The 72,089-nt window shown below is 39.6% G+C and overlaps 4 protein-coding genes across 4 annotated transcripts; 1 reads left to right on the top strand and 3 right to left on the bottom strand.

Annotated features, from left to right (window-relative positions):
* Window positions 1-1,242: 1,242 nt before the first annotated feature.
* Window positions 1,243-7,473, bottom strand: LOC137261160 (ubiquitin-conjugating enzyme E2 T-like). The gene is made up of 6 exons (XM_067798863.1): window positions 7,226-7,473; window positions 5,976-6,045; window positions 5,063-5,168; window positions 4,789-4,887; window positions 3,436-3,519; window positions 1,243-2,557 (listed from the first exon to the last, which is right to left on the bottom strand). The coding sequence occupies exons 1-6, from the start codon at window positions 7,332-7,334 to the stop codon at window positions 2,408-2,410; spliced, it is 618 nt and encodes a 205-aa protein (XP_067654964.1). The 5' UTR covers window positions 7,335-7,473; the 3' UTR covers window positions 1,243-2,407.
* A 10,452-nt stretch (window positions 7,474-17,925) lies between these two features.
* LOC137261398 (PAX-interacting protein 1-like) lies at window positions 17,926-47,466 on the bottom strand. The gene is made up of 20 exons (XM_067799144.1): window positions 47,266-47,466; window positions 46,223-46,360; window positions 44,681-44,724; window positions 43,394-43,454; window positions 36,548-36,661; window positions 35,623-36,249; window positions 30,810-30,924; window positions 30,319-30,410; window positions 29,866-29,961; window positions 29,455-29,589; window positions 28,811-28,932; window positions 28,269-28,453; window positions 27,209-27,252; window positions 26,668-26,783; window positions 26,411-26,492; window positions 25,650-25,818; window positions 25,251-25,351; window positions 24,473-24,607; window positions 24,157-24,232; window positions 17,926-23,213 (listed from the first exon to the last, which is right to left on the bottom strand). Exons 1-20 carry the CDS (start codon window positions 47,359-47,361, stop codon window positions 23,131-23,133), a joined length of 2,631 nt encoding a protein of 876 aa, XP_067655245.1. The 5' UTR covers window positions 47,362-47,466; the 3' UTR covers window positions 17,926-23,130.
* A 142-nt stretch (window positions 47,467-47,608) lies between these two features.
* Window positions 47,609-63,356, top strand: LOC137261401 (DDB1- and CUL4-associated factor 7). The gene is made up of 9 exons (XM_067799147.1): window positions 47,609-47,678; window positions 48,420-48,604; window positions 49,082-49,183; window positions 49,398-49,496; window positions 50,625-50,738; window positions 51,940-52,072; window positions 52,950-53,101; window positions 54,043-54,160; window positions 57,414-63,356. Exons 2-9 carry the CDS (start codon window positions 48,440-48,442, stop codon window positions 57,584-57,586), a joined length of 1,056 nt encoding a protein of 351 aa, XP_067655248.1. The 5' UTR covers window positions 47,609-47,678; window positions 48,420-48,439; the 3' UTR covers window positions 57,587-63,356.
* Window positions 63,357-64,930: 1,574 nt separating this feature from the next.
* On the bottom strand, window positions 64,931-71,373 carry LOC137260955 (MYG1 exonuclease-like). Its single transcript, XM_067798529.1, has 8 exons — window positions 71,292-71,373; window positions 70,586-70,768; window positions 68,603-68,698; window positions 67,734-67,964; window positions 66,985-67,063; window positions 66,515-66,637; window positions 65,943-66,124; window positions 64,931-65,145 (listed from the first exon to the last, which is right to left on the bottom strand). Exons 1-8 carry the CDS (start codon window positions 71,357-71,359, stop codon window positions 64,977-64,979), a joined length of 1,131 nt encoding a protein of 376 aa, XP_067654630.1. The 5' UTR covers window positions 71,360-71,373; the 3' UTR covers window positions 64,931-64,976.
* Window positions 71,374-72,089: the final 716 nt, after the last annotated feature.

Below are 72,089 nucleotides of genomic sequence, written 5' to 3'. Positions count from 1 at the left end.
AATATTCTACATTTGTGTGTAATTGTTGACTGTTGACTGGGATGGTAGAATCCATCTTCTTGTCGTCTGCGATTGGGTTAACTTATCAAAATCTAAAGTAATGATTAATCATGAAGCTTGTATTATTCTTTGAATCACATATTAATAAAAATGTTGTGCGAACATGTATTCTTTTGTAACGTTTTCTGGTCTCAAGCATTTAATTGGTTGTCGTCGTTGTAGCGAGACTGAACATTCTTTGTAAATTTGTAGTGAAAAGTTATGAACAAAATAGTTCCACATTCCACTTGGGTCATGAAAAGCATGGTTGGATAACTGACCAATGAAATTTGTTTTAAGGTTTCTTACACCTGTGCAACATAGGATTTTTGTGTACTCGGTCATGTTTCACTATATGGATAATAAATCATACTCTCAACAACCATGTGTACATAAAGAACACTAGCGTTAAGGACTATCAGGGTGTCGTGATGAGGGGCGGTGATGTAGCCCAGTGGTTAAAGCATTTGCTCATCATGCTTAAGACCCTAGTTCAATTCCTAGCAGGGGTACAAGGTGTGAACCACATTTTTGGTGTCCCCCTTGCTAGAATATTACTATAAGCGGCATTAAACAAAACTCACTCACGCTTCCTAATTAAACTTCTTCACAGTCAGACGGACAGGCGATGAGTAAAGCTAAATAAAAAAAGGTGAAATGTTTCTCGGGCATTGGCATCACTATTATTTGTGTGCATAACAATTTTTATTGTCATTAAAAAAAATAATTTCGACCTGGCTGCATCCCGACCACCCATTTGTCCGCTATAAAAATGAGTGTCTGTAAGAACGAGTGTGACTGAATCTACAACTCTGACACTTGCAAAACTTGCCAAGCGGTATTTCTGAGAGAACACAAAAAAATATGTCCCTCCCTTGTCACTTTATTTTCTATAAAAAATAATTCATAAAAAGGTCCTACATCCTGCTACTGATATTTAGTGGAATTGACATACTGTTAAACTTAAGGTTGTTAAGCTGGATGCAAGAAGACTTTCATCATCAAAGTGAGATAGATGCTATTTGATGTTGTCCACAACCCTGCAGCTGGGGTTCTGTATTGATAAGCAGAACAAAAAGGAGAAGACAATGGGTTTCAAACCCACAATATTCTGATCCTGACTTAGTCAAGGGACACAGCTCCGCACAGCAAATTGTCCTCAGGCAGAGAGTGTATGAACAGGGAACAAAGACACAACAAAGGTTAAATCTTAATTACAATTTTTATGATGTGTCATGTTGAATTGAATATTGTGATACAAGCATTTAATAATGTGGACTGACAGAATAATCACATTTTCTGTCCTAATATATAATGTCACAGCACTGTGTTGTCATAACATTCTAACAAGAAAAAAAAAGCACAAAATCTTCTTTATCTAATAGTGGAGTTTGTTTAGTAATATTTTTTGACTCACAAATCTTCAAGACTTACAACATCTGTAAAACCCAGTTTAACACCACAAAGAGCAACATTCCAGCTATATGAACAAGAGCCAGACAATACAGTGACAGGTGGTATGACGAAAAAACAACATGATCAGGGAATAACTAGCTGATCAGCTGGCTCAGCACTAAGACCATTTCTAATGTGCCTGCTCCACAGGGTCCTTTCAGGTGACATCTTAGGACAAAGGAGGTCCAGAATATCAAGGTGTATTATTAAACCTTGTACTAACTCAAACTTGAAGATGATGACATATCTGCAAAATCCCGATCTTTATCAAAGACAAACTGTAAATAACAGTCTATACATGACAGTTAATCTAGGCTTCAAAGTATACTCCCTGTTTATTGTTATCCTCTCTTACTATAGAAGGACACCTGATATTTCCAGATTTTAGTTAATCTGTCACAAGGTGTTCTTTAGCTCTCCACTAAATAAATCTCCAGCCAAAATGCTGTATGCAAAAAACATCAAAATATGAATGATAGTTTATAAGGAACTGAAAATTTTAGTTTAATGAAAATGTTTAAAAGTATTATGAACAAGTAATTTTAATCTTTGTCCCCAATTAAATCCTGAATATTCCTTTCATACGGTGAGTAGTCTTGAAACCATGTGATAAAACTGTCAGTGAATGAAGGGGAGAAAATCTTCACTGTTCACTAACTAAGCAGACAGATATTCAAATCAGTGTCAGTGCCTTTTAGCAAACACAAAAACCAAATTTCAATGGAATATGTGTATCAATTCCAAATCTAAACATTTCATATTCTGAGATAAGGTCCTGCATTCAGTCTGAATACTCTCCTGACCATTCCATGGAAATCAGCGACCAAGTTCACACTACTGAGTGGCATCTCTGACTGGAACAAGTTTATCGCAGAGTTTCAGTCTCGTGATTCCAGTCAGATGACTGGCCAGTCTAGCTTGGCTTGACACGTTTGTTTGTGACGTCACTCATTGCAGAGGGACGTTTGAGGCATGAGGAGACATTGTCTGAGACATGTTTTCCTTTCCCAATGATGCTGTTAGAGTTCTCAGGTTCTTTCAAGATGTCCTCTGATAAGACAGGCTGGAATAACAACACAAAATACATAGTTATGGTCTCTGAAACAATCCAAGTATACATGTATTTCTACAAAGTGTGTGAATCAGTGAGTTTAGTTTTACGCCGCTTTCAACAATATTCCAGCAATATGATGTTAGTCTGTAAATAATCGAGTCTCAACAAGACAATCTAATGATCAACAGCATGAGCATCTGCACAACTGGGAATTGATGACGTGTCGACCAAGTCAATGAGAATGACCACACGATCCCGTTAGTAGACTCTTATGACAAGCATAGTCGCGTTTTGTAGCAAGCATGGCTTGCTGAAGATCTATTCAACCCTGTTGTCTTCACAGGTCATTTCTACAAAGAAAAAAAGACACCAGTAGGTTTGACATTGATGGGATCAGTATTCCAGCTGTATCACCCTGTCCTGTATACAACAGAGTCCAGACAAACAGTGACTAAAAGCATGAGCAATGTCCCTCACCCTTGAATATGACAATGAATATCAAGCCATATATAAAGGTGAGTGAGTGAGTATATTTTAACGCCACACTCAACAACATGCCAGCTGTATGGCAGTGGTCTGTAAATAATCAAGTCTACACTGGACAATCCAGTGATCAACAAAATGAGCATAAATGTGTGCAATTGGGACATGTGTCAAGCATGTCAGCAAGTCTGACCACATGATCCTGTTAGTCGCCCCAAATAAAAGAGACTCACTACCAAAGTACTAATGCGATCATCTCATACTCCAAGCATGAAATTCTGAGGACATGTTTGTACGTGGAAGAAGGGAGAATGTAGCTTTACCTGTGTCTACAAGGCAGTCACACAGCAACAGTTTTCTTCAAAGTTTTTGTTCACAATAAGTACTGAAAGAATTAGTTCTACCTTTGTTTTCTGCATGGCATGTTTTTCTGTCCATTCCCTGGCCCTGGCATTGTACAATGCTCTGTTATATTTGAACTCGTTGGACTGAAAGGAAATAACATAACACTGTTAATCTCAGTCTTTATCAAATCATAAGTTCATTACTCATTACACATATAACTTTATTCATCACATAAAGAGCTTTGAGAACAGAATCCAACCAACCAAATAAGGACAAAATGGTTGACCGCCTCCCCCAAACATCACCACACCTATCAAACCCCCCTTCCCTCTCCCTCCATTTCTCTCATACATGTATAAAGGAGAACACACATACATGTATAAAGGAGTATGAGAGGAGTGACATGCCTTGAGCCAACACAAGTGTAGAAGTGAGCTCACATACCCCCGCTTCCCACTTTGGGACATGAAATTGACTGATCTTGATAAATAATGTGATAAGGATCAGCAGCTCGCAAAACTTCTCCTTGACTCTGCTAAACTTTATAAACATGTTAGATAATAGTTTTGCCATGTACATCTCTATTTGCATAAATGAAATGATGTAATTAACTATTTAGAATCAATCAGAACCATATTTGTACTTACAACGTGAACAAAACAACCAATGTAGATACAGAAAATAAATCACATTTTTGTAACATCAAGGAAATAAGTAATCTAGATACAGAGATTAAACCACAGACTGGTACATATGACACAAACAAAGACCATGAAAAGTGAAAAGTTAACATCACACTTTGAACAAACACATTTTGCAAATAAATAGAGCATGGTATATCTGTGGGTCATGATTGACTTCTGTATTAAGTTTGGTGAACCTAGAATGTATAATTTTAGTGATATGCTGTGGCCAGGTAACCATCAAATGCATTTTGCAACATGGAAACAGCTCCCCACACCCCCAAAAGAAATTCTGAGACAATTTCAAAATAGCAAAAGGCACATCTATGGGTAAGGATTAATGTGTGTGTGAAGTTTGGTGAACCTAGCATGTAAACTTTAAGAGATATGCTCTGGACTTTGTAGTGGGGGTATAATGAGGTATCATTTCTACATTCACTAACAGTGAATAGAACAAACCAATCGAATAAACTCACTATCCAGTAGACATGGAATTGAGGTCAACCAGCAGGAGCGATGAACTGGGAACAGTCTACATGGTCTAATTTCCTTGGTCCGGAAAGTTACTGGACAAAATTCTAACTGCCTACGTTTGAATGGGTCTGTGTTTTCATGGGTTACATTAACACATCACAGTCAAGTCAGTCTGAAAAGGAAGAGTGTAAGACATTTGACCATTTGACCTGTTCTCACGCTGGAACTGAGGTTCTAGCTACAATGTAGACTTACGATATCAGTCATGAGAGGGTCTTCGGGATTTGGCTCTGCCATCAACAACTGCAAGGACGTCAACACGGTGCTTACATTCAAACATGGTTTCCATGCTCCCTGAAACAGTCGTTAAACATTGATTAACACCACATTTTTTACCATATTTACACTTGCACACCAGTAAATGCAAAGGATGAGATACATAAGGATGAAAAACTGAATATATATTCAAGTAATCTCAACATTCTTTTTAACATATTTATAGGAAACGTGATGTAAAACTCATTTTTACCTTAGGGGGCATTTTGAGTGTGTCCAGGCAAATTCGTCCGCCATTGTCAATATTGGGGTGATAAATGGGAGTGACATAACGCACCTTCGGGGGTTCAAATGGATACCTGTGAAACACAACACTATATCTGACTGCATCTCTTCCCTACAGGGTTATTTGTACTAAAATCAATTATAAATGAGAGTTATACTACACTCACTTATATGATAATTAAGTAAAGGCTGATGACATCGTGTAAACCCCAGTAAAGCTTGATGACATTGTGTAAAACCAGTAACTATATATCATAGTAAGTCACTAGGATTTCCTACATGCTAAGGCCAGAGGTCAGAAAAATAAGTGATATGTTTCTGAAAACATCCATGCAATATATCTGGAAGTTAGGAATACTTTCCTTTTACACAATTCATGGCATGTTCATGTGCAGTTTTATTAATTGTAATAGCATATTTATACCATGCATATATCCATGACTATGCATGCTCGAAGTGTAGTCACAATCTGAACTTTATTACCCCCGATGACCCAAGATATTGTGCCAGGCCAAGAAGCATATGACTTATCAAACCAGGAACCCCAAGGCTCCAGATTAATTTTCAACATCGGCAAGGGTTAAAAACTAAGTTGAAAAACCACTTGCCACAGGGCAAGTGACTTCAGGAAAAATATGTTGAAACTCTAGGATTGAAGATGCTATTACCTCTGCTACTCATTTTCTGTGTTCATATATAGATGTGATAAGTATGTAAACGTTGAAAGTATGTAACTGTACCATGTGTCAGTTTGGACTACAATACTGAATAAACCGTCTGTCTATGAATGTGCAATACTACTTAGAATAGACTCTGCTCATTTTTCATAAACAACATTGTTAACCTACTTAAAATAATAATGATAAACAACACAATACTACCTTTCAGGAATCTGGATATCCAATTTGAATATTCCACCTTCGTATGGAGTGCCTTCTCCACCAATTATTTCTGAAAATATATTACAGTGAGTCAAATTCTTGTTTTTCCCAAATCCATGTACACATGATGCAGATAAGATTAACAATTCTATTCTGTGTTAAACTTGAAATATTTTCTGTCTGTTGTGATAAGCAAAAATATTGAATGAAATGCTGATCTGACTATCGTATTGTATTTTCTCTGAGAGCTTTAATCACTGAGTTGTAAGTTAAATATTGCTGAGGTGTAAGTCAATAAAACAGGTATATCCAAATTTGGAAAGATCATGAGAAATATTTAGTTAATAATGTCACATAAAAACTACAGCAGTTAACACGGTAAGAAATAATTCATAGGCTATAGATTTTTTGTTTATCACAGTACAAACCTAATGATTCCTGACAAGTTTCATCACTTTTGATCTTACAGCAACTAATAAACTGACACTAGTAACAGTGATGTCAATTTGTTCTTTGGGGGCACATATAAAATTCCTCAAATCTGATACAATCTCGTTTCCTTGGGCAATTATCTAAATAATGTGCCTCTGACCTCAGCATTATTAGAGTAACACCCCTCTGATCCGGAACATTGAATCATTACGTGTTTTGAAGACTGATACAACTTTGTCTGGCCATCACTGAATATGATCGTAAAATATCACATTATTGACACTCTCCAACATGTAGTGCCAATCCCTGATTTCAGATCCCCAACCCTTTGCTTACTATCTTGGTGGTTTTATGCATTGGGCTATGAAGGATCGCTGTCAAGAATGAAATTGTTTCTCAGTATGAATCGTGTTTCTTGCAAGGTGTGGAGCATGTGCATTGCGCATGCAAGGCGGGGCGTCACTTGTCAGTCTCATCCCAATTGATTTCATCAGTGAATACCAAATATTGAAATTAGATCAAAAGTGTATATCTTTGGTCTGTTGATAAGTTGGATTAGCTGTGAGCTGCAGTGCTGGGTTTTATAGTTGGATTAGCTGAGAGCCTCAATGCTAGGTCATGTCTGTATAGGAAAGGATAGCGGCCCTCGCCTAGGTTGGGGCGAACATATTCTGTAGCGTAGGGCGCAGCTTATGGTTAGTGTTTGAAGCGAACACACTCGTTAGGGGCACTGGGTAAAGTTAAGGAAGAACATATTCTAAGGTGTTCAGAAAAATGACTATAAGGGAAGATGGGTGGTATCCCTGTTTGCAACTAACGTGCTTCTAGGTGATCTGTTTTATCATCCTTTGGCCAGCATGATATTCCGTGAGGTGGTGATTCCGACATCATCTGAATTTCTCGCTTCATGCGCACATTTCGTTGCATTGTGGTGGCTGTTTACGAACGATATTCCTCTTCTCAGAAAAAAGTTTTTCGCACTTCCCGCCGAATGCCGAAAACTGGCACGACCTTGCTCCATGCAGCGACTATGAGACTTCGGGTGTTAACACTGCGTTACGCCCATGTGGTAGCACGCGTAGTCTCAAAGCTTATAAATGGACAGGCGTTAATGCACAAACATAAATTACAAAACATAGCCCGAAGGAAACATGCATTGTTGTGAAATTTTGTACTAAATAATAAATGCTAGTATAATTCCTTTTGACAGGCCAAGAAACTACTTTGATGTTGCGATTGTAATCCCTGCTCTTTTAACGACATTTGTCGTGAGTGACAGCCGCTAGTCAAAAAAAAACACTGACGAAACGAAGGCATATCAGACGCCTTTTTCTGACGTTGTTAAATAACGTAAAACGTCTACTGTCGTGTGTGGATTGTAGCAAGTTTTAACCAGTCATCTTTAAACTAGTCAAATAAAACTGGGCGAATATTTCTAGGAAGGCGCGCTTGGACGTTGCGCAACTTTGAGTTGATTTTGACGTTCCTGCCGTGGGTGGGTTGGTATGGATTCTAAAAAGTGCTGACATGGACGAAGGCAACATGGCAGAGGCAGACAACAGAAAAGTGAAATCCATACATTCTGACACACCAGTTAGAGCTGAGTTCATAAACAAAACACAGAGGCCTGTTGATTTGTTTTGGATTGACTTCCAAGGCGAGTTGGTGAGGTACAAACGAGGACTGAAGACCAACAGGAACTACCGCATAAATACCTATGAAACACATCCCTGGATAGCCAGAGACACACGCTCAGGCTCATCTCTTCTCATCAAGAAAGAATTCATATACTATCCTAAAGCTAATGATGATGATGGGTTCCAGAAAATAATCATCTCATTACCAGGTATAATTCTCATTACATATAGTGACATGTTCATTCACTACATTACACATTGTGTCATGTGCATTCACTACATTACACAGTGTCATGTTCATTCACATCATTACACAGTGTCGTGTTCATTCACTACATTACACATAGTGTCATGTTCATTCACATCATTACACATAGTGTCATGTTCATTCACATCATTACACATAGTGTCATGTTCATTCACATCATTACACATAGTGTCATGTTCATCCACTACATTACACATAGTGTCATGTTCATTCACATCATTACACATAGTGTCATGTTCATTCACATCATTACACATACTGTGTCATGTTCATTCACATCATTACACATAGTGTCATGTTCATTCACATCATTACACATAGTGTCATGTTCATCCACTACATTACACATAGTGTCATGTTCATTCACATCATTACACATAGTGTCATGTTCATTCACATCATTACACATAGTGTCATGTTCATTCACATCATTACACATAGTGTCATGTTCATTCACATCATTACACACTTTCAGATGTATGCCTTTAGACATCCCTCTTGAATAAGCCTGGTCTCTAGGTGTAGGTGCTTCATGGTGCAGCTCTGGGATGAGTCTGTAAATCCCCAGTGACTTCTTTATCACCTTGTTTTTCATTCAGGCAACCTGAACAGAACAATACATATCTTTACTAAACATTTTAAAAATCGAAATTTGAAAATGCCAAAAATGTATAGTCATCTTTGAAGTCCCTCCCAGCAAGCACAAAAGCATGAATAGTCAGTAGTTGATGGCTTTTTTACAATCTTAAATGATATGAATGACATGGTACATTTGTGCATTTTAAGTGCAGTTTCATTTTGACTCTGAGCTCAGAGGATTTCAATTCAGTAAGTCAAAGGTAAAAAACCTCAAAGGTTGCAATGTTTTCACACGTAACTGGAATGTCTATCTGTGGCTGTATCCTCAAAAGAGGGTTAAAGTACTGTAAAACCATTGTCCTGAGAGGGTACGTAAGTCCACAAACATTCAAAGTAAATTCTAAATTTCCAGGTTTTTAATCGTAGAATAAGTGTCTTTTTATTGTATGGCTAGATATCCCAAATTGCTGACGGCTGAGGTGATGATGTAAATCCTGCAGGTAGCAAAAGGACTGTAAGTCCCCATGGTCCCTAGTATGGTGATCTACTTTCATTTGTTAGCAATCTATAGCCCATTTTTATATTGTACTGCCCTCTATAGATAAATTGTTTTAGGTATAGTTACTAGTTTTACATTCTTTTCTGTGACATTCTAGTTGTTTTACTGTCCTTTGTTGACAGGTTTTTATAATACACATATATTCCATTTCAGTGTTTTGTTCCCGTCACGATATGGCTGAAATATTGCCAATGTGAAACTCACTGGAATATCTTTCCAATGACATCTGAATCTAAATCAGCTTTGGGATGCCCTTTCCAATCACTATCGACAGAGTAGACATATTTATTATCTAAACATTCTGCAGTCTGATTATCAAATGACAAACTAGTTGTCCTCATAAGATTTGAGTTAGTTCCATTTACACCATGATTTTTTTAGCCATTTTTGCCAAGTCAAGGCACTTTTATGTCCAAATGGTGCCGTTTTCACCAGGTGACATTTTGCTGTGTTACATTTTAGCCTGGACCCAATAATATATCTTAATAATAATAATAATATAAACAGTCTGGTAATAATATCCATATTGAGAGTTCCGTTACTTGGGACAGCCTATTAAAGGTCAAAATGTGTGTATTGGAAAGTTCAGGATAGATTGTCCACGTATGGATACAATACATGGGGCAATGCCTGAGGCGTGTTCAGAATCGCGAGCGCTCGATCCTGAACCCCTGTGCCCGCGAACTATCCTGGGAGGAGACTCGCCAAGTGAACAAAGATGGCGACCATGTTTGAAAGAAAAATATCATTCAAATTCAAATCATTGTCATTTGTTAGCATCCACCTGACGAATGGTCAAGGAATAGCCAAGAAACGTTGTGTAAAGCATAAAGAAGAAGTTGACATCCATAACATTTTGTCTTATACATGTTTAATGTCATTCGTCACCACTCGCCCCTTTCCGTAACCTCCAACAAGAAGATGAAAGGCTACTCGTCCTTTTCTGGAATAACACCCATGCACGCGCTCGCGGTTCTGAACACGCCTCAGGTGATTTTCTTTGGCATAGTCTGCAGGAAGTTGAAGACCACTCTACCCATATCACTAGTGTGTGTAGATAATAAATGACGACATTTGTGCCATTATCATAATGATTATACTTTGATAAGATTGTTTTTCGAATTTGTTTTTATTATATATGGAGTATGTGCCAGTTCCAATGGTATTTTTTATGTGGATTTGATATGGCAGGAAACAACATACTCTCACAAGAGCACAAAATATGCAGGCACTCAGTCAGTAACAAAGGTGTATCACCATAGTACACAGACTTCACCTGGGCTCTAATAGAGGGTAACAGGCGTGGATTGCCCACCAGAATGCCCAAGGATGCTGTTTTTTTTACCATGAGTTACTTCCCTTGGGTATGCCTGAACCATATCCTCATGTGTTAGCATCTCATATTTGACTGTGTACCTCAGTGTATGTGACCAGTGATCATGTTTTTTTATAAAAAGTTTAGACATCATCAAATATAACTAGAAATACTCTGACTCATTGTTACTCAATTCAGTACCATGGTACTGGTCTGAGGTAAGGACCGTATTTGTGTATGTACAGATACAATACGGTAGGAAATATTTTAGAAAACATAGCACAGCAATGCTGTACAGTCTTAGATTCATTAACAGACATAGTTTTCTAAAATATATCAATCTGATTCAGACAGTGTTCCATCTTGGAATTTATGTGATGGCGACACATTGGAGGTTCCCTGTGTTTTGAGAGTCCAGGTTACTATGGTTAAATTTGATTGGTCAAAATTATGTAAACATAGCAGAACAGAAACAAATTACAAGTTTTCACAGAAACAAGTGTGTGCCTTGTTGACTTGTAAACGGTCAAGTAATCAACTTGTTGTATGAATAATGACCCAGTTGCTTACTAGTATCACTAATTGATCTTGTCATAGTCACAGTCCATTAAATTCCATTCAGTATTCGAAATGTACTCTTAGGGTTTTCAAGTACTCCTTTATTGAAAAAATAGTAGTCTTCATGTTGAAAATTTATCTGGAGTCTTGATGTGTTTAGCATGATATGAGGTCTCAACTTACGTACCTGTTCTATGCTTAGTCACACATTGGGACCCATTCCCAATCTACACATACCTCCAACAGTATTACAGAAACTCAGAATTCTGGCATGTACCTATATATACTACCTTCTTGGAGTATACCAAATCTTTTGAAGTAGGGAATAACAAAAAGTGAAAAGAAAGCTTTTGTTATTTCATAATGTCTATATTTCTTTGTAAATCTTTGTTTGATTTCAGTGTTCAGACTCATTGACAGATGTGTAGACTTCTTGCGTTCATATGGCATCAGACATCAAGCGGACAACTTAAGCATCCCAACTTTACTCATACGGGATCTCAAGAAGAATCCTTTTCTCCCATGTAAGGAATATCAGAGTTGAAGATTCATGCTAGACCACTAGTCTGAGACTACTAAATTGCACTTAAGACAAGTTCAGTTCCATTGATGGTAGTCGTCATTGACTAAAAGCATTTGAGGGTGTGAACAGTGTCTCAGTGCTTCAGTTCTGGTACAGTGGATGTGAATAATAAATGATACAGTGGTACAAACACAGTGACAAAGGTGTTACAATTCCTGCAGGGCCAGCTACTCTGATGAATAGTGAAGCAACAGCCCTTAGGACAACCTGTAAGAAGATACAAAGATCAGAGGCCTGGGGCCCCAGCTGTCAGGCCCCCATATCAAATGTTTCTTTCAAGTATTTGTACAATGACCCTTTTGTATACTTGCTCCAAAGGAAGAAAAGCAAAGCAACTTCCTCTGTTTTATATGATCTGAAACAGAAAACACGGAATCAAATATTTCACTCTTGCAAATTTTGGGGTAGCAGTGAGGTGTGAATGGGGTTGTAGAGTTGTGTCCCTTTGACACACCAGAAACCTGTAATTGTTGGTATGAAATGTCAAGGCTTGTAAGCACCATTTCCAGGTTTGTGAATTTCATACAAATACAGTAAGGTTAATATCAGACTACAGTGAAACCTGTCTAAATTGGCAACCCACAGGACCGAAAAAAAAATGCAGGGTGCCAGATTAGACAGTGACAATCATTTTCCAACATGGCTGCCATTTACACTTGTCAGTCTCTTTTTCTCTATAATGCCTTTGGCCTTCTGTATTTGTGCAACAAATTCAAACGATGTTGATGACAGATAATAAATGCAATCCTCCCATAACCACGGTTCCTCCTGATTTTCTAGCGTGCCAAGAGGATTAATGAACGTATTATGAGTTCTTGATTGGATTGCTCGTACCCATGCCAGTTTAAACATTGTTAGTTGCAGTTAAAATTGCTTGCTGGGACTGGAAAGATATGCTGGAATACAGAACAGACAGGTACTGCATTAGACATTGTGTTTATGATCATAGTATCATTGTAAAGTGGTGGGACCAACATTCTATGCCATATTTGACAGTGTGCTGGATTAGACAGGTGTTGATGTTGCCAGGTTTCAATGTATATCATGTCAAAGTCCACAGGACATGATTTGTAACAAAAGTTAAGCATGTATGTTTTCAAAGTGTTTGATTACAACCCATGAACTAGTTTATGGCAGCATGGTACAGAATCATGTGAAGTTTACCACTAATCCCAATATTTGCGTAATCCTTAACGTGTTAGAATGTTTGGTGTGTTTCATATTGCTTACACATTTCATTGATGTAATATAGAAGCAACAAAATATCTTAATTATTCATAAGAAATCCCAGATAATAACAATATCTGTTGTATGACTCAATGACATTTGTTCAAGAATTAGTACTGCCAAGTGTTTAGATAGGTATCCTGCCCCATCAGCACGTGTCACAAACACATTCAAAAGAAAGTTAATTATACACCTGAAACAATCTTGGGACCAAGCAATGCATGTGGAAGAATGTAAGGGACTGTTCATAATTTATGGCTTAAGAAATATGGGAAGGTGGAGGGAAGTTCTTGTTTTTGTACATGATATGTTGGGAGGTCACTTACTTTGTACAGAAAGTTTAGGGGGTCTATCACATAGTGTATGCCTCTCATAAAATCATCACTCCCCTTAGCCATAAATTATGAACAGTCCAATCCAACATAATGTTTGTCAGTGATATGTTGAATATGGAAAAGTAATTAGTTAAGATTTTGATATTAAAGTGACATGTGAAGGGTAGTTGAAAGGATCTCCGCTAATCTACCATCAATGTATAGTAAGCATGATATGCATGTCGTTGTAGTAAATAATGGCTTCATTTCTGCCGAGGACATTTTATGTCAGTAAGAAGCCTTTGAAACCACTGACTCCAGACACTACAGCATTGTGTGTGTACCTTGTAGAGTGAGTGAGTGAGTGAGTTTAGTTTTATGTCGCACTTAGCAATATTCCAGCTATATGGCGACGGTCTGTAAATAATCGAGTCTGGACCAGACAATCCAGTGATCAACAACATGAGCATCGATCTGCGCAATGGGGAACCGATGACATGTGTCAACCAAGTCAGCTAGTCTGACCACCCGATCCCGTTAGTCGCCTCTTACGACAAGCATAGTCACCTTTTATGGTAAGCATGGGTTGCTGAAGGCCTATTCTACCCCGGGACCTTCACGGGTGTACCTTGTAGAGAATTATGTTAAAAATTCGTGAGGAGCCAAGGCCACCAAGAAAAACACATGAATAATAAATTAATCTTTTTGGACCCCAAGAATTGGAAAAAGTTGTGCGTCATGACTTGTTGAACTGAAATACCGTGAGGTGATTCCCACGATCAGTATCACTAGCATAGATGGAGACTACAGGAATTATTTGTTTTTCAGCTACAGGAGAATCATGCTTTTGATCACCGGACTGTCTGGTCCAGACTACCATGTAGCTGGAATATGGCTGAGTGCAGCATAAAACTATTAAACCTGCTCAAACTTCTCAAACTACAGGAGAATGTTCAGAACCAGGTGTTTTCAGGTGGAAAGTTTTCCCCTAACCATGATTTCTTAAGAACAATGGTGCCAAGGCATTAAGAATTACTTTTAAAAGTTGCAATATACTCAGACCAGCCATTCAACAATTCATGTTCCCTCCAACCAGCCCTCACTCCATGACAATTCTGCAGCAGCAAGCTATAAATGGTGAACTGCGGTGGAAGATCTATATGCATGTGTTAGACTGTTTTATTAACTTATTAATGTTCTTTTTCAAGTAAATAGTCTGTGATATTCTGGTTGTCGCACTCTCCATTGTTGACAGGTATTTATATGTTATTAACAAACTTTTTCTAGTCTCAATATGGATCGAAACTGGAATACAGATTCAACTCGAATGGATATCGTTGACAATTTTTTAAAATGTGTTGCATACTCTCAAATGACTCTTTGTCAGTAAAGTTCTCTATACTCTATGGGTCTACGTGATTATTTTTATGGTGAATCTTCTTTGAAAGTATGCTCTAGTTTAACAGTCCATTTCATGTGGACATATTTTTGGAAAATTGAAGGTATGATTTCTTTAGCTATTACCTTTGCTGAAACAATCTATTATTATTTAAATATTTCGGAAAATCTGCTCAGTCCTCCTCACGATAGATAAGCATCTGTTATCTTGAAGACATGACTCACTTACCAGATATTGTCTTTTGTACAAATAAAAACAGAAATGTTGATGTTTTTTCCATCAATTTGTGAAAAGTGAAGTTGACATTAGGGCCTTTGTGAATGACGCTTGTAGATGATGAGACTGAGAGGTGGATGTTGTATGTCATAGTATTGTTATGGTGAGTGAGTTTGGTTTTATCCCACTTTTAGCAATATTTCAGCAACATCACGACAGGGAAATAAGCTTCACACATTGTACCCATGTGGGGAATTAAACCTGGGTCTTTACTCATTGTACGCATGTAGGGAATGAAACCTGGGCCTGTGGCATGACAAGCAGATGCTTTAATCATGAGGCTTCCCCACTACCTCTGGTACTGTTATGGTAGTGAATGTGATTAGTGTAAGAATTGTGACGATTGTCACAATGTGGAACTACAGTCAAGACCATCTTCAGGGTTTATTCCCTCACCAAGGAGTCAATGAAGAGGACATTTTGAGAACAGGCTAATCACAGAACATTGCCATTGACCTGGAAAAGAATGTATATCAATACCTTGAGGGTGGCACCACAAACCATTACATGTTATTGTATCCCAGTTTCATAGAGTGATGCTCATGCTGTTGATCACTGGATTGTCTGGTCCAGACATGATTATTTACAGACCACACCCATACAGCAGCGTCAAACACAACCAGCCATATTCAATATGAATACAAGACTTCAAAAGTGGAGTATTTATCCAAGGTAATCAGTTCTCAGGAAAACAGCTTGTATCACAGGTGATCAGCTCATGACCATATCCAAGTAAAATGCCACCAGATTACCTTTGCTTAATCCAAGCATAAATTCAGATTCAAATGCATAGAGAACAATCATTAGGTAAAGTGAGGTGAAATGGCAATTAACATCACTCTTAACAATATTGATGAAGTGCATGCAAGTGTGCGTGGAGGCCCGTACTAGCTCAGACTTAATCTGGTATTATAGTGCTAGCCCACTGAGATCCCATACTGTAGTTAAGCATTAACACCCCACTCAGACACATTATACTGACTACGAGTCAGCCAGCCCTTGCTGTAAGTACCCATTAGCACCAGTCAGGGACCAACAACTATTTGGTATCACGCAGTCAGGAATTAAACCCACGACCTTCCACGCTAACTATTCAGATCATTATGTTCCTCTGCTCATTTGCCCTAAATACTTGACGTGCTTCAATAGCACCCATAATACTGCAGGTATATTCAGGCAGACGAGTGTTGTTGTCAACATGCACGAAGTCATTATAGAGGAGGGCAGTATTATGAAGTCTCCCCTGTCACATGTAGTGTAAACTGATCTTGTCTTGCAGACAGTACGAAACTGTCAGAATACCTGAAAATGGATACAGTGTTTTCAGTCTAAGGCAGGAGACCAAGGGAGGTCACTCTTCACTTAACATATGTCCAGAGCTGCATTTCCATCTCCCCACATGTCTTCAACTGGGATTCAATCAGTTTCACCAAGTGACTTCTCCATTTTCACGCTTAAACGGAGATACAGGTAGTGTCTGTCACCTGGCAGCTTTGAAGTTGACCTTTGATGAACGACTGCCTGAACTTCACCAGTTACTTGAACCTTTCTCCAAGATACTGCCACAATGCAAATAACCAGTATTCATCAATGGATCCTTTCACAAAGCACCCTTTACTATGGTTAACATCAACTCCCATACTTTTACATGGCACTAAGGTTACCTTAGTGCTTTGTGAAAGGAGACCCAGATCCATGTCTTACCCAGTCTTTCGTAGATCAGTACAGGTAAGCAAGGCCCATGTACATAAAGTAATCTTAGTGCTATGACCTGAGTGTATGTCCGTTATGATCATCATGTCACTAAGATAACTTTGTGGACATGGGCCAAGGACTACATCAACGCGATTAATGTTAAGTTTAGATGCAACCAACTAAACAAATATTAAACACAACTATAATTTATTCATGACAAATAATATACATTGCTGATTAGAAACAAACAAAATAATGTGTCCAATTGCAAATCAAAAGAGCAATATTTTGTACATGGGTTTACGATTCTCAGAAAACCAAGCACACAGGATATCCAACCCAGTCAGATTGTGTGGGTGTACACTTAAGTGTACACAAAGACGTTCATTGGCTGGTTCATGTGTCAATACACTCAGGGTGCTTTGTGTGTGTATAGGCATGCCTGTTCAAGCCATTTGATTGCACATGCGCTTTGTGTCCTGCAGAGCACAGTTGCTGAAACCAGTTTAAGCTGGATTTATACATCCAATTTTCTCTGCATCCAAAAAAGAGCAATCACTGTTTTTTTCATTAGACAATACACCAATGCAAATGTTGCATGAGCTGCAATCCGATGCGATTTAGATAGGTAGGCCTTGTATTTTTGACGCATTGCAAATGAGGAATTCCACATCTGTGCCTCCTCCACATCTATTCGTAGCATAGTACCCATCACAGCCAAAACATCTTGCACTGCAGATGATCGCACCTCGTGTATTGGAAAAAAAACGTACTCGGTAACGCATGCCTTAAAATAAAAGTGGACATAGAGAAAATCCAGCCTTACACCCTAGCTTTGTTTTTTCAGAGTGAATCCTTTGAACTATGAATTCACAGGATTTTTTTCATGCTATTTCCACCTTTGTAATTTGAATTTGCATTTTTGAACATTTCTTACCTAAAGTCCCCACCAAAGGGTATCAGTATCTGTTCAGTAGTGGTTCTGAGACATGCTCTTAAAGGTTGTCGTACATGATACCATCAACATACTGATAACTGAAGTAGTGGTTCTGAGACAAGCTGTTTGTGAAAACTGATTCAGTCTTAACAAAAAACATCAAGAAACACATTTGTTTTTAATTATTATTTATTTCTTGTCATTTTCAAGTAAAATTCATTAACATGCCTCTGGGAGGGTGATCATAAAACAGTTGCCAACTCAGGATGCTGAAGCTAAACTTGAGAACATTATGCTGGACAATGACATGCAAGAAACAAGGTTTTCCCCCCACTAAAACACTGGACGTTGCTCAAGAACTGATCAGTTGCTATGCAGGAAGTGGGGGATGTTTGAATGGAGAAGAGGATTTCAATATTCTATGTCAAATGACGAGATATAAAAGTCAGACATAAACAACATCGTATAGGGCTGCAATGATTCTGGCTAGGTGAAGCAAATTTGGATCTAACCTAAGATCACTACATTGTGTAGTGATGGGTGTGCGTGCTTGTACTGGTGCCAGTTTTACAAAGCTAGCCTACGAAGATGCCATGATTTAGTTTAAAATGGGCATCCCACATTACACCAACGCTGAGTTGATCCATGCTATGGATCATGCCCAGAATGCTGAACACAGGCATGATAACAAGTGCCAATACTTCAGCTGTCCTCAAGGTACAACAAGCCACTGAAGTGAACTATGCTACATCAGAAGTATCCATTAGGGCTGCAACAATTCACCCAGACCCCAATTAGATTTAATATTGGACCCTTATTTCAATCATTCTCAATTTGATTCATCATGCAAGGAAAACATTAGCTCTTATTTAATTCTCAGAGTGAAATTGATCATTAACTTGGCAATGTCTACTGACAAAAATTCTCACTGGATAATTAGCCCAGCATCACATATTCCAGTGCTCGAAACTGCTCAGGTTTGAGTCAAAATTATGTTCTGGCTGCATGAAAAAATGTAAATATGTGTTCAAATATATCACAACAGTGGTATTGGTAATTGCAAATCGAGAGTAAGGTGTCCGATTTTATTTTCAATTAATCAAACTAAATCGTTACAGCCCTCGTATCTATGACATCATTGACAAATAACTGAATATGTTCATGAGATGTTGACCGAAGTGTAAGACTGAAATGATGCTCAGCAGATTACTCTTAAACAAGAGAACAAACTACCTCCTTCTGATGTCATGGTTCTTGGTCATGTTCAAGCAATGTGTTTTCAAGAGTATGTTCTTCATTACAGCGCCTACAACCCCGGACATAAATCACACCTAGTGGAGTAACTTGCCTGCAAAATGTCATTTAGCCAGGAACAAATAATTTTGTCTAAAGATATACTGGTAGACAAATTCAGTTCTATGAAATCACCATGGCAGTGTATACATGTATTTCAGTTAAGTTAGAGAAAAGAGAGAAAGATCACAGTATTTAATAAAACTGGGCTACGTTTTGTCATTCAGGATCCTTTCTGTCTTGAGAATTTTAGAAAGTAATGTCTATGCATTCAGATGCAGATCTGAACCCATGGTGAGTGAGCACACCAACCACTCATTTCATGACATCTCAGACCAAGCAACTGTACATCAGGGACGTTGTTTTGATGATCTCTGAACAATAATTTAGCTACATCGTAGTGTGCCCTTTGAGGTGGATGGACAATACACAATCAGACTCAAAATTTCAAGGAAACAGGAACTGAAATGTTTGGTGTCAACTGGCCAAGGATCAACTCAGGCAACTATGAAATTTAGACCTCATACCAGCAAATCCTTGAACAACCATGTAACTTAGACCTCATACCAGCAAATCCTGGAACAACTATGTAACTTAGACCTCATACCAGCAAATCCTGGAACAACTATGTAACTTAGACCTCATACCAGCAAATCCTGGAACATGCTGGAGGCCAATAATCTGTGGAATTAGTACACATGGAACCCTGAATGAAATAATACTGAAGTGTTATGGGGCCTTATGATCTTTCAAACATTCAGCAAAAGCATTTCATCTAGGAACTTCCATAATCATAAACTTTCACGATATGTTTGGCCCAACAATAAACGTACATCTATATGGTCACTCCATGCACAAGCTACAAAATCATGCACCAGCAGTGTTTCTGTCGCCAACTTGGTCCATCTGTACAGAGACTAACATTCGTCCTAATGAGCCACATCCAAGACAGATCCTTTGTACAAAGCTTCAACAGTCTGTAATAATTACACAAGCAAACTTCAAACCTACTCAGCTAGTACACAACATGGACGGCTGTTAGGAAAGTGATTACAAAAATGTCATGGCCGCAAACTGGACAATGAATTGGGTAATCACCATACAATGTTCAAAATGACTTTCACATTCTGGTTTCTAAGAAAGGAAACAACCATCTTGGCTGAGAGTATATATTATTTCAGAAGTAAAAGAATTTTGGTAATGTCTTGTTGCTAAACATGACATTTTAAGTTAATTCTTACATCTCTGCCAGGAAACAAATGAACAAAGCATTCTCTTCCCACAGAGGTTACTCGTCACATCTTCCAGTTCTGATATGACGCTTTCAAGGTGCGAGTGTTCAGGATTTACGACTGGTTGCAATCAGATTTAGTTGTGCAATCAGTGACGTTTCAAAGGCAATCATTACTAATGCCACTGTAATTCCTGTATGCTGCACAATGCAGCGCAAATCTTTCAACAAGACGGGAATTCAGTCATGTAAAAGCCAAATCAATGGCATCTCCATAGCACTCGTTGACAACGGATAAGCTAGCCATTAGATTCTTGTGTGTCACATTAACACATGTAACCAGGAGATGAGGGATATTTGCATATCCACATTTGCATGTATTAGTCAAGTTGGATCTAAGTTGATGTAGCACGTTTTGATTGGCTAGAAAGAAGGGAGATAATTTGTGATATTTTTGCTGCTAGGGGATTTTATGAGAACTGGGAAATATAGCAGTATTAGAACAGAGGTTCATAGGAAGATATGACAAGTAACCTGTGGGAAGAGAATGTGAACAGAGAAGTTGAAACCAAAAACATCTTTGACTTACGTTCACCAAAACTAAATGCCCTTCAGAGAAATGAAAATTCAGATACAGCCTGGCTCATGGAAGCGCAAGGGATGTAAAAATATTTGATAATAATTACTGTAACTAAGGTGGCATAATCCCCACCAGGAATGTAAATTAAAACTTAAAAAGTAATGAAAGTAAAAGTGACATGACCAGTCAACCTCTCGACATCCTGCTCTGTAGTTGTTCAAACAGACAAATATTTTCAACACTTGCCTGACCTTAACATGAATGTCATAGAGTATGTTTAAGTCCCTTTGTGACCTTAAATTATAGATCAAGGTAACCAAACCAGACTGGGACCTTTCATGCACTGTGATGAACCTAGGTACCAGATATGAAAAGAATCTAGTCAATGTAGACATACGGAGCCTTTTACTATATCCTCAGCTTCACCCTAAACGAGCATCGGGGATCATAACACAAAGACAATATGATGTAAGTCATATTTGATCTTGATACAAAGCACCAAATTCCTTTTTGATTTGGTCATCATTCAGTAACCAGAAAAACCTTTAAATCCCTACAATATACATGACATTCTTTTGAGTAGCGTCTCTTTCTTAAAATAATGGGTGTTAACAATAACAAGTGTAATTTCTCTCAGTTAAATAGTTTCAAAATCGATGTATGAATAGTCACTGAATAAACTAACATTTACCATATTAGCTGTTGGCATGTCTCATGCCATATTTCGTCAACTTTAAACTTGGAATTAAATCAACTGTATTGTGGGAATGATAATCAATGTGTCACTGTGCATTGCATGGAGCTTAAATTTAGTTCCAGCTCAAGAAAACCCTTGCATATATTCTGAGTACGCGAATTAGAGTTCATTGTTAAAATTCAGTGTACATTTATACTGGACTAGGAATGTGTCACTGTGGAAGAAGGCATTGCATTGCATGGAGCTTAAAAATAGTTCCAGCTCAAGAAAACCCTTGCATATATTCTGAGTACGCGAATTAGAGTTCATTGTTATAATTCAATGTACAAACATACTGGACTAGGAAACCAGGGTAAATGGACTGGCTAATCAACAATCTTTTATATTATAAATTTGATTACTATTTATAATTTAAATTAATATTCAGGCTTTGAACAGAATCTCTTGTAGACAAAACATATTGACAGGCAGTGACAATGTAAGTGAAGATCATGTGGCACAAAAACCAAGCTTAACCTTTTCATCATTCAACAGATTTTATCTGGAAACAAGAACTTGCCAGTGTGCAGTTTTTAGTTCCACTTTAATCAGTTTCGCGGTAGGCTTAATACACTCAGGCCTTTGAGCAAGGATGGTCCTGTGATCCTTCAACCCCTGTCACAGAGAAGGGAGGCAACTCCGCACAGCGTGTTACACAACCAGAATCCTACTGCTTTGTAGCAGTATCTTTTCCACTAACTCTGAACTATACCAGTCCTACTGTATTGTTTAACTTTGAACTAAAATTACCATTCTGTCAACATTCTTTCAGCCACATGTTCGACATGGCTTTGTTAAGAGAGAGTAATGTAAGTAAATGTTTATCCAAACTGACGAATGAGCCATACTCTATGTCCATGGTAAGTATTTATTATGCACTTCAGTTAAGTTAGCAGCACTTTCCAATCAGGATCTACATCCAGCAAATGCTATTTCTGATGTAATATTCAAATACATCACTTTTAACACAAAAGTCTTAAACAAGAAATAAAATAAACTTCATGAGGTGGAGGAGTAAGGACATAATCCCAAACATTGTGTTCCTCATAATCAATAATAAAGAAGTTGACATCCACAAATCTTTCTTCCCTAGGCATGATATACCAGGTAACAGGTCCAGTCTTTCAACCCCAATGTCCATAAATATATCCAAACATATTCAGAAACAATCTTATAAAACCATACATTTTGCATCGGTCACCAGGCAACAGAACTGCACACAATGAAATGGTAGACAGCTTTTTAAGCTGAGACGGCAGTAATAGTGCTGATGAACCACAGGGCTTGTTGTAGGACTGTTTGAAAGTATTGCTAAAACAACGATAACAAAAACACTTTCTTCATCACATGATGCCCTATATAAAAGTCTGTAAAAACATCAGCCAATAGTCACGTGATAGTGGTTTTTGTTGCACAGACGACTGCTGCCATTTGCACCAATTCTTCAGCACAATCCCATGAAACCTGTACACACACACAAGCACATCAAGCACATGCTCTCACTACTGGCGGCTCCTTAGTCCATTTGGAAGAATGCTAGTGTGCTCCGAGACGAAATATATCAAAGTTCACTTCTTGCCGCAATACTCCTGTTAGCACAAACTCTGCATTGTAGATGGCTGTAACACAAGCAGATTGAGTGAGTTAGTGAGTGAGACGCCAAGGCTTTTGAGATCTATTACTTACCTTGTGGATCCCCAAATGGTATAAACATGGTAGATTTTCAGCAATAACAAAACAAATATTCATACTTTAATCAAAACAGGTCACAAGAAGAAAGGATACATCCAGTTTTATGATTTTATTAACTTGTTTCATAATTACTGATTCCTCACAATCACAATATACTTTCAACTCATTTAAGAAATGATCACTAGTACAAACATACTGGTACAAACTCATTCCAAATGTTGGAAGACATTCCACACTGAGAATGAGTGACATAACTTTAAGAGCGAGTTTGGACTCATGCCGCTTTCAGCAGTATTCTGCCAATATCATGGTGTGAGACACCAGAAACAAGTTTCAAACACTGTACCCTCTGGTTACTCATGTGAGGAATTGAACATAGGTCTTGTGGGCTACATCACTGCCCCTTGACTTGAATAAGGGTAATGCAAAGACATAAACCCAGCTCTTTCCACTGTCTCTCTTGAAGCAGATAAAGAAGTCATCTGTCTTAGAGCACAGCACTAAAGTTAGACAATGTCAGCGTCTAAGTGTCAGTGTATAAATCCCTGTCCATTCAAGGCCTACGAACCAACTCACACTCGATGTACATTCAGGTGTAAAGTTGGAGAACATTACCAGGATGACTTTGTGGTGTACAAAAATTATATAAAACTGGATCAGAGTCTTTAGTTCTGGGTGAGCAAGTTTGGCTTAATACCACTATTAGCACTATTCGAGCAATAGGGACACCAGAAATGAGCTTCTCACATTGTATCCATGTGAGCAATCAAACCTGTGATTGAGTGAGGACTTTAACCACTATAGGCTACCCCACCACACTTTATTGCTGTGCTCTAAGACAGTGGTTACAGATTTGGATAAATAACTTACGAATTTTCTTGGCCAGCAAGTCCCGACATAAATGAATATCATTGACACATGTGATTACAATAAACTTGGGCCTCCCCTGAAAAACAATGAAAGCTTGTTAAACATTACTCTTCAGCAATTATCACAGTCATACATCCTTCATTCCAATATATTGCTGGTTGCTATTTAATTTGGAATTTCTAATAGCATAGAAACCTACAGAAGATACTGAATTCAAATCATAAATGCTACCAGCCACTGAAGACAAATATCTTTGTGTTGAAGGACTAACATAATTTTTTCTGGCTGTTATAGCCCTGACAGAATACAGTCTTACCTTGTCGTCCATTTGAGCTGCTATGGTCTTAGCAGATGGACGTCGTTTGACCGTTGTACCACCAGCACTCTCAACAATGTTTCGGACATCACACACAGGGGGTGCCACTCCAGGCGTGATGTGAAATGTTAGACCCTGTGGAGTGAGCAAGTAGTAACTGAAGATTCCGAAATACTGAAGCACAAAACAGCTTCACAGTTTGGTGAAAACAAACAGCAGCCATCTTACTGCTATCTCACGTCAGTATGACTGACCTTGTCATCTTGTAACAGATCAGATACAGATAAGTCAACTTTAGCCAATCAGAAAGTTATCTTAGCCATAGGGAACTATTTCAGTCTGGCTACTTCTATTCCATAGTATGCTTTGAATAATATTTGCTGGCAAACAGGGATAAGTTGAACCAGTGCTGAGAACACATTTACGAAAAGTGGGCGGTGAACAGCAATGAGAAAACCCATTTGGTTTGTGAAAGGTAAAGCAGATGTGGGCAAGTGCATGTGTAGTTGCATGATGATAAACGCTATTTTGAGAGTAGCTGCACATGCCTTGCTCATAAAACTCACGTGGTTGGTGTAGCAACTACATTTGATCGTGGACTAGGGCTCCTTCAGTCACAATAGAAAGCGCCAGTGGGTGGCACTCATACATACTAATACAGGTAAAATGTCAGGTCGGTGCTCAACTTATCCTTGAATTATCTACATGAGAAGAGAATTGATGAAGGATACAGAGCGTGAACTAGCTTGCACAATGACATTTCAAGATGACCTCTCACCTGAAAGAGTGGTTTTGTCTTGGCCCTCTGTAATGACTCAGACAGTTTACAGCCAATTTCGGTCTCTCCCTTCAAGTCATTGAGATGATACTTCGACTCATCTAAGACAAAACAGAAATCCTTTATCATACTGCGCCAAGTCCATTCACAGACCCTGATACCTTAAACTGATCACACCAAGAATGAGTATAAACACAGTTAATTCAATTAAATATTTCTAAAGTTTACAAATGGAGAGTGAGACATGTAACATAGTTTTACATAGATGCATATCTGTGTGAAAGCAAGTTGGGTGTAATACACATTAAGGATGAACCATGTGGCAGAGCCAAGGCCCCACTGGGCTGTTGGCTATCACAGTGTGCAGGAGGCCTGGGCCGCCCATGGGATGCCGCTCACCCAGAAACTTGCTCTGGATGAGGCTTTCCTCTAGCCATTCCTTGGTGAGGATGAACTTGCAGACATTGATGGCCACGAAGAACTTCATGGTCCGTGAGAAGATCTGCGACACCAGGTGGCTACAGTCCCGAGGGTTGTCCACCAACACTCCACCCAAGTCGTTCACAATCTAAAACCACACCGGCATTCAAATGTCATATCAATGTACCTGTATCAACTACCTTTGCAACTAAGATAGCCACAGCTTAACATGGATATCCAACTCAAGAAATAAAGGTGCTGTGGAGTAGCTTAGTGGTTGAAGTGTTTGCTCGTCACGCTGAAGACCCAGGTTCGATTCCCCCCATGGGTACAACGTGTGCAGCCCATTTTCTGGTGTCCACTGACGTGATATTGTTGGAATATTGCTATAAGTGGTGTAAACCTAAACTCACTCACTCACTCAAGACTCAAGGTGCAGTCACATTAAGGAGCAAATGTTGCTCAATGCTTCAATCATCACCAGCCCATGATTGTACCAAACAAATCAGTGCTTGATACAAGACAATCAAACAATCACAAATTACAAATCATTATCAGCTCAATTCAACAAGAACGACAAAGATATCACATATACTATGAAGCCAGTGGATTGCAGTTCAATCAAGGTACTACTTCTCATCATGTTTCGTACGTTCACAGAAACGCAGGTATTTTGATCAATGAGTTCTTGCTTGCTGCACGTCTTGAGGTCTGTAGCACTAATTGTGTCATTTGTTTACCTGCTGTAGTCTCTTTACTATGCCTTTAGGATAGCCCGTGAACATGACCCTAGGCTGTGTGGTGCTGCCATTACTCTCTAGCCTGAAACAGATGGTCACCAACAATGCAATGAAAAATACCTGTCTATCTTACAGAATTAAATCTTAATGCAATTTCAGAAATGTTGTCAAAGACATCACTATCTCCACAGAAAAGTTTGTAAGCGGCTTGAATATTACTGACTGATGGTGAATGAATAAATTCTCTGTTCCCTTACCTTGGCTTCTTAGATAGAGGTTCTTCCTTCTCGGACTCCGACAGTTTATGTTTGACTCCTGGGTTCTCCTGTCCAGGGGCCGGCTGAGGTCTTAACTTGGCAGCAGGAATAAATTTCTATATGCCAAAATGAAAAAGAAATACTTCAAATCTGAACACACTCATAAAGGAAGCATACTGTTCCTTACGTTTAAGCAGAATTTAAGCTGGATGTTAGAGAGGACAATATCAGTATCTGGCAGGTCAAGATGACATATGTATTTGCCTCACTGGTCTCATCACCTTTACAACTTTGCTGAAACTACCATGAACACGTGATTTCCATGGTTCTGACAAAGCTAGATACTGGACAAAGCTTGGATTTGAACCCAGTTCCATTAGATTCTCACTTGATATATCTTTCTTCTTTATTGCCACACTCAACTATGTGATGGTGGTCTGTAAATAATCAAGTCTGGGTCAAACAACTCATTGACTGACAGCATGACAATTGATCTATGCAACTGGGATATGAGAACCATGACAGCAAACATCTCGCTCACCTTCCAAGCTTCTTTACTGACTTTCAGGGGAGTCTTCCAGCCACCTGCAGATACATCATACCAATAACAGAATATTTTCTGTGAACCAAGCCTCATGAATAATGATTAATACGAAACATATATCGAAAATAGTTATGTAAATTCAAACAAATCAACATTCGTACAGTGGAAGCTGTCAAAACCAGCATCTGTCCAATCCAGCAAGTTGGCAATGCTGGCACATAATCTCCGTCCCATCCGTGGCTTGTACATTTGCCATCAGTTCTATCATCAGACACATAATCTGAACTGGATAATTTCTTCAGTTGAGGGCCGGTTTGGACAGCTTCCACAGTAATTTCCACAGTCTTCATTTTTTTAATCAGAAAAAAATATTACAGATTAAGAAAAAAATCTGAATTAAATCCCTGTGAAATCCCTCAGAAAAATGGAGAAATGAAGTGAACAGTTTGAACAGTATTCCAGTTATATGAGTGTCCGCTTATAGCAGGAAAGTCTCTTCTGATGCTATCTTACACTGGCACAGATAAATCCCACCTGTATGGGGCGTAGATTTTTAAGTTCTCTTAGTCTTAGTGCTAAGATAGTTGTAAGTTAATGTTTCTATACTGGACAAAATAGTTAGTGATATTTGTAAATTTTGAAAGTATGAACAATGATGTATTTATTCAATGACACACCGATAAAGTGTCCATAAAATACCAATATCCCTAACTTATTTTGTCCAGTATATATTAGAGCAAAGAGAACTTTAAATATTTAGACTCAGGTATATTGCTGATGAAAATCGAAACTCCATCAGATCATATCAGGATTTGAACCAACAATCACAGGTTCTGATACATTCAAGGGATGCAGCTTTGCATTACTGATACACATGTTTAGAAATGCAATAGATACATCATTTTAAAAGAGCTAAAGTGGCAAGCACCTCATCAAACTAGATAGCCAATTATAGACTTCAGACCCCCAAAATGGTCACTTCTTGCATAATGACTGCCCTCATAGTTGATCCATTAATCAATAGAACCACAACAGAGAAGTAACTGCTACAGCTCACCCATGAAGCCCTGAACTTTGACAATGTCCATGCTGAACTCGTTGGGCTGACCCAGCTGGAGGTACTTGACGTGTACTGGCAGACGCAGAGCATCGAGATTCCCGATCACAAGGTCCGTCAACCAATGCACATTCACAACAGGTATTCTCCAGTCTTTGGCCTTGTCATACTTCAAACCTTCAGGTCTGTAACCAGATATGTGTCTTTCTTGCACTAACATTATTGTTGCATTGTATAACACTGTCAGGATTTCAACCGACATGCTCCTCACAGTGTTTCCTACAGACCTTGCTTTCTTTAAAATGGGACTATTTGTATTTGCAATGATGTACATTGTATAGCATTTGCAATAATCCAAAAGTAAAGGTTTGGGTATGGGATTCAAACAAAGAGGTGTCATTGGAATGTCCAGGAGATGTGGCATAGGTCACAGTTGTGATCGAAATAAGGAGATTTTCCATGTATTTTTCACCCGTTACTATATACTACGTAGTTGATGTTCTTGACATACTGATACCTACAGATTTACACACACAACTTACTTTTTACATATGAGGACAGAGTTAGAGTGTGTCATGTAGCCTGTATACTTGGCACCAATTGCGTTGATCATTTGCTTTATCCTCTGCCGTTCCTCACCATCGTAGTTTGTCATGCAGATAATCTAGAAAGGGGAGGAAAATCACTGACACTCGCATCATGGAACATGAGGCAGAAGCTGAATCATTCAGTAAAGTCAAATACCGATATTCTTTTTAACATTCTCTTGGATGGAAGGATGTGTCTTTACATGACAATACATCTGCATTGTATAAAGCATCACAACTTAACACCATATTCCATCAAATCACAGCAGGGGCCCGTTTCACAAAACTCTCGTAAGCCTAAGATCTCGTAACTTTTCTCGTAGCATTTGCACCTCCTATGTTACAGTATGCCAGGTACAAGAGCTACGAGAAAAGTTACGAGATCTTAGGCTTGCGAGAGTTTTGTGAAACTGGCCCCAGGCTGTCAATACTAAGACCTGATCAGATAATCCAGTGATTCATATCACAACTAAGAATCCATCCCATCTGAGTTCTATACATTGACCAAGTCACAAAGAATGACTATTCAATCTATCAAGTTGCCTTTTCAAAGTTTGATGGTGTCCCATCAATTCCTACATCAAGTTAACAAATGGTACCTGGTTGCTGCATGGCTTCTGGTCGCGGTACACCTGGGGGAGATGAAGGCCCTGCCATGGCGGGAGGAGCTTCTTCTGCAGGAGACAGTCGTTCAGCCAGAACGCCGTCACCACACGTTTCTGGTCCTTCAGAGCCTGTCACCATAGGAGATAATCCAACATTATTTGTAATACTTCATTCTGTCATACTGCATGTAGCTCTTCCTTCAGGACATATGTACACAAATAAAATGCCAGAATAATATCCACAAGATCAGCCGTTAAAATTTACAGTAACTTGGAAGTAGTAAACTGAGCAGAGGAAAAGTAAAGCTAGTATGCTATTCATGACTCATCAACATTTATGGAGATGAACCGTTTCTGTTGTTGCTGATGTCAAATTGATCAATGAGAGATGATCAAAGTTGTTACCAGCTGAAAGACATCGCTGAACTGTGTGGCACAGAGAAGATGGGTGATACGACTGGAGTAGGATGAGTCCACCTGGCCGCCATACTGCTCGATCACCTGACAAATACATGCATCCTAATGAATCTCCAGACATTTGACAGTATACAGGCACCAGAACAAGAATGAAGATGATGGATGTGTACAGTGAGTTGTGCATCACATCAAGAGATCACAGGATCGCCTCTAACCATACAGTGAGCAGCCTTATACTATCTAACAGTAAGTAAATGTCTGCACGAATCTGTGAGAAAAACAGGATTACATATTTAAATCTATTCAGAAGTTTTACAGCACATGAAATTTTCTATTGATGTTGTCAAGCATGTATTTCATCCCTTATCCCTAGATTTTGTATCCCAACACCAAATTTGCCTTGACTTTACACTGGCCCTCTGATATTCGTCATGATCCTACCTGCTTCCATGTGTTGATTTCTTCCTGTCCTAGGATAGCTTGGTAGTCAGTGACATAGAACACACACCCCAGCAGGCACATGTCCGGGGGAACTGCAATATCATAAGTTTAAACATGTACACGAAAAAAACCTCACATATTTGAACCAAGGTATCTAATTAAAAAAAATGATCAAATTTACTTTCATGACATCACATGCACTTGGGATCAACTGTGTACATTTGTAATGGTAAATCTGCTAAAAAGTCTTACACGAAGGTGTCAATAACCCATTGTTAATACTCAGAAAGTTTAAATAATTCTGTATCATACATCAGCGTTATAATGGAGGGAAGGCAAAAGAGATGCAGGTTTTAAACATTTCCCATATTATCTGCAATCCACAAATAAAAAACATGGTCGTAGCAATGCAGAGGTAATGCCAAGGGCCACAAATCTGCACCTCTGGCCATTCTTTATCTAACACAAAGTTTCATGTAGGTGTAACTCACTGTTGTCTGCAGGGTCATGTCCCCAGAATTGTGGCAGCACTTGCAGAGTGTGGGGAGGGATGGGGTATGGAGGAGGAGGACGGACATGGCGGGGCATGTTGAACATCTGGTGAATCTGAAACGTTTTGGTTGGAGTGATGTCAGTCTTGCGGCTTAACATAAATATGATTTTCTGCATAAGATTGATATTTTATCCTTATCCTGTCTCACGCTTATTATGCTTATCTCCTCTCTCTATGCGATAGTGGAACACGAGTAGAAACAGCATTTTCTGTGTCAATAATTCAAGTGATGTCTGGTCTAGTGACATTCAAATCCCAAGCTGAAGCCTTAAACCTGCGTTGTTGGTCTTCCAGTTTGAACGAGCGTAGTAAGGTGAGCAGTTCAGCTACTTTAGTCAGCTTGGTCCCTGTTTACATGGTGATAATAGAGCCAAGTGCAGCCAAGTATGTTGAGAGAGTAGTATGTCGTAGATGACATAACCAGTCCGCTACTTGAGGATGTGTGACCTTCATTGCAGTGAAGCCTTTCTTTCTGGCGCATGTTTCAAACCACAGCCATTCATGGTCACATAAGGTGCGGGTGGGTAGATCTAAGTAGAGCTAGGGTGACTGTCTTCGCCACTCTAGTAGAATATTTTCAATGGTTTAAGCAGGCTTTGATACAATCCACACATGAGCAGATGGATGAGTAGGTTCTTCCATTCTGGTAGTGTTTGTTGTCCTAGTTGAGTACTGGAAACCAATCTCTCGCTGGGCAATAAGGCACAACCAAAATCAGTTGTATCAGCATCGTCTGTTTTATCTTCCTGATGACTTTTGGTAGTAGTACTGGGGGGGAGGGGAGATGCGTAAGCATTCAGACCTTCTCATGAGATGCTCAGAGCATCTGTTGTCCATGCTAATGGATCCGGCACTGGAGATACGAACGTTGGTATCTGCTTGTTAAACCTTGTGGCAAATAGGTCTACCTGCAGAGATCCGAATGTCTGACTGATGAGTTGAAACACCTCTCGATGTAGCATCCATTCCGCTGGAGATGATTTGAAGAGGATGTGACAGTACGTCAGTCATGACATTGTGCACACCTGGGATGTGACATGCCCTTATATGAAGGTTCAAGTCATTGATGGTGTCGAAGAGTTGAAATGTCAGCTGTAGCAGTGTGTGAGATCATGTTAATCCTGGCTTGTTTATATAGAACACTACTTTGGATTTGTCTGTATGAACCAGCAGCAGATTGCTCCTTAATGATGTCGACCAATAACATTCTGCGTTGATTACAGCCTTCATCTCCAGGTGGTTGATATGCTGAATGTGTTTGTTGTTCATCCAGCTTCCTGCTGCAATCTTGTTGTCCAGGTGAGTATCCCAATCTTGTAGCGACGCATCTACGTAGAGACGGTTGTTGTAGATTGGCCCTAGCAAACAAGTCCCTGTGCAAACATTCGATTGGTGAGTCCACCATAAAAGATATGGTCTCAAATCGTCCGACAGAGCATCTGATCTGAGGTGTTGAGGTGCTGAATCAGGAATCGTTGCCTGCAGTTGGATTTTGTAGCCATTCGTGGGATGCTCATGACGTAATTGTCGTTGAGAAGTCCCCGATTCTTCCAGCAGCATTGTAGATGTCCACCCACTCGTGAACGTTGTACGGGAAAGGCTGGGGGTGGAATACTCCAGTCGTTCCGAACCTGATCTTCAGTGCTTTCCTGGCAGGCTGAGCGAAGAAAAGAGCTCTTGCCAGGAGAGTTTAACTTCCTGTCTCTGAACCATGGAGAACTTTGATTTGTTTGAGTAATGCTGAAATATCTGCTTGAAGACAGTAGGTGAAGTGTTGATCGACTTTATCATCATTACTTCCCTAGAGTCAGATTCTGTGACATCCTCAATTCTGCTGTTGAATACAGTAGATGCTCACTAGGGAGCTCAATACAAGAGTTTAGTAAATTTGTCTCCCATTGATGATAGTGATAATTATCCTTGCTGACATAGTAGATTCAATCCCGCAGAGGGTAAATGAACATGCTCCGAAATGAATTGTTGATCCTTCTTCTGAGTGGTGAGCGCAGAGAGGATTACCCTTTCTTCTTCAGTCTCCGGGTTGCTGAACTTGGAGATGAGAGCCTCGATGATAGCCCTGGAATGGGCAAGTCTGAGGAAGGAATGCTGAGGAGTTGTATCCAGTTGAGCCAGTCGCTTATCCTCCACTTTATAGGATTTGTTACGAGTCTCACTTATGAGCTTGTATGCCTCGTCTGGTTTAGGTGCTTTCATAAAGAACTCAATGTCATGCAGTGGGAACTGACGAGCACTGAAGGCTGGAATGTGTTGTTGCTGGTACTTAGTCGCCATCTGAAAGGCTGTGGACAAAGTTTATGAGATGGTAGATATCAGCACAATCGGCAGAAAGGTCAAAGTGTCAATGTCCCCGTTACTCATCTTATGGGTGTCAGATTTGTTGGGAGTCAATCGATGGAGAGACAAGTCCAGTCCGTTTGTGGTCCACAAGGTGACTTCTCGGTCTGAGAAGTGGGCTTCCTCCCATGATGAAGATAGACAGCGCCTATCTAGCAGCCAATGAATTGTCACATAGCAGGTGACTGGCGTTTCCGTTCCTCTTCAAAACCGCGATCCATCATGTTCATCGCATGAGCGGTGAACTGCTGTATGAAGAGGCTGGTGTCCAGTGACTGTGGTGCAAGCAGCGGCAGTTGAATCACACAAACATCTGACGTGTTGCGTCTAGATGTTGTAGATGTGTGTGTAGATAGTAGACTCTCTGAAGGATGCACGTAGTTGTAGATACTGTTGATGAAGGTCTAGTAGATACTGATCACTGATAATGAGGGCTGACGATCAGGAAGTAGTAGTGCAGGACTGTGGTAGATGTGATTTTCGTCATTGCTGGAGGACTTCATAGAATCTGTGAAGTGTACTGTTACCTGAGGGTGTCGGGGTGTTATACCCTTCTCCCTAGGCAATCTGTATTTCCTCCACTCTTTGTCTGGGGATGATGTAGTCAGATGGTATACTCAAGGATAAGTCCCGTTTGGCGTTCAAGTCCTTTTATTTTTTGTGTATAGTTTTTCACAAACAAAGGTCCTCAAATATTTCCTAGACTCTGGTCTAAACACGACATTAGTTACAATGTCCTGGAAGAACTTGTTGGTCTCTTGCACAACTTCTGATACTCTAAGTTCATCTGAGCCATTCTCTCAATATACGGAGAGAACCTCTCAAGTCAACGGTGGGGCCCAGAATCGCGCACCACTCACCGGACAACTAACAAAATAGAAGTCATGACAATTTAGGCTCCTCCCCCGAAATAATGTCCTACGTCATACAAAAATGACTCATACCCAATCTTAATAATTAGTTACTTTCATTAGTCCCTTTCCGAGACTTTATCAGTACCATCAAATTCTTCCAGTATAAAATATCTTCGTTAATCAACTTTTAGCCATCCATCAACCAAACACTGACATATCTGACAGAATATCAAATAATATTTCCGACTGGTAGGCACCAGAAAATTCTTAAACAAATTATTTCCAATCATCTGCGTGTCCCTTTTATTGACAAACTGACCATTAGTATCCGAATGTCCATCCGCCTAATCATGTAGAATTATAAAGTCCTAGTTTATGTTACTTCAGAGAAATTGCCATTTCCCCTGGGAAAAGTGAATCCATAAAATTTGATTACTTGGTCAATGCACTTTCCCAGTACATTGACCCTGCCTAACTTGACTTCAATTTTCCCTCATATATTTATCAATGTTTTATAAAATTTTCAACTCTAAATGTCCTGGTTATAGTACTTTCAGTGCAGATCTAGCAGTTGAAGACTTAGTCTTAAATGATGATGACTTCAACTCCTTAGGTTGAGATGATCCCGAATCTGACATCCTCCTCTGTGATCTCGACAAAGTCTCATCTGGGTACATCTGGTTAATCACTAAGATTATGAATGTCAGCTGTTATCAAAATATGGTTACTAGATGTAGAATCAATGGATTTAGACATGACTAGCGACAACCTACGTCTTTTGTCCTTAGCACGTCTTTGAAAAATATATAATTATAATGCAAATTCTGAATCAGATAAATTCTTGCAAAGTTCACAGTGAACAGAGGAAGAACAAATAGGTTTGCTTGAAGGACACACAAAATGCGGATGAACAGCCGTAGTATACACTGAGAGCACGATTTCATCAACTAAGACCAAGTCTAATTTGTCCAATGTGTCCAAAACACATAAAACATGACTGGTCATGTGACCGTACAGGCAGGAATGGGGGCTTCTAGTGGGTGAGTGTATTGTACGTCTGCTTCAATTAGAAGGGAACTTGAAGGGATTGGAAGTGTTCCAATATATTCGCACAGAGGGAGGAGATAAGCATAATAGGCAGGTGTCAGGATAAGGAAAAATATACAAGGTCTCACTTTGTATGGTGATTATGTTGACTTATGGGTTTTACTTACTTATATAAGATATGTATTATGTTATCAATAACCAAAATATTGTTACATTGGTAAATTATTTTCACAAGTTACACCCATGTGGGGACTACAACCCTGGTATTAAGTGTCACAAGTGGACACTTTAAACACTAGGCTACCCCATCACGGTAATACGCTCAAAACCACCCCCCAAAACATGCTGGTACTAAACAATGGAAACTGCCACAATATGCTATTGACACTTTTACACTTTAATTGACACTTTAATTTCTGTCACATAAATTTTCAGTGAAAAAAATAGAGATAACGTTTGTCTTGAAAGTCATGAAACTGAGTGTAGCGATCTCACCTTGTTCATGCCTGGCCTGAGCCCATGTTGTGCCTGTTCAGCATTGTTGGTGATGTTCCTCAGTGTTCTGTTGGAGATGTTGGGCTCATAGCCATGAAGAGGGTTGAATGTCATCATCTGAGGGTTGATAAGTGGAGGGGTCTGACCCGGAGCCATCTGGGGGTTGAGGGGATGCTGCCCTGGGGGTAGAGATGGGTGTTGGTGAGGAAACAGGGGACTAGGGGGTGCTGGGCGGGCCTCAGGGCTGTCTCCCACCCTAGACTGCTGCAATCTACTGTTCACCATCCGAGCTAACGCTTCCTTCGCACTCGAACTACTTGGTGTTCCAGGACGACTTCCATTTCGGGGCATTTCCTCGGAGGAAGATTTCCGCCGAAGCCCCGCAGCAATTTGCTGTGCAAGTTGTTGACCTGGCCCAGGACTGATGGCCAGGTTCCTGGTTGGAGTTAGGATTTCTGTTTCAGGTGTCTTTGGTTTGGGTGGGGACTCTGGTTTGGGATATTCTATTAGTCTCGGGTGGTAAATGCTTTCATCTACTTTTTTGTTCTCCTTAATACTGTCCATAATCCAGTCGGGACACACAATCTTTATCTTCTCTGATCTCTTCATAGCCTCAGTGTACTTTTTCTGAAACACGAATGAAATGTGCACTGATACATAATTCATTTCTTGTTGTCACTTGCAGTTTACAAAATGTGAACTTACAATCTGTGCACATCCATAGGTTAACTGGAGTTCTTTCATGCGGCAAAAAGAAGCGGCTGTACTATAGAATTTCAAGTCAAAAATCATTTTAAACATAGAGGATATAACTAATGCTATCCACTAAGTCTAAAGACAATTTCACCAGCTACAGTTTCTGACATTATATGAGGAATGTATCTGTGTCTTCGGGTTGAGATTAAACTTTTCACATGGATCTCACCCCCTCTGTGGTGAATGTGACAAGATGGGTCACATGTTTATCCAGCCGCATCTGGCATCTGCCTCCATGATACGTCACCATGCTCCACAAAGACTTCCGGTCTTCTTCATCTACCTAAAACATCCAGTGACACAAGCTTTTATAACTAGCAAGACCCAAGTGAAAAATCTACTTCCTTTCAGGAAATATTTCTGATTCTTTGAAAAGAATCCTCCTTGGGGTACTTATAAGCATTTAAATGTCCATTTTGAATTCCTAAGACAGTTGTAATATTTTTCAATAAAATAATTACATAACAAAAAATTTGTTTTGGGCTTGTGAGACCACCCTTACAGAGCCCCACTGGGCTGCCACCCAAGAGCAGGTAACTCTAAGCGTGAACTTCGTATCTCACTTTTCATGATGAGTCAACGCAGACAGAATAAGGGGAGGTGGGCAATCCTTTCCCAAGGAGGACTCTTTTCAAAGAATCAGAAACCTCTGCAGGTTTGTTCAATTCTATTTCAAAAGCGATACTCCTTGGGGTACTTACAAGGGCTGGTAAAATAGTTCTAGGCCTACATAACTTCTAGACTGGTGACACCAACTAAACTTAGAAGTGTTGTTGGACAGTTTCAGACAACTGGTTCCAAAGCAACGGGTCCTTGAAGCATACTGGGGTATACATACAAGTATAACATGAGAGATGTTGAGGGCTGGAGCTCTGATTTTAAATGACAATACTTCGTCTGACACCTCTCAGTTGGCAAATTCTACAGTACATCAATGTGACTTCGAAGAACTTCCTCATCCTCCATATTCACCTGATCTGACCCCAGAGACTTTCACCTATTTCCAAAATTGAAGGAACATCTCCATGGAAAATGCTATGCCGGTAATAACGGGCTCCAATTTGCTGTATTGGTATCGTCACAGGCTCGAAATTGCTGAGCCTAGTCCCCTACCCCAAACTGTGCATTCACCTCGATCGGCCAAGCACGATAGACAACTTTCAAAGCGAACACCCTCCCACGCTTCTGAGAGCTGTGCCGATGAAAACAGAAAAGTGCAATGACAGAATTGTTTTCGTCCTTGCTGTACAAGAAATTAATGCGAAGCAACATCACGAAATTGAAACTATCAGTTTTAGATATAAAATACAATTGCTCCGTTTATGTGTGGGCGAACGTTCAGACTCAAACTTTATGTCCGGGCACAGCCATGTGACTGAGACAATGCGCCAACTTAGCGATTTCCAAACTTTGGGACACACACGGCCTCGACGAACCCTGGATCAACGGCAAACTGTACACCCTGCAGCTCAAAGCCAACATTTACAAACAGGCTGAAGTGCCCACTGCCAGTGGTAGGGAATCTCGCAATGTCAGTGCCCTAGGTGACATCTTCAACATCAGAGGAGCGACCAATGAGGACAAATGAATGATAGCTGCAGTGTTTGGCAGCAAGCTGTTCGACCTGAATGACGACAAGAGGACGGTCGTCGCTCGACATACAAGCTCGTCTCCACCGGCGACAACCAATGAGTGCTTGAGACTCAGAGACACAGCTTCCTCATCAACATACTGTAGTGTAAAAAAGCCCACACATACTCATGTAAACCCAGAACGCAAAATGTAGGATTGCAGGTGGTGTTGGAATTGGACAGCCTGGTCCACATCTGCCGGTGAATTCCACACTTTTCATCCAAGTCTACCCCAGCGAACCATCAAAATCGTGAAAGGGATAAAACTCAGGTGAACCACATAACAATACCACATTTGCTCCTTTTATGTGTGGGCGAACGTCAATTTTCACACCAGTCGGCATGGTGCCAACATGATCCTGGAAAACAATCTCACAAGCTAAAAGTTTCTTACCCAACAACATCCATCTCATGGTTGGATGGATCTGTAGGGCATGTCCGAGAAATTATCCGAAAACCAATTGGAAACTATTCATAATGGACATAGTACATGATGAACCACCATCCCAACATCACACTCAGCAATCTGTGAGACACCAAGGGATTCAATCTGCCCAGCGAGCAAAACACCTTGTACCCAGAAACGTGGAGCAAAGTGATACAAGCTTCTACACTTATTATTGAACTTTTCTTGAAGATGACCCACAAAAGAGATACCAATTCATAATAGGTTAGAAATAAGCTGGCAGAATATCCTTCAGGATATTTCACGTCGATTACAATGGAATTAATGCTCCCTGTAGCCACAACCCACGTACAGAATTGGTAAGTTCTGCACCTTAATCGTATCCCAGCAGTCGCTCAGCAGAGCCACAGTGGACCCGATAGCCAAGTGTTTGGTTTGAAAGGTCCATCCTGAGATTGCATCATGTTCCTAAGCTCAGCTCCGTCCATAGTAGCGCAAAGAAAGTCTGCAACCAGTTTTATGACAACAACTCATGCCTCTTGAGCTTGACTCTGTCTATATTAGCTACAGTAGTACAAAGGATGTCTGAAACCCGTTTTAAAACTGGTTACCGGTCAGATTCAGGCAACCAGTCTATGGTGAGTATTATGAGATGGCTCACCTCGGACACATTTGGTGGGTTTTCAGCTCGAAAAAGGTAAACAACATACTAACATGATGATCTTAGGTAACCTAGACCACTGATCACGATAAATGCATTGATAAACACTGATAATTTAGAATCAGTTGTAAAACATGAAAAAGAACATATGAACTATATATAGCTTAAATGAACACCCACCATGACAGCAAGACAGCTGGTGTAAAGGGAATGTGCCGGAACACAGATCCACAGTTTTAGCATTCAAATCCTCGGGAAAATTTGGGGGTTTGTTTTTATCTGGTCTCAGTAGATGGCACATCCAAGGTTGGCTCAAGACAGACCCTCACTCTTTTAACTGGAGGATGGGACCAAAATTAAGCCCAAATAAGCCTCTAACGTACCTGTAACGGAATCCCCAGTATCATACTACTACTGAACGCAATGTCCCCATCTTGAAAGACGGAACCTCTATTAACCTGTTCACACCCTTGAGATTTGGAATGGGTCCCTTTTTGGTGACCAGGAAATAAGTCAGGTAAAAACCCGCCTCTTCATGCCCCTCTGGGACCACCTTGATGGCAGCCTTGTCCAGTAATGACTGGACCTCGGCACAGAGAACTTGTGCTTTCTGATGGGAAGATGGCAACAGACTGTGATGAATTCCAGAGAAGGTAGGACTACCATTTGTCCACTGTGGCATGTGGTCCATGTGTGGACAGGACCCAGGGATTTGGCATGACCATTACCCAATCCTGAAACAAGTGGGAATGATGGCCATCTACAGGGACATCGGGATGAAGACAATATACACCAGAAGTGAGAAACACCACTATGTCCTGATCTGGCTTGACTCCGAAAACTAAGCATAGGAAGTTGGGGCCGACTTTCCCTTCCAGGGCAAAGGCTGTTGCGAAGGAGCTTTGCCCCTACCCTTGTCTTTACCTCCGCGAGACTGGAGTAGTGACACCTCTTATGCATAAGCCCCCTTCCCAGAAATGGGAGGATAGGCCGAGGCAAGAACCGAAGGTCTAGGACGAGATATGGACGACTGTTCCAGCAAAGGCTTAAAATCCTTAAAACTTTAAACACCCTCCGCTGCCTCCCAAACAACCGCAATGGCACCTGAACAGTGTGGACCCCAGTATAAACAGTAAGGCAAGGATAGCCTGTTGAGTAGCAGGAGAGTGACAAGCGACGAGCGACTGGTTGCCACAAACGCCTCAGCCCCATGACAGCACTCATCATTTGGCAATAGCAACTCCAAACAGAGTCCCTTCCTAGATGAAAATGTACCCCCGCTAGTTTTCGTGCTGGAACTTGGGATGAAGACTCAACATCATCATCCTGGTCGACCTCAGTTCGTTGCCACTGCAGCGCTGATAAGTACGCTGAGTGAATAACCACTCGTAACTGCTGATGAGCATTTCGAAACAGTTCTTCGAACATACTGTATACGGCAAGGAAGGTTCAGTCCCTCCTGGATTCCGCTGTTGCAGAAAAAATCACGGAATTTACCTTGCCATGCAGAAAAACGACAGGTCCACGGAAAACTCATGCAGAATTCGAGCAAAATTTGCCACTTTTGTGCCGCGGAATTTACTTATTTTAAAAACTTTGTGAAAACTGACTCAGCCGAAACGAAAAGTAGAGTTAATGCCAAAAGTAGGATTGGTTACACATAAAAAGGACTGACATATTTATTGTGATAACATTTTCAAAATAATGATTGAAGATACTTAATAAATAAAGCAAGTTTTAGGCATCTTTCTACTCATATTAGTTGAATTTGACACTGCAATTACATCCTCAATTTCAATCATTTTGTAAATTGAAATTATTTCACATTTCCTTTAGGTATAAAATTGTTGTTAGCAAGAAACCGGAAGTTGTTCGTCCGCATCAAAGCTACGATTTAGAGAAGAAAAATAACTTTCCACGAGTGTTTAATTCTCAAACAGAAAAAGGTGTGGGTGCTTTGTCATCAAACTCAAGACATGATGTGTACTGTCGACTTAACTTTGAGTTTGAGAATTAACCATGAAGGTCTGTATGATGTTTTTGTTGTTTTTTTCTAAATGTTGTAAACGCAGAATGTTTTGAAGAATATTGAAAAATGGAGTGCAGAATTTGCTTAAATTTGCCGTGGAATCCAGGAGGGACTGACTGTTAGCACCAAAGGGAGGAAGCGGACAACCTTGTCTGGCTGAAGCCAAAGAACTGCTAGAACAACCGCCCAGTGTGACTGATGCATAAATGCAGAGGTGGGAAGCGATGGAGTGAGGGTGAGTGACAAAGAATTGAGCAAAGCAGAAGTGCACTGATCAGCCGACCCCCAACTAACTGAAGAGCTAGGGCACGAGAGCTCAAGGAGTGACCTGAAATGACAGGCAGTCCCAGGAGCCTGGAGGATACCATGGTAGTCTGCGATACATACTGCTATTGGAGCTGAAGCTGTATGGCAAGGAATCAGGGACTGAACAGACCTAGGGACATCTCCCATGCCAGCAAACAATCCGGAAGGATGCCCAAGCCTAGCTCTACAGTTTGGGTCGGTAATGCACCCGTAGGTTGGCCCGCCCTGACGACAGTAGGGGACCTGCCTCAACAGATGCACCAGCGCCATCTCCACCACCCGATTTAGCGCTGAGCTCCTGATGGAGCCCAGACACCGCATAACATCTATGACATCTGTTGCTGAAATAAATCTTTATGTTATTGATGGTGCAGAAACGGTAACATTGGAATCTGACAGTAGTGGGGAAGGGGTGGCAACTGAATCAGTAAGCCCACAGCCACAGACACAGCAGAAGTGGAACGAGTAGCACATGAATCTTTAGATTCTTTGTGCACAGTAGCCTCCATATGCTTTTTGACGAAGGTTTGTCCCCACATATCACCTCCCACCTGAAGCAGATTCGCGTGAAAAAAGCACATTGGCATGACGTTTTTTGCATGTCTTCTCCGAGAACGTCTGGCAAAGTGGACACCCATGATCATCATCTGCCTTCTCTGCAAGGCATCTGAGACACACCAGGTGTAGGTCTTGTGGCAGTGAAAATGTGTTGCATGTGACGCATTTCTTAAACTGCAACAAACAGAAACAGGCCCAAATACCTCTAGTGCACATTAAGAATAAATATCATGTAGAAAACACACGCATGGGCGATATGTTATATTTATATAAAATATTTACATAATAGACCAGTGAATATTAATATAACACTATACTACCCGTATACATGATACAAATGCATACATTGAACAACGTAGCTAAACGGAGCACATAGTTTGTTAAAATGAGGTGGACCCCAGCTATCAGTCAAAAAACACATGACTCACCAATTTAACTGAAAGAAAAAGCATCAGGCATGATAAAAAACCGAAGGAAGTACCACCTAATAAACCAAAAAGAAAAGCTAGCAAGCAGATAGCTACCATAAGGTGTTGAAAAATACATTTGAGCATCGTTAAGAACCGCCATCTTACAAGCTACGTGGCTAGAAGAGAAGAGGGACACATGAAGTTACATTATTTATGAATGCAGAAAGCAACGTACAATTTACCTATCGCCTGTGCAACAAAGAAAAAGTAGCATACATACAGTATTTGCTTCCTTATCACTCAATTCAGTCGGTAGGAAAATTTGAGAGAGACATGCAGACATCTGACATGTTCATGACACCATGAAAAAGTGAGGTTCGAGGTTACCATTTAGAGTTAGCTGCTCTTGGCTGGCGGGGAAGGGGTGGGGTGCTGGTGGGCTGGTGGGCTGGTGGGACCCTGCAGGGGTGGTCTCACAAGACAAAAACAACTGCTTTGTTTTGTAAATATTTTATTGAAACATATTGTTACAACTGTTATAGGAATTTGAAATGGACATATAAATGCTTATAGGTACCCAAGGAGGATCTTTTTTGAAAAAGATCCTCAAACTTTCCAAATAAATATTAAGATGAACAGTCAACAAGAATCAGACCCATCTGACAGTAATGACAGACAGATGTGATGCCAACTTCAAAGGACTTGCCTGCACAGCACTGATAACAGATTGCTAAATGTTAACATCAAGTAAAGATATTCCAAATCTTTGAGAAGTGGAATTAAAAAAAGCATGATTTATGGACTTCTTTATTGTGAACAACACAACACTTCACACCATATGCTTGCTGGTTCATCAGGGTGAAGGAGCAAGCATATACTCAGAAACATTGTGTTATTCACAAGGGAAGTTGACATCCATAACACTTGCTTTTCTTTTCAAAATAACCCATATTTAAAGATGTCTCAGCTCAATTATGGTGATTCACTTAAACTTGAGAAAATAAAAGCACTCACCTGGGACAAACAAACAACCACCCCCGAGAAAACGAGTCCCTCCAAGGCAAATACCTCCTTTCTGGGAGCAGTTAGGGAAGAAGAAACATATCAGTGATTTAAAGGGAATACAATGTTCCTTAACATACACTGTCACTTGCCTCCATTTTTTGACATTAAAGGGGAGGTAATATCAACACAGAACAGGACCTCCTGATTATCTCCCTTCAACTACTCTTGAGCAAAAGTAATCTGAACTCAAGAGAGTTTACCAAACACAAATATAGACCCTGAGATACAACTGAATGTTCCTCTCAGTGTGTCAGTGTCACGCAGACCTATGAGACAGTGTGTCTTTGGATATGCAAATGAATTTTCTTCTTAGAATCTATTTAACAGAGATCTAAGAAGCCTGTTAATGGCACATATTGCTTCACAATTCCATAACAAATCAGAAAAAACAAACAATTTTATAATATTTTGATAATATGTAACAAGGACTTTTTTGCCCTTATATTCTGCTGTAAATCAGAAGTGGCATATTTTCAAAAATTTTCATGTGGTGCTGAAATGTTACCATCTTGTTGAAAACCATTGTGGAGTAGAATTAAGGGAACTTGCCACTTTCCTTGCCCACATAATTTGTAAAATACTCAGTAGGATTTTACTAGTTGCTAAAAGGTAGATTTACACATGCAAATGTTTCTCAGATTTACTGAAACGATCACTGCTTTAAAATGTGCAAAAGATCGAGTGTTTGGGTCCATTGAAAATTTACGATTGATCTGGTGCACATTTCACACTTTGAGAAACTTCATTTTCTAGCGCACATTTTACCCTTTGATAAACAACTTCATTTTCAAAATGAAGTGAATGTGAATTTCACATCATTTCCCAATGTGAAAGTTCTATGTTTTTGCTAGTGATCACAAGATTTACAGTCAATAACATAATCTAGTATATGTAGAATTCACAAACACGTAATTGCAGAAATTACAAAGCGGGATGCAGTTGAGAGTAAAGATACGTTTCAAATGGGAGTGAGTGTGTGAGTGAGTTTAGTTTTACGCCGCACTCAGCAAAATTCCAGCTATGTGGTGGCTGTCTGTAAACAATCAAGTCTGGATTAGACAATCCAGTGTTCAACAACATGAGCATTAATCTGCGCAATTGGGAACCAATGACATTTCTCAACCAAGTCAGCGAGTCTGACTACCCGATCACGTTAGTTGCCTTACAAACGAGAAAATTCAAACTAAATTCAAATCCCAGTTAAAACTGATGACTTGTTGATGAACAAAAGGATACCGTAACTGCTTTTTGCATTTAACTGAGAGTCCAACCCAGGCACTCTGAAACAAAGTGATTTACATATGTAAGAAACAGCTGTGAATCAGTTAAAACCTTCAGTCACATGTTTGAGCCATATTGTCAGAGGGGAAAGTTTTAAATAAGAAAGATATAGTCTCAGTGTTTACAATACTTTAATTTGCCAGTTGGCCATCAGAGCCAGAAGGCCTTAAACTCTACAGGCCCTGAATCAAATCTGCAGGCCCATTTATTAAAATAAACCCAATATCCAGCAAATAGAATACATTGCAGAGCTTCACACTGTTTCAATTAGCGAAGCCTATGGCACTGAGAGAAGTTTTTATTTGCTAAAGATTTGTTTAGACATTCCTAAAAGCAAAATGCTGAAGAACCATTACATGAAACTGAAAGTTATTGCAACAGAATGGCTTCTGGATGATTCCCGAATGTTAAGATTCCCAAGGAAAAATATTGTGGGGAAGATTCCAGGTGAACAAAAACGGACAGATAATACATTTACAGAAGGCCACAGGGGCCTGCAGATATTTGAAACTGCTGGCCTGACAGAATAACAACCAGCATTGGGCCTCTGGGCCACCGATTAGTTCTAGTGCTGTATAGTCTACGTAAAAACATGTTATCTGAGGATAGAACAATAAGCTGATTATCCAAGACTTTATTTAAAACTAGCTCAAAAACATAAAATAAGAATGGGTTATAGGTGTTTAAAGCTATTCAGAGTTGAAACTGAAGAGTATATTCATGCTGTCGAAACAGATTCAGGGGTTAAGTATGATACACAACAGCACAAAGACTCAAATGAAACTTAAATTTCTAACTTTAAGATTCACTGAAAGAAATCCAAGTAAATACATGCAACATAACTCACAAAACATGTCTTTAAATACCTTAGTGTATAGAGATTATAATCTACTACAATGAGTTTGTTTGAAAGCCACATTTGACAGAATTTCATATTTTGAGTTACATGAAAAAGCAAGAGAACAAGATATGTCAGCGCAAGGTGAAGGAAACCCTTAGTAATGAAGGTCACAAAGCATTCTGATTACATGTTGCTCATAATCATACTATGACTGAATGCCCAAAACGTGAGACAGACAGGGTACAAGTTATCCACCCTCAATACATCAGGTACTGACAACAGATGACCTTAAATGCTAGCATCCAAGGGAGACAACTCTGCACAGTAAGTTGTCTCACTTATTCAGTCAGATACCTTGACCTGTGGCAGTTTGCTGTGAAATCATCATGTAATGAGTGTGAGCAAATGTATTTGATTGTACCATGAAGGCAATACACAGTAATGTGAATGTATCTACTGTGTCATCACCTGGCGTCAATAAAACATCAAATATTGGGAATAAGGAGGAATCAAGAGGGGACATTCCAATGGATTAGTCCCATAGCACCATACAAGGTTAAATAAAATAGAAAACACATGATAATGCAGTCCTAAGAAACAAGAAATCAAAACATTGTTAGGAGTTGCTGAAATCATTGTTTTTAATAAATACTCACAGATACAATGGGGAGTTCAAAAAGGTCTTTGGCTTCAGCGCATTCGTCAGCTTCAATGTCATCAGCGATAACATGGCTAACCATCTCACTCAGGTAGCTGTCCAGTTTCGCACCTCCATCATCCAGCTGTTTCACCACCTATACGTCAGATGGCAAAATATTTTATATTCTATCTATAAGTGGCCATAATAGAGCAAAAGTCAAGGATTAGCAGCAGAAATATTGATCGCTGATTGGCAGAAAGGTACTGTTGTGATGTTGTTGCCATAATGCTTGTACACAATACCTTCCTTGTAATGACAATGAATGTATAAAGAGAGGAGAGGGTTTTTATAAGCTGAAAGAACTTGTCCCCAATCCTTTTCACATTGTGAATAAAATATGTTTAAATTAATGCATAAAAAGACTAATACAATTGTGTGGAAAATGCAAGATCAGCATTCCTTTCTTCTGGTTAGAATGGTTACACATGTGACGAAATCAATTATAGCAAACTTGATTCGAAACATGTTTACAAATATCCAATGCTAATTTAAGTTCACACTGCTGGTTGTTTTACGATAGACATAATGAGATAATTTAATGTTGAAAACACAACTTTGGGAATACAGTTTTACAGTTTTAAAACAAGCAATATGAAATACATTGGAATGTGACGTCGACTCAATTACTTTATTATCATACTCACTGCATATTAAGGCTAACCATTCAACAACAACATAAGTATGTAAACAAACTGGGACTGAAACCATATGGACAAATAATACATGATTCCTTTCTCAAGTTTCTGACATTAGTTCACAATTTCCAAATCGATTTTCCAATGAGGTATCTCCTGTGTTGATGGTTTAGTTTCACCAAAGTTGTCTCTACATGAAGGATTATTGCGTTCATTATAATATGTGTAAACGCGAAATTTACTTATTTCATTCGACCACTTAATAAGATATTTAATGCAAAAACAGAATGTTTGTTGTGCTGTAAAGATTGACACTTGTTCAGTCTTTGTTGCGAAATGTGAACTGGTCGTGAGCATTCCTTACGTTCTCATTTATGTCTCCAACAAGGTAGTATGTGACATTTTTAAAAACATCTTCTTGGCTGACTTCTTGTGCAGATTTTTCCTCCGTGTCACTCATTGTGCATTAGGTAAATACAAACAAACTAGGGCATCAGAATACTTTGTTTTCCCGCTGAAATCGACATCATCTCGCGCGATGCTAAAAGTTCGAATTATGGGTGTCGTAAATAATTTATGCATGGATTTCATTAAGATTCTAAATTATAGCTTTATTTTATCTGATGACTATTCATCTATAATGAGCAAACTAATCAACGATATAGAACAATCCTTGCATTTTAAATGCTGTTGTCGTAGCTGTACCGAAAACTGGCTCGATTATGCGTTCGCCATATTGTTTTTGTTAGATGCGGGAAATTTATTGACAGTGTCTTGGTAAATAATGCATTACTCGTTTTATCATAGCTGTTGTTTGCATCCTTGACCACACAGTCATTGAACACTCTATGTTACTAGTATTGATGCATGTGTTTTACCGCAGAAACCCGATTTATCGAGTAATTGACCAAATCATGTTTGTAAACAAACGGGTTGGAAATATTCACATTTTTCAGCAGGAACAAGTACCTGCATTGCATGTTTCCTGTCTTCACGACAAAAGTAACACACAATTCACAGACATCACATTGGAGCTATTGTAACTTATCTGATGCATGCAGTCTTAATTTTGCTTGCGATTTTGGTAACGTTCTTGTTAAGTTTTAACCGACATTGAGACTGCTGCAGCGCTGGTTCTCTCCAAGAAATATCACTAGTTAGTGCTTTGAAACCTATCTCTTATCGGTTATATATTGCATGGCTAACTCTTTGAACGGCCCTTTGAACCATCAGTTTGTTCAGTTGATATGGGAATTATTGTTGTTTCAGATGGCTGAAATGTATTTGCAAAGTTGCCAACTGGTTTTATTATGTACCTACGGATTTTCAAGAAAGTTAGCTGAGTAGTATGTAAGAATATGAAGCAGAAGTGGATTATATTGTGAAATCTTGAAAATGCCCCAGTGCGGTTGATCTCTTGTTATGTCCCTATTAGTGGACATCTACCTGCCCATACAAGGATTAACATCACATAGTTTGTCGTTTCTAAATGCATCTTGTGTGTTCCCTTCCTTTCAGGGTTGGGTATAAAGTAGAAAATGAATAAGCTGGTGAGCATTCCATCAGCACCAGGGGCACCCAAACGGAAGGAGATTTACAAGTATGAGGCACCATGGACAGTCTACAGTATGAACTGGAGTATTCGACCAGACAAAAGATTCAGACTTGCCCTGGGCAGTTTTGTTGAAGAATACAACAATAAGGTATGTGTCTGTCAGGTATAGGCTTCACAAGTAGGATTTATCTTATTCATCATAGGAGACTGATATTGGACATCTACTTCAACTCAAACATGTCAAATGTTAGCATATGTTCTGAAATTCTACATTTCCCACTCATATCAGTTCAGGTTTTCATAGCTTAAGATGACACATGGTTAAGGTAACGTTTTCTATGTTAACACAGGACAGTTTGGTAACTGAGTGGTAAAAGCAGCTGGTTGTCATGTGGTTCAGTTCTTTAGATGGGTACACTTTTGTGAAGACCATTTCTAGTGTTGTAACATGTAAGGCATGACACTGTCACTGCTTTGAATAAAGAGAAAAGGTTTTGTGCTCAAATTTATTTTACAAATGTAGTCACAGTACTGAGTGTAATGTTAAACTATGTTCATATTCATAGAATTGATTGTTGGAACTTGGATGAAGTTGGGGACAAGTAATATATCTCTTTCACTTCAGGTCCAGATTGTATCTCTTGATGAAGAAACATCAGACTTCTCATCCAAGAGCACATTTGACCACCCGTATCCTACCACCAAACTGATGTGGATTCCTGACACAGTGAGTTGTACGCCATATTTAAGGCAACAGCTCATTTGTAGATTCACAGTACAAAATTGTTTAAGAAATAAATGATTTGCTATTTCAGTTTTATCAGTGTTACTGAATATTTGGTGCCTCATCATTTCAGTTAGAGGCTATAGTTCTAGCCTATGATCCAAAATGTTGAAGTTTGCTTGGTGTCCATGGTAACTGATATTTATTTCGTTAATAGAAGGGTGTTTTCCCGGATTTGCTGGCGACAAGTGGAGACTATCTGCGAGTATGGAGAGTTGGTGACACTGAGACAAGGCTGGAGTGTCTGCTCAATAATGTAAGTTGTCATTTACACTAGAGCTCTGGTTCCACTCTCTGGTGTCCCCGGGATGCCTACCTGTAGCAGAGTTAGAAATGGATGTATCTGAAATGATATGCTACAGAGCACCATCTTCCTAATGGCAAAGATGGTATTCCACAAGGAAATCTGACAGATCCTTGCTGGATGAATTAGTATTGCTTGGACCAGTAAGCTGAAGAGCTTTTGATTCCTCTTCCATGCAGTCTAACTAAACTTAGTCCAAGTGTATTTCATTACACTCCACCACTGAGTCTAACAAAACCTAATAGAAGGTTGTGTCAGGTAACCATTGAGCGACCAAAGACCACCCAATCAAACGCGAGACGGTTAAATAGATTTAACCGATCAGACTACGGCTACTATTTAGGGATCGGAGGGACTTTCAAAATATTCAGGTCACTGACACAGATCTCTTCACAAACAAAAATCCACATATAACACAACTATTTGACATGCGGTATATACACTTTGGGGTTTCTGTTGACATGGTTACCATTAGCTAATATTTCTGCAAGATGACATTCTTGAATATGGCCAAAAACACCATTTTCAGCGACTGTTTACTCACCATTGTCATGGTTGTACATATGCCGTGTGCATCACCCAGAAGCGAGAGTACGCTAAATAGCATTCAGAATCGTTTGGGTAAGAACCTTTTCAAGATAAAAAGTTCAAAAAGTATGTGCGAATGTGCACTTTCGCAATTTGGTAAGCTGTGTTCTGATTGGTCAGTCTCAAAGGTTACCTGATGCGACCTCCCATAAGGTTTTGTTAGACTCAGCAGTGGAGTGTAGCAAAAAGTACTGAGGATAAGTTTACTTAGACTGCTCTTCCATGTGCATTCAGTCATAGCCTAAGTATTGTATTAACAATGTGATATGAAGGTAAAGTAACATGCGGTGATGATTCCCGCCTTGAAAGAATCATCATTTAGTTTGTTCAAGTCTGGAGCTTAGTTTAGAAATATGTCATTGTGTTGCTCTTTCCAATGCCCATGAGATATGAGACACCAGAAGCATGTAACTAATCATCATTTTAGATATTTTTAAACATACTTCTGGTTTGATTTTTATTGTGACCATTGTTGAATTGTTTTCGTTTCAGAATAAGAATTCTGATTTTTGTGCTCCCTTGACTTCCTTCGACTGGAATGAAGTTGATCCCAATCTTCTGGGGACGTCAAGTATCGACACAACTTGCACCATCTGGGGTCTCGAGGTGGGATTCCTACTGCTCTGTTCAATACTTGCAGCATTAGCAGTGTCAGTATGGCAGGATGCAGGGATAATTACTATTTTACTGTTACATTAACAAAGTATGTCAGATTGTGCAAAGCGATTTTAGCACTAAGGTGATTGTAACTTGTATACTTTAACATAGTTTTGTGACTGTCATGGCTTTATTGTTAGAACTGTGGTTTTGGGATACACAACCATGACGATGTGCAGACATCTGTCATATCACATGGAAGCAAGGATATTCAAATGTGCAGAGATACAGCCCTTTGTAACATGGGATACAGGTTCAATCCCAGATGTTGTGTGCATTAAGCTCATGGGTTTCATCAATGTTAAATATCTACTGCTTGATCCAATGGTGGCATTTTTGCCAAGCATAGAGACATTTCATAATAGGATTAACACTTGTGCCAGCCATGCACACCCAGCTGACTGACCATTGTTAGTAGTTTTGGTTGTGTAAACTTACAGACTGAGATGGAATGTCTGCTGGATTTTCTTCAGAATATATTCAAATGTGAATTTTTAACATTCTAGGGATAGTTATGTCAATATTTATGTTTATCATTGTCATAGAATTATGGAATATGCATCATTCTTTTCCCACAAAGGTTACTTGTGAAATCATTCTACAAAGCTCTGTTCTAATATGGCCCTTTCATGGTGCAAGTATTCAGGATTCTTGATCAGTTGCAATCCGATTTAGTCATGCAATCAGCAAAGCTGTTTCAATAGTGATCATTAGTAAGGCCTCTGTAATTTCTGAATGCTTTAGGAAACTAGAACCTCCTCCCCAACGTGATGCACAAATTTGTCTTCTGGACAGAACTCAGTCATGTATTGGCACATCAATGGTATCTCCATCGCTCTCATTGACAAAGGATAAGGTAGCCATTAAATGTTTAGTGTGTCACATCAACACAAGTCCCCGGCAGAGGAGGAATATTTGAAGCCCCACATTTGCTTGTATTAGGTAAGGTGGACATAAGTCAATGTAACACATGCTCTGATTGGATAGAAAGAAGGGAGATAATTTGTGTTGCGATTTATGGGTTTAACCACTAGGCTACCCCACCGCCCCTCTGTAGGAAGAGAATGAATATACATATGAAGTATGCGTTTGTTAGTGAGATTAATGTATGTATGCACATGTTGATATATGGATCTTGTTTTGTTAACAGACTGGCCAGGTGCTTGGCAGGGTCAACATGGTGTCTGGGCATGTGAAGACACAGCTGATAGCCCATGACAAGGAGGTGTACGATATCGCCTTCAGTCGGGCTGGCGGAGGCAGGGACATGTTTGCCAGTGTTGGTGAGTTGGCCAGGTGGGGTGGAGACATGTCTGTTAGTGTTAGCCAGTTGGCCTGGTGTGGTGGTGGCATGTTTCCCAGTGTTGGTGAGTAGGACCAGATGGGGTGTGTACATTTTTTACACCATGGATTAGGGACATGTTTGTTAGTAGTGTTGGTGAGTAGGCCTGGGTGGGGTGTGGACATGCTTTTTAGTGTTGGTGAGTAGAGCTGGGTGGGGTGGGGTGGGGACATGTTTGTCAGTGTTGGTGAGTAGGGCTGGGTGGGGTGTGGACATGTTTGCCAGTGTTGGTGAGTAGGGCTGGGTGGAGTGTGGACATGCTTGTTAGTGTTGGCGAGTAGGGCTGGGTGGGGTGAGAACATGTTTGTCAGTGTTGGTGAGTAGGGCTGGGTAGGGTGGGGACATGTTTGTCAGTGTTGGTGAGTAGGGCTGGGTGGGGTGGGGATATGTTTGTCAGTGTTGGTGAGTAGGGCTGGGTGGGATGTGGACATGTTTGTCAGTGTTGGTGAGTAGGGCTGGGTGGGGTGGGGACATGTTTGTCAGTGTTGGTGAGTAGGGCTGGGTAGGGTGGGGACATGTTTGTCAGTGTTGGTGAGTAGGGCTGGGTGGAGTGGGGACATGTTTGTCAGTGTTGGTGAGTAGGGTGGGGACATGTTTGTCAGTGTTGGTGAGTAGGGCTGGGTAGGGTGGGGACATGTTTGTCAGTGTTGGTGAGTAGGGCTGGGTGGGGTGGGAACATGTTTGCCAGTGTTGGTAAATTGGCTGAATGGCAAGGGCTGAATGGCAAGGGCAGAATGGCAAGTGGTAATGAAGTGTTCCTTTGCCTGAAACGTTTATGCATTTACCTGCCAATAGTATTAACAAGCCAATCTGTGCAGGTGCTGATGGATCAGTGCGAATGTTCGACCTCCGCCACCTTGAGCACTCAACCATCATCTACGAGGACCCACAACATGTGCCCCTGCTGCGGCTCGCCTGGAACAAGCAGGACCCCAACTATCTCGCCACTATGGCCATGGATGCTTTCGAGGTATGTGTATGTGTGTGTGTGTGTGTTTCTGTTGTTACAGTATGTAGTGTATGTGTGTGCTGTATCTGTATGTTTACTTTTGGATTGTTTTCTTTTTGTTTACTATGTATTTATTTGCTATATGTGTGTACTGTTGCTATATTTACAATAGGTGTGTGTACTATTTCTGTGTTTGCTATATATGTGTGCACTGTTGGTTTGTTTTCTAATTTATGTGTGCATTGTTGGTGTCTTTACAGTGAATGTGTGTATTGTTGGTGTCTTTACAATATGTGTGTGTACTGTTGTTTGTTTGCTATATATGTGTGTACTGTTGTTTGTTTGCTATATATGTATGTACTGTTGTGTTTACAATATATGTGTGTATTGTTGATATGTTTACAATATGTGTGTGTACTGTTGGTGTGTGTGCTATATATGTGTGTACTGTTGGTGTGTTTGCTATATGTGTATGTACGGTTGGTGTGTTTACAATAGAAGTGTGTACTGTTGGTGTGCTTACAATATATGTGTGTACTGTTTGTGTATTTACTCTGTTCTGTTCGTGTGTGTACTGTGTGACTATCTACTGTGTGCACTCAATGGGTGTGTTCTATTTGTGTGTCAGGAATCTGTTTGTTTACATATGGGGTGTTTCCTGTTCATTTTCTGCTTGTCACTCATGTGAACAAAATGAATAATTTTCCATGTTGGGATTGAACAAAATTAATCAATGTTTTGAGTTGGAATTTATGCACAATATTTCATGTACTCACAAAAGCTCTTTTTATCAAATCTATATATATGAACACCAACAAGACTGTATGTGTTGTAGGATCATTCAGTGTGAGTATGGTCAATTTGATATCCCACTCCACACTATGGAGATGCTTCCCTCACTGTCTAGGTGATGGTTATGTGTTGGTCATGTGAGTGATGATGTTTATGTCTTGCATGTGCAGGTGATCATTTTGGATGTACGTGTCCCATGCACACCAGTCGCCCGACTCAACAATCATCGAGCATGTGTCAACGGTATTGCCTGGGCGCCACATTCCTCTTGTCACATCTGTACTGCTGGTAGGTCACGAATCACAAGGGGTGCTCATTGTTTTACATGGTGGTTCATGCAGTGTGTAGGAGAATTAGTCGGCCAGTAACATTATTGGCACCTCTCTTAGAAATACCAGGATCAGTGTCCAACACATTTACAGTGAGTAAGTATAGAATACTGCTCAAATGTATTTTAACAAAATGCTCAAATTGTCAATCATGTTTAGAAGAAAATGATTGTAGCTGTATTATTTTTCACAAGAAGTTGTCCTTGGGGTACATATAACCTTTTTAATGTCCCAATAAGATCCTAGGACAGTTGTAACAAAATTTTTCAATAAAACATTTACCGTATATTACCGTGTATAAGACGACCCCTTAGCTTGACCCCCAAACTCAGTGTCAAAATGGTGTGTTTTGTGCATAAGCCAAGCCCCCGCATCAGACATGTGGCAGTTACAGTCTTGGATGTAAAATGTAAGTATGGTCACAGTCAACCCACACCACAAGATATCTCGCAGTTACTGTCTTAAAACATAAGTGAGAATTATATCTAATAAAGATTATACTGACCATTATTCTAAAAATCTGTGTTTGTTTTCCGTTCATTATCCACATAAATACATTAAACCCGACAGAATTAGAATTATAAACTATTTTTCCCTATTTTATTGGAAAAAATTCTCGTACACATGTATGATATCATCAAAGTAACGATTTTTCGGTTAGATAATTAGTCAGTGTGAATAAGCTGAAGAATACAATCAACAACAGTATGCAAAAAAGTTGTCAAATGAACATTATAACTTACTATGTCCATGTTTTTTGAGTGATTGTGTGCCGTACTTCAAGTGACATCTCAGCTTTCGAACTTGACACTCGGACACGATGTTTAATGATAAAAAATGTGCATAAAGCATTTTTGGCAAAAGTCATAACCTAGCACGATACATGCACATGATGCGTAATGTATGTATGGGTGGTGGTATGTTGTGTGACACATTCAGAATAGCATGATTTTACTCAAAACTTTTGTCTGAATCTGTAAGTTTACAAAGGACATTATCCATTGCTGTTATCTGATTGGCTGCCATGGGTCACATGTTTATCGTTAGCTAGGCTTGCCTTGTCAGTTTCTCTTTCAGTGAATTTACGGTAAGTCTGGGTGGTTAATATAGCAGGTACGTTGTTTCTGCTGTATATTACTCTGTTATGTGTAAACACACCTTGTTCATGTATTAAAAACCATGTTAAAAGCTTGTAAAAAATGCTTAAGCTTTTGGCAAATTTTATTGCGCTTGCATATTCCTTTTGCTATTGATTACATAGTTACATATGTTTTTTGTACTGTGCAAAACAGTTTCCACTACCATGGTTCTGTTTGTTACAGTTTTGGCCTAGCATTTCATGGGGCTCTACTTTACCACCTTAACATACTCACCTCATTTGCCTGGTCTGCTTAGTCGAGGAGCATCATGATGTTCAGGGGTGTGACAAATGTCAAGCTTCGATTTGGTTGCTTATCTTGGGCATGATGTCAGAAATCGGTATCCAACTAGGGGTAGCAGGCCGGGGTCGTCTGCACCCCTACCTTGGGTCTAGGCTCCTGGACGAGTGTCTCTTGGAGTTCGCTTAATCCAAACCTCAGCTGCAGTGATGACCACTCCAGCTCACAGGCATTGGTCCTTCAGGTCAGATACCCTGCACACAAGCTGTGAGTACTTGAGTGCCGGCTACCTCGTTGCCTTCCAGCTTCCCGGGAAATCCTGTTACAGCACTTCATTAGTGACTAGATTCAACCTCAAGCCAAAGGTTGGTTGAGTCAGACACCTCAGCTCACTTTGATCAGTTATCATTGTCCTTGGTCCTTTCTTCCGTGACTTCCGCCACTGGAGGTGGCTCTTGATACTGAGAGCTTCCTCCTGGAGGAGCAGGAGGAGGGAGCCATGGATGAGGTTGGGGCTTGGAAGCAGTCGGGGGAAGCTAGGTTCTTGCTTGTTTCCTCCGTGTGGCAGGTGCATAATCAGACCGCTACTGTTTTGGGCCAGGTGTTGGGCCCAGACCCCACCGAGTGTCACCTTTCTGGCAAAGCGTTAGCTCAGTGTCAGGTGAACAAGACCCAATTGCGCATTTTAGCTTTTACCTCTCTGCCCTGCAGCTGATGGATCAGGGGTGTGTGGGTGATGCCATGTCATTGTCCATGCTTTCAAGGCCATTCACAGAGGTGCACTCTCATCTTGCCAGCTATGCCCATAGTATCATGTGCAAGCCAAATGATGAGTTCAGTTCTGGGTCTCCGTCGGCTATGGCTGTCGGTTGGTTGATTTCACCTGCTACCCAACAGGCTCTGTTGTCTCTCCCCTTGAGGATGGGAGAGGACTTTGACAGTAGCCAAGGAAGCTGTGGAGGTGATTAGCCAATATAAGGACTTCAAGTACTTGGGCAATCCCTCACCTCTCACGCCCAGCCTCCTGTCCTTGCCAGTGCATAAACATCCACCTTGGGGAAGGAAGCGCTTAGGCGGACATCTCCACTTCAAGCCCACAAACGCAAGGACAAGAGTAAAAGAAAGAGCAAGACAGCTTCTCCTCAACAGCCTTTGCATGGGTGTAGATTGTTGCTTCAAATGGATCACTGTGTCAGGGAAAATACCACTCCCGGCTTTATTGTCTTTGGGAGTCTGTCTTATGCTGATGTACCACAAGGAGTGAGTTAGTATTTAACCTTACATCAGCATTATCTCAGCCATGTCGTGACAAACCCAAGGAGGATGTCATCTGAAAAAAAATTCTACAAACCTGTAGCAGTTATGAATTCCTTGAAGGAAGTCTTCCTTGGGGTGCAACCACCCCTCTCCACTCATTCTGTCTGATCCATTCACTGAAAAGTGAGGTGCGAGGTTGATGGCTAGAGTTACCTGCTCTTGGCTGTAGGGCGCCCTGAGAGTCCCTGAAGGGTGGTCTCACAACACAAAAACATGTTTTTTTGGGTTTTTTTAATTTTAGTGAAAAGTATTGTTACAATTGTCGCAGGATTTTGAGTGGCCATTAAAATGGTTATATGTACTCCAAGGACGACTTTCTTCAAAGAATTCGTAACGTTACAGATTTGTACATGTTTTTGCAGTAAGTGAGTGAGTTAAAATTCAGTGTCACGTCAGCAATATTTCAGTTATATTGTGAGGATTTACAGTAGGTACCGACATATATTTTGAATATATACATGTGAACAAAGAATATTTAACTGTCAATATTCCACGTTTGAAACTAATTTGTTTCAGCTGATGATCACCAAGCCCTAATATGGGATATCCAGCAGATGCCACGTGCTATTGAAGACCCCATCCTAGCTTACACATCTTCAGGGGAGATAAACCAGATTCAGTGGTCTTCAACACAACCTGACTGGATCGCTATTTGTTACAATAACTGTTTGGAGATCCTCCGCGTTTGATAATTAACAGGGCACTTTGAAGAGACTCAAAATCATTGTAAGGCCAGTCAATACCTAAATAGTCAAACCAAACCATTCAAAGACATACCAAACTTTTCTGTCATCAGCCTGTTCAGATTAATTGAATGTTCATGCAAGTGAACAAAGAGTGAAAGCTATCTAAACTGATTTCCAGTACTGGTAGATATAGTCTACCAAGTGTTGCTGGGAAATCTTTGGGGGTTGTGAATGAAATATGTGAAACTTTGACAAAACTATTTCTTGTGATTTCTAGTGTAAGTAACATAATGAAAGGAGGAATGTCTGAGAAAACTGAAGAAGCTTTGCCACCACTGAAGTTACTTGAGAATCATTTGCTGTAGTTGACACACTTAACGCTCTGCTCCTATAAGCTCAGTGTGAACTGTCATGCATCAAGACAAGCATGTTTCTACGGACCCATCACTTCACGCACAGGGCGCTAATTAGGTTGAATACAGTTCTGATTTGATGCATCATCAATACCCTACAGTTTGTGTATACTACGTTATTCATACCCTGTGTAATACCCTGTGTCATACAGTGTAATCCCTGTGTTCAGCAGTGGAACAGTTTGGAAGCTGATTGGTCGGTACGAGGGACATAAATTTGACATGTCTTGTGATACTCACTTCCATAGTTAGGCAAGATTGTAAATTAGACTTATTTAGTCAGTCAACCCCCGTACACTATAATGATAAAGAGGTGGAAGAATTATATGCTTGGACCAATGGCTCTCTGATCACACAAACAGCCATACTTCTCACTTGATAGTGTGGCTGCCTGCTCCAAGCTTGGCGATACTATCAAGCAATGGTAGTGTGTGTTCCAAAGAGTTCATGGATGGAGAGGGTTCATTTGACTTCAGTGTGTTAATGCCTGCATTGCCTATGTATTCACAGGTTTTGAAGGAAGGTAGTGTACACATGATGATAGATTTGACATGAAAGGGCACCTGCTTTACTGTCAGTCTGGCGGGATACAATTCCTTGGCTGGACCACCAGCTACAGCAGTTGTTGCCTCTTCCCTTCTGTTGTCCATAGTCACAACCAGTTTGGTTCAATCATAATTTCATCTTCATGTATTTAACACATTTATTAGGTTTCATGTCCTCGCTTTGCCTTTGAATTCTCATTTGATTAGAAGTACTATTTAATCTTTAGTGATCATGTCTTGATTCCACATCAGACAAATTCCTTCATAATGACTTAGTGACTGGCCTTAAGTTTATAATGCTTCATTCAGACATCTATCTTTTGAAAGTGCCTGTTATCCATCAAGCTTATTATGTGTGTTAAAGTCATACTGACCTTAGAACTCAATGGGCAACATGTCACTGTAAACTTGGCATCAGAGGTCAAATGAAACTAAATGACCTTGTCTAAACATTCTGAAGTTGACCTTGTTAGCATGATTAACTGCTTGGAATGTCGTGTCAGGAAACAAGCTCAGTATGACATTCCGGACATAAATGTTGAAATGACATCCATTTAAATTATTTATTGCACGTCCAAGCCATCATCCAGCCAGAGGTATCTTGTCAATTCAAATCCCCAATGGAGGACAGTTCATGAAGAAACAATCTTGAAGCTGGAGCATTGAAAATACTGTTGAGGAGATTTTATGTTGTATTTACCAGTGCTTTGGATTAAAAGTAAGCTCACACTTTTGTATTTTTAACGTGTTAGTTTTCAAATCATACATTATTTTGTTAATATGAACAACTTTGGTAACTGAAGATACTATCAATTTGCCTGTTTGTTGAAATAATTTTGTTATGTTGTTTAGAAACAAATACCATCTGACATATAATTTTTAACAGGGCTATAAATATATTTCAAATGCTTTATAAGGATCTATGATTAAGTGTATGTGGAGTTAGATTTTTACCTATCACGTGATTGTGCATGGTATTCATATACAAGTCTGACTTGAAGTCCAGTTCTGTGTACAGTTGTTTTTAATCATGTCACATTGTGTATTTAATTCATCTATGATCTACTGTTTTATGCCATTTGTAGAAGAGACTTAATGTTCAGTGTGTGTACAGTGTTGTCATATTACCACTGTGTAATGTGTCTTGTTGACCCAAGCAATGGTAATGTATGTTTATGACTGGAGCCTCGTTAGATTTTAGATGAGACTCAGGATTGGCTGAGGGTTCTGATACATTAAGTATTCATAACGTCACAATCTTTTGCAACTCTACAGTTTACATACCCTTATGTGTGTTGTCATGCTATGAATGCTTTATGAATCCAAACCCAGATTAATCGTGGAATACTGTCTTTATTACTTGCAATAGAGATAAACTGAAAATCAAAGTATTGTTAACCTTTCTAATAATATTTATGTCATAAAATCAAATGTAATTAATTATGCAATCACCCATGAACAAGGTTAGTATACAGATGATTGCTGTAAACTTTCCACGGATTGGATGAAAGACGTTTTTAAAGATTGGGATTTTGGAGTAGGGAATTATCTCTATTATCATACGATTGTATAACACTATTTTAATCTAGATATAAAGAAATCTGTGTGATCCAGTGACAGTGATTGTATAACTCTGTTTTGATCTAGATATATAGAAATCTGTGTGATCCAGTGACAGTTGCATGCCTTAATACTTTGTGCGAACAACTTTGAAGCTGAACCAGTATATTTTGTACCAGTAACAGTTTTAATGGTTGATGATTATTGTATGGCATATGTATTTTACTGTAATGGATACCTCAGTCTCGTTTACTACTCAAGTAGAACACAATTTCTCCCCCTAATGAGCTTAGACTAAAGTTTTCAGGGGCGTAACTACCATTATAAGAAAGAGCCTGGCTTACACATGATTTTTGCTATCTTTTACTACCTAATTATTAAGCTTTGCAATCAATCTGGCTAACACGAAAAAATTGGCTTGCTTCACCCCTGGTTATGTACAAAAATGATAAACATCATTCCCTTTTTGGGAGTTATACCAGAAAATATGTTATTGAATTTGACAACTTATTAATGAAGAGGTGTTTCCAGGGTACTTCTTCTGATGGAGGGATGTCATTGGTTGTGTTGAGACGGTTGAGTCGATTACTGGATGTTTCAGTCGTGAAATCACAGAGTAATGTGAGTGTACTTTTAATGTTTCATTTGTCACTAAACTCAATATTAACATAATATGGCAAATGAGTTTGTGGGATTTATCATAGAATGGGGCATTATACACAAAATAACTGAACTGATCATGTGGATAGAAATATGTCAAGTATTATTTTTGTTATAGAAACTAAAACTAAATCATAGATTTATAAAACTATCATGTCATAACTTTTAATGGGGAATCTGTTGATTAGTACTGTCAGTGTCATGAAGCAATGTGTGTCATGAAACTAATTCTTACAAAGATGTATGTCAACTGAAGTTGTAGCAGGTGCTCCGATATTATCTTTGTCTCTAAATATATAGTTAGATCTGATCTGATCTGATACCTGTCTGTAAATTGGGTTAAAATATTGAATTACAGTCTGTGCCCCAAGAAAATCGTATGATATGTTGTTGAAGCAAGGGTAAGCCCTGAACATGCTAGTGTAATAATTTTTCAGTTACAGCATGACAAGAATATCCTGTATTAGCACACTGTCATGCAGGATGTTCATAGATGAAGGCTATGCTAGTAAAAGCATGATTTTATAAGGAAGTGGTCCATGAAATTCAATATTTCATGTCCAACATTAATATATTATTCCTACACACATTCAAGACATGGAGGGGAAACATGCATACATCCATTCAATACTGGGTAAAACTTTATCCACTTGTCATCCTGTTTATCCAAAAATTCTATAAAATATCTGTAAAATATATGGTTGTACAAGAAATTATAGAAGTTTTTCAGTCTGTTAAAATGTGGCTTTTTAGCGTGTCTTGATGTTAGTCACTGTATCTGTATGTTCCATATCACCAGCAGGGTTTGACTTGCGTATTTAGAATTGTCATGGGCGCAGCTGAAACTGCAAAAGGCAACTCAGTGCATGTTAATATTCTGACGTTCAAAGAACACAGAGTTTAGCTGGAAAAGGGGCAGTGGGGTTGCCTAATGGTTAAAGCATTCACACATTGTCGCCAGTCTGAAGACAGACAGTATGTAAGCTTATCTGATGCAGAATAACTTTGTTATTACGATGTCCCAAATCATCAATTAGGTCACTGCTTCAGATTGCACTTGGAACATGTTGGTTTAATTTCCTGAAGTTGAGCCTGCACCAAGCACCTCTCATTCTCAGTAAACTGTTGACCCTCCATCTCCTGTAACTGGTATTATGGCCAGAGATTGTCACTCTGTTCAGTGTAAGTGAGAGAATGTTGTATGTATGAGCATGAACATGTGCATGTTTCACAAGAAATAAAATGATGTTTTTCTAAATTCATGATTTGTGTGTACAGCATGGTGGGTGTCAAGTTGCTTTAAGACTTTTAGGGTGTACTTTTTTATTGTATTTTTGGTCACCTGAATTAGCTTTATTGTTTTGCAGATTCCGTGTATCTGCTTACTCAAACTTAGCATTCACAAAGCATTTAGGGCCTTATGAACAATTGTAAATCTATATTTTCTTATCAGCTGACAAATATTGTAGAACTATAATTCGTTTACTGTTCAGGAACCAGGACAATATAATGAAAACAGAATAGTGTTCAGTATTGGATTAATGTCTTATTCAAACATTTTTGTAATCTCTCATCTCTGTCACTATGGCAACACAGTAAAATTGTCATGTCTACTAAGAGGTCATTTTAAAGAGATTGACACTAGTTACAACATGAACAGAAAGTAAATGCTGCTATCAAACCAGATTTCATATTATCTGTGACCAAATAAACTTAATCCTGTTTGAACGGTATGTTGTGAGAGAGACTGTGAAGTGTGGTTTGAGAATAGATCTGCAATTTTCCCATGTGCTATGTCTGTCCTGTCTTGGTATATGTTGATGTGTATCTGTCTTCTTGTTTGTTCTGCCAGGGAGCAGGGACTGCAGTCTGATATCTGAAAACACAGTATGACTCAACTACATATCTGCATACAGTCATACATGTTGAAAAATTCCAGTTGGTGTTTTCAGATAATGACATTCGAGTCCCTCCCCTACTCGTCTCTTTCAGCTGTCTCGTACACCTTGACAACATTTATTACCATGGCAACGTATTAATTTTAAGTAGATTTTGCAATTGAATTACCATGTAATCTCACATCTCATCAGTAAGGTATTTGGATGGACCAGTCATGAGTTAAAGACGGCAGAAATTTAGGGGTGGAAAACAGGAGCAGGTTCTTTGGAGCAAAATTTAGGACTGAAATTGGGTTTGGAATGGGGGAGGGAGGGGATCAGCCTTTGTCATGGCAAAATCAAGACATATATGTAGCCGTCTTGGGTACAGTATAATGGACGCACACTTACACAGGACAGATATCAAGGTTAAGAATTCTTGTTATTACATTTGGTACATCACCATTACTCCATCCATTTCTAAAAATAATTACATAAGGAAACAAATAATTTGGCACTGATATACCAGATCCAGGTTAAAACCGTCCATATTACCCAGTGTCCACCTGAGTAACAGATTTGAAAGCTTGATGATGACTCTTCTAGTTCAGCATCATGCATTGTGACAAGATGTACGATTCAGTTGCATATTTTCATTGTCGTACCAACCATCAGTAACAAAATGTGTTTGTTTTGCCAAAATAAATGTATACAAAAAGACTGACATCTCCTCTTATTTGTAATGAGTGATGTATTGCTGGAACACAGGTGATCAACATGGGATTTGTTTTGTCACTGGAACGCTAGCATGATATGTCTAAGGACATGTCTCATTGGAACAAGCATGGTGCATTTGAGTCTAGTTCCTTTCAGGACTGTCACAGGAACACAGGCGTGAGATACCAGAGGCCATAAGGCCAGGTCTCCTCACTCGAAACAAGCATGGTGCATTTGAGTCTGTTTCTATCTAGGAGTTCCTTACATGAAGCAACCTTTACTAAGGTTAACTTGAGTGTAATCATGTGACCAGTCATGTGATCCACTAGAGACAAACGTCGCAAGCGTCAGTCTCACTCTGTGTATTCCCCGCGAGGAGACGAAATGTCGGATGAAGACCAAAAAGCACAATCAGTCTCGTTATATGAAATTGCTGACAAACAAAATACAGTTCTTCTCCGGCAAAACGACCTAGGCAGCCGACAGAACGATGAGTAACATGAGTAGAGTTACCTCCCTTCCCTGCAATGGTAAACAAGTTGTATGTTTAAGCATGGGAGCAAATTGGGACTCCTTCACCGGTCATGGACTGGACACCGAATGGAATTAGAATTCCTTTCACTGTTTTACAAACCAACTTTCATTTACCTAACCCAATTTTAGGTCCCTATGATACTGCATTTATCAATGAGAAAGTGGATAGACTTCTGAAGTCTGGCTCAATAGAGTTATGTTCAAATAGTAACTTTGTATCTCCTATTTGTTGTGTGCCTAAGACAAACGGTAAACTCTGTTTAGTGCACAACCTTAAACATTTAAACTCATTTTGTAGTCAGACTTCTCACAGGAATGAAGACATTACGGACTTGGCAAGTGTGATACAGCCTGATGACTTTATGATTAGCTTAGATATTAAGGATGGATATAAATTCCACCACATTCCTCTGCATGTAGAAGATAGAGACTACTTAGCTTTCGATTGGAATAATAAGACATATAGGTGGTGTGTTTTACCCTTTGGTCTCAGTTGTAGTCCTTATTACTTCACAAAGTTTCTTAGACTGGTGGTAAAATATCTGCGTTCACCTGGAATCAGACTGGTGGTATATGTTAATGACTTTATTCTCATGTCACCCTTTGAGTCAGTAACTGACCACACTGATCTGTTAACTGATACTTTACAGCACCTAGGTGTATGTATCACACCCAGCCAATCTGTTGAATATAGTGGATACTCAGTGAATACAGTCTTTCATAGTGGGTTTGTTATCATAAAAGCATAATCATATATGTTTCACATCAGAAATGTTTAATAAATGGTATTACAACACAACATTTCATCTTATTCATGACTGGTCACTATGATGTAAGTTTACATAAACTCCTATTCTTTCACATTGCACTAAGGTTACCTTAGCGACTTTTGATCACCTTAGTGCTATGTGAAAGGAGGCCCAGGACGTCATAGGAACACAAGCACATTAATATGAATTTGCCTAAAAATATTTCCATAAATTCTGCAGGACTGAAATTTCCAAAATGCTTACAGAATACAAATAACAAAAAAACACAAAATTTTATAAGCATGATTTATATAGTGAAGGTGAGAGATGATCCTTCATTAGCTGCTAGGCTGTTTGAGACAACGCCGAGCCATCTCCAGGATGCCATCATAAGTCTTGTTGCCGCCGATGAAGCCACTAGCATGGACAAAGATACAACCAGGAATTCCCGATTTCTCGGTCAGCTCCTCATCCCTCACTCCCCTCCATTCCTCCAAGATGGACAGTCTGCAATAACCAGACGGAAATGGTTTATAATGTCCACCGAGGCACTTTCAGAAAGCATATTAACATCTTACATGGTGTTTTGATAATGAGTGAGTGAGTGTAGCTTTGTGCCACTTTTAGCAACATGCCAGCAATATCACGGCAAGTGGGGTCACCAGAAATGGGTTACACACACTGAACCCATGTGGGGCATCAAACTCGGGTCTTCAATCATAAGGCTACCACACTATCCTGGAGTTTTGATAAAGTGTCGGTATACGTACACACCAAGAAACAGCCGCATCATTTGTTACATTTCAAATATGAAACATATAAATGTACAATATATTGACATGTCGACTGGTGGTGCAAGGAAGTAATGCAGGTCCTATTTTCACTGATCTGTGGGAGATGTGGTCATGGAGTTGCCAACATAAGCAGTAAACATCAGTATAGATGTGACATACATGACATTTTCTGGTGAACAGACACTACTCTCTACAGTCAATTGAGGCATTTTGATTATATAGATGGTTGCAAGTACCAAGTCATGCAAAGAAATGCCATCAGCCAAAAGGACAGCCAAATTACTCGTGACATGGACAGATGTCTTTTGGCAATCATTTCCTGCATTTGAATATGTGAGTGTTACTTTTATAACAACAAAGGTATTTCTTAAAAACATTCATAATAGTTGACTACAACATAATAGTTGGCTCTTCACATTATATGATACTGACTCCATCACTGAGGTCATCTGGAGACGTAAGAAAATAGGAAACCATAGGAAGGATGGCTTTAACTTTTCAAACACAAACCTGTTCTCAAAGGACCCAACTCTGACCGGTACACACTGGATTCGCCATGCTCCGTTCTGGTCTGTGAACAGGATGTATTTGATTGGTGGGCTCACGCCAAGCTCCGCCTCCAGAGAAAACAGATGATCTTTCCATGGGGCACCGCCTTCCTTCATGCAGATTATCTCCCCTGATTCATCAACCTACACAACACAATACAGTATCTAAAGGTACTGGTTCCACAGAAAAGTTACTCATTTCAACATCATTGCAATGATATGAAATGGATCCAGGTACAGGCCACAACCCACAGGATAACTTTTGGTGATGAACAGATAATACTAAATGAATAGTATTTGGTCACCGTGAATCATTATGTCAGAAAGTAGTTGGCTAGGCAGGGAGGGACGTAAGGGACGAGAGACTAGTATCACACAGGAAAGGAGAGTGTTGTAGGGTCATATCTTGTTGATACAAGCCCCTAGTCTCTCAATATACTTTAACTGCAGAGATTTACTGATGCCTTCATACTTTTCAATCCTGTAAATTTGACAGTATCAATTTATGGAGTGCATGGAACAAAGTGCACATACTTCCTTCCTTTGTTTGATGGCAGCCTGTACCAGATCTCTTGCTGGCAGCCATGACTGTTTGAAGTACAACACACGGTCCATGAACTCTGAACCCACCATCTCCATGGCTTTGCGGAACTGCGCCTGGAAGAATCATACGAGATGAGGCGAGACGAGGTGAGACAAGGCGAGGTGAGGTTAATACCTATCTTTGTTTGAGATATGCTACCTCAGTGTGGAAGGAAAAAGCAACAATGACGCAGGTAAAGCACTTGAGCATAGCTGTAATGATAGTCAAATGTTAACGTTCGAAACTGCAGTCATCAGATCCTTGCATGTCTAAAGGACATAACCAAGGTTGCTTAGAAACAAACAGCTCTGTTTGACAAAACATCCACTACTTTTCTGGGACAACTTTAACATCAACAGAGTCACTCCCATCAGTCACATCGATGCCTTGTGTATCATATACAGTTCCACGACAATCTTACATCTATGTCCACATCCGTCTGGTTCCACTGAGGGTTGAGATTCCCAACTCTACTGCTTAGTGTTGTTGTGATTCGATATCTGAAAACCAACATACACAGAAAAACATACACTTGTCATATCTTAAAAGGGTGCTTACAATGACTTCTAACAGACTGGTATCAGATCTTAATACAGGGAATATGGTAATAACTCCAAAGTGCTCAGATCGGTTGATGCTTCACAAATGATTATGTAATCAGACCAAAGACAACAGAAACTAAGCAATCTCATTTGTTTTAATTCAACTTGGACAATCTCAGCTGCTTTGGTGATTCAAGAAGAGAAACAATATATCATGCATGCATACCTTCTACGACATTTAACTATTTTCCCCACAGTTTACTATTTTATTGATCAGTTGCCAACCAACCAACTACTGACCCTGCGTTAAGGTCAAATGCTCTGTCAGCCTGCATTATGATCCTAGTTTCATTAACAAATTAACACGTTGACAACCCCCACAAGTTTAGTATCAATTCTGGTCGTGTTTGCTGCAAGACACAATTAATTCTTGTTCCTGTTTGCCAACATGAGAAGCTTGTTTCAAAGTATCACTGATGTAGCTATGAGATAACTAACTCGTAGTGTTAATACTCTGAGAAAACTCGTGAGATGTATACTTATGCAAGAACACAGTCATTAAAGTAAGTGGGCCAACATTGCTTAACGATTTGGTTCAGAGGTGATTATTACATGACTTGTATCTTACTTTTGGACGCCATCAGTCTGGTCAATACCATTGTCAATGGCATCGATCTCCTCCACAAAGTTCTCATACACTTTGTCATAGATGATGTTGGTGATGGGGTCTTCACGAGGCAGCTCTAGGACCTGTGCAAGCAGCTCACCACCGAAGTGGACATACACAAGGCCAGCACTGCTCAGTTTAGTCTCCCATGTCTTGTCGGGACGGAGAGACTTCATGTTCTCAGAGAAGGTCCTGTAACCAAGGTGATACTAGTATATATAGGCAATATGAACAGAACTAGCGACATGTACATATTTACTTCTGTTTTAATTCTGGGAAAAGATGAAGGACAGTTGTTAAATGAATTGTTGTTTTAAGTTTACAGAATCAGAAGGGTGTTGGCTAAAAATTAGAGGCAGAACAGTCTCACATAATGCAGGTCTTGCAAGGAAACCATTTTGGTGAAACATGTTTGGTGCCATTACACTAAATAAGGGCTATCTGGTAACTGAATCCATAACTGCATGTTTCTGCTTTAGATGACACCTAAGACAAGTCTGCCACCCTTGCCCCCGTTTAGTGAATGTTATCGGACGCTCTCCGGTTGGTAGGAAACACCACAAGGATGCTGGTTAAGACATTTACCACCTTGGTGAAATCCACGACCATGAATGCAGACAAAAAAAATAGAGCAACCAGAATTCGAAACACACGCCTGGTATTGTGAAGGGATGAATCTTTGTTACAAGGTTATGTTTGTCAGGATGTCTGTAAGTCTATGCGATAACTTAGTATTTCATAGCTATACAACATGGCTGAAACAAAACTGGTTTCTGTAAATATGGTCTAAACCCACATTTTTTTTCATAAATATGTTTTCATATTGTTACCTCTGATGGTGGTCAAATCTGTTTTTGTCTGGGTCATACACTCCCCCGACATCAACCACAATATCACATGTGTCAAGCACTGCAGCATCCCGTGTCCTGTGGAAACATAGTGAGTGAGTGAGTGAGTGAGTGAGTGAGTGAGTGAGTGAAGTTTTTCTCAGCAATGTACCAGCTATATGGTAGCATCTGCAAATAACTGAGTGAGTTAGTGAGTGAGTTTAGTTTATGACGCACTCAGCAATATTCCAGCTATATGGCGGCAGTAGATAATCGAGTCTGGACCAGACAATCCAGTGATAAACAACACGAGCATCGATCTGCACAATTGGGAACTGATGACATATGTCAACCGAGTCAGCGAACCTGACCACCCAATCCCATTAGTCGCCTCTTATGACAAGCATAGTTGCCTTTTATGGCAAGCATGGGCTGCTGAAGGCCTATCCTTCATGAGACATGGGTTACTGAGGATCAATTCTAACCCGAACTTCTCAAGTGTCATAAGTTGGAAACACATGTCAAAATGGCAGTAAAAATTTGTAGAATGCAATAAAATAATATGCAAATTAACAGTTATAAATGACCTTATAATTATATGGAGGTGACCCTATTTTACTGATAACAGGTCATATTTAACATGCAACGTAAAATACAACTTTGCAGATTCTGATAACTTTCGGTATGCAATTACCGAAAAAAATCATCAAAAATCCCAATTCAACCCACAAAGTTGAAAAAAACAACGCTATGAAAAAAGCCCACGAAATCAGAGTTCAAACGATTCACTAAATTTCCCCCAGCGCTAGGGGAAAAAGTGGTTTCAACAGCTGTGCTTTCCTGCACCCATACGCATGCACAGTGAATATGTTTGCAGAGCTTGAAACAGTATGCATGCCCGCAGTATGAGGTGAACAGTAGTCTAATCTTGGTTGTGTACACAAACAAGGAAATAATCTACTCGTTACATAAAAAAACTTGTTGACTGTGGTAAGCAGCCTCTGTCACTGAGAAAGCTCAATGTCTGGTTTATTGACACCTGTATGTCTGCCTGCCTGTCTGCTAAAGACAACATACACAGCTTCAATCATCGAACACATGCAATTTGAACTTAACACATATCAGGCTATACGCCATAAACAAAATAAATTGATCCGAGTCATGTCTCTGCCACATTATGCAACTAGGTAGGTGAGATCCTTGTACACATGACATGTCTTGATGTCTGTGGGTTGCAAACAAATACATCCATTTTTCTCGGATGACTGATTCTGACGGAAACTGGTGCGTACTTCTGTCAATTTCAAGTCCTGCTTTGTACTGTGACGAATGACAGTTTCCAGCCACACAGTAGTTCACCATCTCTACAGAGATGATTTTTGATTGGGTTGAAACAAACATGTCTGTCTACATTCTTTATGGATTACAACTTCTTCTTTGTTTGACAATCCATGAATCCATACAGAAACGACTCATCAAGTACAATAAATGAAGTTGTTATCCATAAAGAATATTACTTTCTTGTGCCTCGCCATACTTCATCTTCTTTCTGTACACACAATGAACCCTCAGCGTATCAGCAAATGAACCCGCCAATTGGAAGCCATTGTTACACATGAGTGCACATCCACTCACTATTACTGGGTTTGGTCTCCCTAGGGATTCGTTTCGAGGGAAGTAAGCCCAAGTGCAAAATATTGCACTTTTGAATCGCGACTGTACGCTTTTGTTTATTTGAATTTTTACAAGTAACTGTGTATATTATATGTCATGAATAAGTGATAATTGTGTTTTAATTATCTTTGATTTTTTGGTCGCATGTGACCTTTAAGGGGAGGTATTTGTTTTGAGGAAAATGGACTTTTGAATTGTGCGACATGTTACCATGCCTTTGTCGAAGCCTTGAATCATCTAAAATTATCACTAAGCATCCTCGGGGCCTTGAAAATACATCCCCCCCACATATCACAAGGACCATATTCTCACCTGACAATTTCAGCATCTTTGTACTGGGGTAACTGCTTCAGCATGAAGCATGCCAGCACTTCATCGCAGTGGAATGTGCCATTGTGAGTCCCTATTTTCATCATGCAGGGGCGCTTGCAAGCAGGTTCCTCACTCATAAGTCTGTACACAGGGACTTGGCAAACTTTCACTTTCAGAGACTGTCTACAATGCAAGGTAAATTGACCCAAACTCAATGATACCAAATCTCATTTTTAGCTAACTCTGTACTGTCTTTGCTAATAGGAAGTATCTCATTTGGTGGTGACAGATATTGATGTAAACATTTGTATTTATACAAGGTATATTGTTGGCAACATTAAAGCTATAAATTTGAATAAATACACCTTTCTCATAAATCTATACCTTTCACATTCCACTTGCAGACTTGATTTGTTCAATAATACAAGGTTTTATTATTCTCTCATATTATCAATATGTAACTGATTGTACTAGTATCCATATAACTGATAATGGCGTGACACGAACATGCATCTATCCGTTGGTGTAATCTAATCACTCCAGTGCCTATGTGTATCTGTATTCATTTTAACACACAATTAAACACATATCGCCGGATTCGTTACATTATTGTACACCGGTACTTCAACACTGTCAACATATCGTCCACTATGTTTTTGCATATTATAATAATGAATAATCTCCACAAGAGACTGGTTTATCTAACCTTCTAGGTCCAAATGTCTTTCTCGTAAATACACGTGCAAACTCTAACACTTGCAACTTCCGAAACATTGATAGAATTAGAGTTATCTGCCCTTGACTGTCATCGCTTTTGCTTTATCGTGTGACCCCAGAAAGTGACAGCAGAGACCATATAATATTATATGGTCTGTGGTGATAGTCAGTCTTTGTCATGTCAAATGCTAACAAATCCTCAATCACATCTTTGCGACCATTATTTGACCGAGTCGACACTCTAATGCCTATATCGACTCCTTTTTTGCTGGGTATATCTACTTGTAAAGTGTATGTATGTCACGCTTGATAAGGCCATACATGTACTTTGAATATCGCATAGAGATCTTCTTTGATTGGTTATATCAGCCCTGCTGTTCAGATGCAATATGTTTAATTCTACCATGACTTCTAATTCTAATTCTATTGTTTAATTCTACCATTCTACCACACCAGTAAATACTGGATTGTGATTGGTTACTCGAAGTCATTCAGAGGTATACAATCACGTTATATACCTCTAGCTGATTTTCCAACACAGTATGCATTTTTTTAATCTTGATAACGCGGTATGGTAGAATAGAGATAAACATACTGTGTTTGAAAATCAGAGGTATATAACGAAATAATAATAGCTGTAAATTTGATTTAAAACCTAACACGTATTTACCTTTGATTTCAAACACATTATATTTATCTCCAAAATATGGCGGTCTTTGTGTGACATACTCCTTGTAATACAAAACAAAAAAGACATCTTGGTCCCGATCCATTGTTAATTGTTTAT

The sequence above is a fragment of the Haliotis asinina genome, chromosome 14 (genome assembly GCF_037392515.1).
Source record: "Haliotis asinina isolate JCU_RB_2024 chromosome 14, JCU_Hal_asi_v2, whole genome shotgun sequence".
In the NCBI taxonomy this organism is placed as follows: domain Eukaryota; kingdom Metazoa; phylum Mollusca; class Gastropoda; order Lepetellida; family Haliotidae; genus Haliotis; species Haliotis asinina.
The sequence above is the reverse complement of the archived record's forward strand: the minus strand, read 5'-3'. Positions and strand labels throughout refer to the sequence as shown.

What these genes read in the sequence shown, in the direction of transcription:
- LOC137261160 (XM_067798863.1), bottom strand. Translation starts at nt 7,334, where the DNA reads ATGCAACGAAATGTGCGCATGAAGCGAGAAATTCAGATGATGTCGGAA. An exon ending in GATATCCAGATTCCTGAAAG is followed by an intron (nt 5,169 to 5,975) that starts GTAGTATTGTGT and finishes TGTGTTTCACAG; the next exon opens with GTATCCATTTGAACCCCCGA. An exon ending in ATGCCATGCAGAAAACAAAG is followed by an intron (nt 2,558 to 3,435) that starts GTAGAACTAATT and finishes TTGTTATTCCAG; the next exon opens with CCTGTCTTATCAGAGGACAT.
- LOC137261398 (XM_067799144.1), bottom strand. Translation starts at nt 47,361, where the DNA reads ATGAGTGACACGGAGGAAAAATCTGCACAAGAAGTCAGCCAAGAAGAT. An exon ending in CCTCTATCTAAGAAGCCAAG is followed by an intron (nt 26,493 to 26,667) that starts GTAAGGGAACAG and finishes CATCTGTTTCAG; the next exon opens with GCTAGAGAGTAATGGCAGCA. An exon ending in CAGCTCAAATGGACGACAAG is followed by an intron (nt 24,233 to 24,472) that starts GTAAGACTGTAT and finishes ATTGTTTTTCAG; the next exon opens with GGGAGGCCCAAGTTTATTGT.
- LOC137261401 (XM_067799147.1), top strand. Translation starts at nt 48,440, where the DNA reads ATGAATAAGCTGGTGAGCATTCCATCAGCACCAGGGGCACCCAAACGG. An exon ending in TTGAAGAATACAACAATAAG is followed by an intron (nt 48,605 to 49,081) that starts GTATGTGTCTGT and finishes CTTTCACTTCAG; the next exon opens with GTCCAGATTGTATCTCTTGA. An exon ending in TGGCCATGGATGCTTTCGAG is followed by an intron (nt 53,102 to 54,042) that starts GTATGTGTATGT and finishes TTGCATGTGCAG; the next exon opens with GTGATCATTTTGGATGTACG.
- LOC137260955 (XM_067798529.1), bottom strand. Translation starts at nt 71,359, where the DNA reads ATGTTTCGGAAGTTGCAAGTGTTAGAGTTTGCACGTGTATTTACGAGA. An exon ending in AAAGATGCTGAAATTGTCAG is followed by an intron (nt 68,699 to 70,585) that starts GTGAGAATATGG and finishes ATGTTTCCACAG; the next exon opens with GACACGGGATGCTGCAGTGC. An exon ending in CAGACTGATGGCGTCCAAAA is followed by an intron (nt 67,064 to 67,733) that starts GTAAGATACAAG and finishes GTTGGTTTTCAG; the next exon opens with ATATCGAATCACAACAACAC.